The 72,089-nt window shown below is 33.9% G+C and overlaps 1 protein-coding gene and 1 long non-coding RNA gene across 2 annotated transcripts; one reads left to right on the top strand and one right to left on the bottom strand.

Moving 5' to 3' along the window:
- Nucleotides 1–20,119: 20,119 nt before the first annotated feature.
- On the top strand, nt 20,120–28,043 carry LOC128556348 (uncharacterized). Its single transcript, XR_008370589.1, has 3 exons — nt 20,120–20,280; nt 25,212–25,308; nt 25,824–28,043. It is a non-coding gene; the product is annotated as an uncharacterized LOC128556348 (long non-coding RNA).
- A 5,479-nt stretch (nt 28,044–33,522) lies between these two features.
- LOC123530570 (uncharacterized) lies at nt 33,523–63,454 on the bottom strand. The gene is made up of 2 exons (XM_053541086.1): nt 63,314–63,454; nt 33,523–36,384 (listed from the first exon to the last, which is right to left on the bottom strand). The coding sequence occupies exons 1-2, from the start codon at nt 63,338–63,340 to the stop codon at nt 35,173–35,175; spliced, it is 1,239 nt and encodes a 412-aa protein (XP_053397061.1). The 5' UTR covers nt 63,341–63,454; the 3' UTR covers nt 33,523–35,172.
- Between the last annotated feature and the right edge of the window lie 8,635 nt (nt 63,455–72,089).

Raw genomic sequence — 72,089 nt, 5'->3', positions numbered from 1 at the left:
TATTTTTTTTATTGAATTGCTTCGTAATCTTTTTCAAGAAACTATGTAAATGTTTCTTTATTGTGGATGAATAAGTCATATCAAAATAGATGAAATAGCAAACAATTTCAATTAACTGCAGACAATTTTGCACAAAAAACCTGAAAAAGTTTTTACGTGTAAAAATCTAGCACTTTACTGTAACACCACATATCAGTTATGTTCATAAACGCAAATGATTTGTAATTCATACACATATTAGAGTCTGAAGACATAGTTTTATTCCTGTAAATCAAAACTTACAAGAAGTGGTATTTGTTGCAAATAAATACATGAACTGTTAAGTAAAAACAATTTGCATCATTTCTGTTGCAGATGTACATCTCAATACAGGCGTAAGATATTAAAGATTTCTTTTTGTAAAATAACGTATAGCACACACAGTAATTAACAGATCACAGGGCTCCAGATAAGATGCGTAATAGCGTAAATAATGCATATACGCATGTCTGTTGATTTTTTAGCATATAAAAACGTACATGAAATTACAGAAACGCATGCAATGACTTCTTACTAGTGTAGACAAAATCTGAATTGTCTGGATGCTTTACATAACAGAGCATGATCGGCATTCCTTCTGCCACATTGAATGTACACACGCATTGAATGGTACTCTATAAATTTAGGCAGGGTTTTTTCTTTCTGTTTTAGAAACAAAGCCTATACCCCAAATATTGGGAATTTTGATGCATAAATGTTCCAAATTGGGAAATATTTAGTCCCACAGGATATAGTAAGGATGTGTTTAAGTACTTTCTCATACACTTGTTTCACATTGTACAACCTCTTTATAACATAACTTCCATTACAAAATTGTCCATAATTTGGTCAATGTTTGTGCAATTTTGGGAATATAGCCCAATAACGCCTATAAAAACGGCCGGAAAAAAAAACATGTTAGGTTAAACTATAATTATACACTAAATGCGTTCGTAAATCAAATTGTTGGGAATTAATAATGATGGTAAGGTAGTGTACATTTAAAGCAGTGTCGATTTAAAAAATCAACTTCCGGTGTGGAGTAAAGAACAACATGTCTCTAAGAATGTATGTAGTGAAAGAACGAGCTACCCATTATTTTAACCAGCAAAATATGACTCCCAAAACATTGTTAAAGGTATATTGAATCAGTGTTTTTTCCAGCTAATTTGGGAACATAGCATATACCCCCAAAATTGGCAATTTTGACGCGTTAATGTTCCATATTGAAAGCCTGATTGAATTATCTATTTGATTTGTCAGTGAGTGTGAAGACAAAACAAGCCAATAGAGAAGAAGCAAAGGCTTGAATACTGAATTGAAACTTAACTCCAAACAAAGTTGTTGGTGTTACAACCAATAAGTAAGTTAAAAAAACTGATTTCTGTTTTTTTTTTTCTCATTTACAAATTTTCAGGATTAAAACTACTCCTAGTCATTTTCAGATTTTAACTTTTTACTCATCTGCAAGAATTATGATCAATAAATAATCCTACGCCAAAAAAAAAAAATCTGAAGCCCTGAGATCATAATATAGTTTACAATTACTGCCTTTTATTGAGGTTGATATTTGGAATTATTGACCTGATAAAAGCGATATTGACTGCGCCCTTTTATCAGGTCGATAAGTCAACATATTGACTGAACCTAAAAGGCAACAAATTCAATAGACATGATACATACTAAGTGAGCTTAAGAATAGCAGCTGGGAGTAAAACATTTACTTTTCATTAATAAAAGTTTGACGATGTCTTATCAGCCTCTGTTTTTCCAACATTGTTTTTGATAATTTCATACTTTTTACATATTCTTGTGAAATAATAGTGTCAGATATTACCACCAAAACATGAAAACACTGCATTTTGTTCAAGATTAAGAAAAGCATATATAGGGGGACGGACGCTACAAATGACTTCTGATATTTCGTCATTTTTTCCCAGCAAGGCTGCAGATCTATTAATCTTATTTTTCATTTTTTCATGATAGGTATGTCATTAAGCATATATGAAAGTAATTAATATTAATATATTCATATTCAATTAGAAAATAATAGTTGGGGACGGACGTTACACTTTTTTTTTCACGCAAATGGTTTTTTGGGTGGTAAAATGGACATTTTTACTAAAATGTCCATTGATAAGTGCTGCAAGCATTTTTTTCGTATTCTACAAATACATAGTAAGACAGTGAGGAAGACAATTATTTTGAATATGTAAAAAGACAATTTGTGTTCAATTCAAAATTTAGCATTTTTGTTAAAAACAGTGATGTTACACGAGCCACTTTTTATTATCATATTCATATTCATAAAAATGTAACGGCAGTGATCATCAATGTTATACATCATTTTAAAGGTAATACAATTATCTGTTTAAAGGTATTCAAATCAAGCTTTTTTTTTTTACTGTACTAGCATTTTTTGAAAAGTGTAAAAATCAAATGCTAATGCATTATATGAAAAAATGGCCAATTTTCAGCCATAAAATGGCTTTCAAATTTTTTTTTTTTGGTTGATTATGTGAATTTTTTACTGCAGCATTTGAATACTAATAAGACAAATTGAATACAGTTTTTTTTAACTTTAAACAGATGTTCCTCTATAAATAAAATGCAGTTACATGTTTTTGAAAAAATTGGCCCATTTACTGTGCAGCAGGCAACATTTATGCTGCATATACACATACTAGCATACATTACACGTGTATTTAAACAACGACTGACATAAATTTTCACATCAGCTGTATACTGGTTATCGTGGTACAATACCGCGGTACCATCAGGGAAAACCGGTATTTTAACAACATTATCCCTACTTCTGTTTAATTTAATTTACTTTGTCTGTGTAGCCTTTCGTAACAGCAATTGACACCATGCATTTTCCGATTTCCAAAAATAACCACCCAATGGTGCAAATGAACATGTATGATCGACCACGTGATCCCCAATCAAAACCTTCAAAAATCTCAAGATTATTCCGTATAGATGGATGACGTCATGGGTGCACTTGGTTTTACTTTGAGTCGGGTAAATTCGGCGAGTCCCGACTTCTTGTTTAAATGGTGATAGTTTAAAATATCCCAGTATGAATTTGCACGTATTAAAAAGGAAATAAGTAGTATGGAAAATGTCGAGTCGAAATTTATTATTTTTTGTTTTAAAACAAGCCTTCATACTATTTGTAAACGTTACTACTTTATCAAACAGGTGCACGAATCGAACTTCAAACAAGCGCACGTGACCAAGTGCTTCCCTAGAGATAATATGGGGTCTTCCGACGAGTACACGCTTGTAAAAAATACTAAGGGTCATTAATCTAGTCAATAGTCAATCTAGTATTCCAGTGTATTTTTAGCCCACCATCATCACATGGCTATTAAAATCACTCTGCGTCCGTGGTCCGTCGTCCATCCTTCCGTTAGTTAACAATTTCTCGTCATCGCATCTCCTCAGAAACTACCAGACTGGTTCAACATTTTTAGTGAGTTATGGCCCTTTGTTTATTTCTATAATTTAGATTTATATATAGGGAAAAACTTTGAAAATCTTCTTGTTCAAAACCACAGAGCCTAGGGCTTTGATATTTGGTATGAAGCATCATCTAGTGGTCCTCTACCATGATGATTCAAATTATTTCCCTGGGGTCAAATATGGCCCCGCCCTGGGGTCACATGGTTTATATAGACTTGTATATAGAAAAACTTTGAAAAACCCCTTGTCCAAAACCACAGAGCCTAGGGCTTTGATATTTGGTATGAAACATCATCTAGTAGTCCTGTACCAAGATGATTCAAATTATTACCCTGGAGTCAAATTTGGCCCGGCCCCGGGGGTCACATGGTTTACATAGACTTATATAGTGAAAAACTTTAAAAAAAACCTCTTGTCCAAAACCACAGGGCCTAGGGCTTTGATATTTTTTATGTGACATCATCTAGTGGTCTTCTACTAAGATTGTTCAAATTATCCCCCAAGGGGCAAATATGGCCCCGCCCCGGGGGTCACATGGTTTACATAGACTTGTATAGGGAAAAACTTTGAAAATTTTCTTGTCCAAACCACAAAGCCTAGGGCTTTGGCATTTGTAATGTAGCATCATCTAGTGGTTCTCTACCAAGTTTGTTCAAATTATCCCCCTAGGGTTAAATATGGCCCCGCCCTGGGGGTCACATGGTTCATATAGACTTACAATACATGTATATAGGGAAAAGCTTTTAAAATCTTGTCAATAACCTACAACATTCAAATTTGGACCACATGTGTGGTTTTGAGTGGCAAATTTGAATGTTGTAGGTTATTGTCAAGAAGATTTTGAAAGCTTTTCCCTATGTCTATAAGAACTATGGGACCCCTGTGGCGGGGCCATATTTGACCCTAGGGGAATAATTTGAACCCCCCAGGGTGGGGCCGGGGGATAATTTGAACAATCTTAGAAGAAGACCACAAGATGATGTCACATGCAAAATATCAAAGCCCTAGGTCCTGTGGTTTTTGGACAAGAGGTTTTTTTTTTAAAGTTTTTCACTATATAAGTCTATGTAAACCATGTGACCCCCGGGGCCGGGCCAAATTTGACCCCAGGGTAATAATTTGAATCAACTTGGTACAGGACTACTAGATGATGTTTCATACCAAATATCAAAGCCCTAGGCTCTGTGGTTTTGGACAAGAAGATTTTCAAAGTTTTTCCCTATATATAAATCTATGTAAACTAGAGTTGTCACACGAGTGACGAATTATACCCCCCACAATATGGCCTTGTCATAGAACTAAGCCAATGTAAAAGCTGAACTTGCTTGTACTTTGACCTACTAACCTCAAAATCAGTAGAGGTCATCTGCTGGTCATGATCAACCTCCATATGAGTTTCATGATCCTCAGTCCAAGCGTTCTCAAGTTATTGTCCGGAAAAGGATTAAATGACCATTGACCTTTGGAACCCAAAATAATTAGGGCTCATCTGCTGGTCATGACAAACCTCCCTATTAAATTTCGAGATCCTAGTCCCAAGCGTTGTGAAGTTATTGTCCGAAAACCATTTAAGTGTTCCGGGTCACTGTGACCTTGACTGTGACCTGCTGAGCTCAAAATCATTAGGGGTCATCTGCTGGTCATCAACCTCGCCATCAATTTTCCTGATCCTATGCTCAGTTTTCAAGTTTTCATCTGGAAACCATTTAACTGTTTCGTGTTATTGTGACCTTGACCTTTGACCTACTAACCTCAAAGTCGAACATGACCTGTATTTAATCATATTACACCAGTGTACAAAAACTCAAGATCCTATGTCCAAGCGTTCTCAACTTATCATCGGGAAACTGTTTAACTGTTCCGAGTCACTGTGACCTTGACCTTTGACCTACAGACCTCAAAATCGAATTTGACCTGTATTTCATGATGTTACATCATTCTGTGTACCAAAAATTATGATCCTAGGCCCAAGTGTTCTCGAGTTATTATCCGGAAACCATTTCACTGTTCCGAGTCACTGTGACCTAGACCTTTGACCTACAGACCCCAAAGTCGAACTTGACCTGTATTTTATGATGTTACACCAGTGTACCAAAACATAGGATCATAAGCCCAAGCGTTCTCAAGTTATCATCCGGAAACTGTTTAACTGTTCAGGGTCACTGTGACCTTGACCTTTGACCCCAAATTAGAACTTGACCTGTATTTTCTGATGTTACACCTGTGTATCAAAAATTATTCAAATCGGTCAAGCCTTTCATGAATCATCATCCGGAAACCACAAAAACCAAAGGACAGACCGACCGCCAAGCTCACTCCTATATACCCCCTCCCCCAAACTTCGTTTTGTGGGGGTATAATTAAAAGGACATTTAACTTCAAATTTGTTGATGATACAATTAGTTCATTTCAGAGGTTATGGGTACCAGTCCCCAAAAGTACTCTAGTGCCCTATTATGGTTACAAGTTTAAGTAAAACATGTCATGGTTTTATTCCATGCAATATGTAACATTGATGATTTAAATTTAAATTAATCGTCTGTTTGTTGACAAATTACACCACAGAAAAATGTCACACTTACCACAGGGCATTAACTTATTTGATCTTTACACAGGTTTCTATTCACATTGTTAATACTTGTGGCAATTATGCATAATGCTTTTTCCCTGCGTGGAAATTGCTTAGTTTGCATGGGGTACTATGTCAGTAGCCACCAAAGCCTACAGTAAAGTCATAGCGGAGTTGTCTCTATTTCTTCCAAATATTTTACCCGGGATCATTTTTTTAACCCCAAGTAACTTTTTCTCAAAATGATATCTAAAATATTTTTTCAGTCTACGTACTTTGATGCAGTCAGCTTCACATATCTAAAATAGATAGTAACTGTTCCTACTTGGAAGTTTGTATTTTTAGTTACACTGCCTAGCAAATGTATAAATGGTTAGAAGTTTATTTTAAGGTAGTTCTGCACGTTTGATAAACCGGAAGTGATTGCGTAACGTAATTCATCCCGAAAACATGGAAATAAGTCTGGATTTGGCATACAGAAATGAAAATCGTTTTATGAATTAATAGCAAGCTATGAGTAATTTTTTTACAATGGCATTGTTACTGTCATCATAAAGTTAAAATATGTTATTAAAACATCTGACACATTAAAATTTCAAAATGTCTAAAATTAGCGTGGAAAGTGAGGTTCATTAATTCAATTCAATCATAGTCAAATATCTCGAAATTAAGCACATGGACCTATACATTTTATTTCACCATTTTAAAAGCCGTATGTTTGTTTACAACTTGGGGAATTTTCATTAAATTCTACATTGTAGAAAAATTTGTGTCCACAAAAATTTTATGACAGTTATGTTTTTCCCAAAAGACTTCCCAATTTGAAAAATTGCGTGAGGTCTAATTTGTTTCAAAAAAATCTAGCGAAAAATCAAGCACACGATCCTATCTTTTTTATTTGCTGAATTGTCTAGGTATATTCTGAAGTTTTGAAAAAACAGCGTTTAATCCAAAACTACAGTGTAGAAAAAATTTTGATCCAAATGTGCCGAAATTAACCTTAAGTAAAACATGCCATGGGTTAATTCCATGCATTATGTAACTTTAATAATTGTTGTTATATCACCTAGTACAATTCAACCATGTGTGTTCAGTGCAAATGTATATCTGATTATCAGTAGTTTTATACACCATCATACAATAATTTAAACATTTATAAATTGTTTCAAAATGTTATGTCACAAATGAATGCAAATATTTATGTATTTTTGGTTACAATTTTTTTTTTCAAGTAAACCATGTCATGGTTTTATTCCATGAATCATGTAACTTTGATGTTGTTGTTATACCGCCTAGTGAAGTTCAATCATGTGTGTTCAGTGCAAATGTATGTATATCAGTTGTTTTAAACACCATCAAACCATAATTTAAACATTTTTATCCTGTCACTTGCACTATTTTCGACCCGATATCAGGGTGCCGTATATCTTTCTTGATATACTGTCAGCTGACATGTGACCAATGATATACGGTCAGTTGATCATGTGACCTTATGATCGATATTGTTGTCATAAGAAATTTTGCATTGAAACCATCACCGGTGTTGGAAATGTCCGAACTAAGAAAATGAGTGGTCATATAATGAGTTTTTATTCAAAAACGAAGTTATTGCGATTTTTCAATTGTAACCACATTACTGTGTCGGTGATGACGTCGTTACGAATATGACGTCATCAAAACAGTTGTCGCCACACTAATTTTTGTAAAATAAATTGCCAATATTGGAAAATGAAGTAATGATAAGAGAAACAGAATAATAGGTTAGTGCCCAAGATGGAGACAGTTTATCACACAGATATAACAAGAAAATAAGATAAAAAATCGTAAACAGGTCTCATTGCAGGTGAAATATAAAGGCAACTAGACACCCTATGCCAAAACAGACACCAGAAATGTATTCTACAGGAAAAATACCATAAGTATGCCAAATTTCAGCTACTTATCATTTAAAATGAGTGGAAGACCAAACATTAATCAAGTATTCAAGTCCATTTTAGAACAATCTGGGACTGGAATTTTACATTTATACAGTCATGTCCATAAAATGTAGCGCACCAAAAAATTTTGGCTTGATTTTTTTCAATGGGGTGAAAAGATGCCAAAAAAAAATTGTTTTTGAAAATATATAAGCAGCAAATCTATGAAAAACTTTTTAATTTGATGAGGACACAGAATTTACATGTATCATTGGAAGATATCAAGTTTTTTACCAACATTCATCAATGATCATGACATTGTTACCATCATTTGCAGGGTTTCCGCTGTAATTCACCAAAATCGCCAATGGCGAAAAAAATAAAAATTTGGCGAAAACAGTTTTTGCCGTAAATGTATTTTATATGTGTATTTCTTTGTTTTAAGTACCTGTTAAGTACTCTCTATCTAGCCTAAAAAAATCAATATTACCCACGACCGTTTCAGTACATAATACACAACACACAGCGTGTGTTGAGGGATTAGCGATTCGACATCCAGTACGCAACACTGCAACATGACTATTGATCTTTGACTTTGATTTCAACATGCGATAAAGCAATGACGAATTTAGGTGTAAAACTTGTGACGTATTTTATCAGCAAAATTATTTAGCTCCAATTTTACATAATTTTATTAACGGTATGTCATCCTTGATTGAAGTAATTTGGCGAAGTAGTTCACTGTTATGTAGTGTGAAAGTAGCAATTTCAAAGCTGTATTTTGTAGCAAAACTTTGGAATGTACGACTGACTGGACATCCGCGATAATTTAAAATAATTTTTAAACCATGAATGTAGATTGATTTTGGCAAATTCCAATTAAAAACTGCAATAAACAAGCAGAAATCAATGGTAAAAATTAACCCTGGCCAGAGAAAAGAAGGTATAAATTTTCATTTTATCAATAATGCTAGCCTCCTTGTGTTAATACTGCATGAGTGAATGCCCTTATATATTATGATATATATTTACACCCACTCTGAGCCTCCTTTGTATAAAAACATATTTATAGATTTCTTGGGTTTTCAGAAAGTAACAAAAACTGAACTAGATTTGATTTTGTTGGCCCCTTATGGTGGCATACGCTCCAAGGTATTTTCTGCAGATAGTATTTCGTTTAAGATGGTAAAATGGGTAAATCACTGCTGTTATGTAGTTCGACCCCGAGGATAGTTTAACACTTTTAATATGCATGAAAACATGTTTCTAGAAGGCGCAGAAGACGGATGGACATGATCAGTTCTTTTTTCGGTACAAATGTCAACGTCAAATAAAAATAATCAGTCTCCGAAATATTTGTCCGGTGACTATTCCACCGTGTTGTTTGATGTAGTGCATTTCATTAACCCTTTTGAGCCTCAAAATATTGGATGTTTTACGTCCGATTGTTTAAGTTTTTTACATTTTCGGATGACAAATGAGCTGAAGTTTTATCGGGGCAAATTTCATGTTTTTGTGTTCATTTTTTATAAAACGGCAAAGGAAAAAATCCCGATTTCTGTCTGACAACATTCAAAGGCAAATGCCTCTATATATTTTTGTTATTACTGATTTTGTACCTTCATTAATTTCTATATACAGTAGAGACCTAGAAAATGAATATACTTATTAATTTGATTAAATATAACAATACATTTATAAAATGTTGATTTTTATTTTCGAAAATAAACAGATGTCATAAGTTTTTACAACCTCATCAGATTCTCACGCGAGTCGGTGGCAATAAGTTGCAGCTTGACAATGGTTAAGTAGGATGCGAACATCAGAAAATAAAACTAGCATCCGTCAAGTAATGGTAACTAAGCCAGAACTAGCTTTCACTTAATCACATTTCTTTGCGGTAACACGTTGAAATAGGTTACAGTAGACTGTACTGGTACACAATTTTTAAATCAGTAAAAAAACTCTTACCAAACGTCAAATTCATTTTCCTGTTCATAGTAGCAACAGAAGTTGGTATTAAATCTGGATCGTCATGTTTAACTGAAAAGTAAAGAAATCAGTTGAAAATACAGCAGCTGAATGACTTCAGGTAACAGTCAATGTAATACACAATACTGCCCTGCTGGTTATTTCTGCAGTAGAGCTATATTGGATTTTCAATTTGAGAAATTTGGTATTTACAGTATAACTGAATTATTGTATAAATTTTCAAAGCATTCTTTTATCAGGTCTAGTATTCCATATTTTTTATCAACATTCTGAGAATATACGTCCCACAGACTATTTCAACTTACAGACTTGAAGACTGATTGCATTTAACTGCAAGGTTACTTGCATGTGTTCCATAAAACTAATGACTGAAATTTCAGAAAATATCAACTTACAGACTTGAAGACTGATTGCATTTAACTGCAAGGTTACTTGCATGTGTTCCATAAAACTAATGACTGAAATTTCAGAAAATGAGAAAAAAAATAAGTGACCAACTGTCGAACCTCTCTGAAAATGTCTTAGTTTCTTTTAAGCATGTAAGTGAAACAATTCACCCTGTGATTTAAATTGTTACTTTAACAGGTCTGAAAAAATTATGAATTGTCCCTACATTTAGTGATCTACAGTGCTTTAGGGTATAGTGGATAGCTAATTAATTTTTCCTGCATTCCAATTCAAAGATTATTATTTTTCAGTATATTAAGCAGAAAACATCTATTCTTCTTAAAACATTCAGCTTTTCATTGAAATTCATGTTTTTTCTTTCCAAGCCATTGTTTACATATGAGTTGATTTAGTACAGGATAGTTTTGGTCATTTTTTCCATTATTAGTTTAAAATCCACATCTTAACAAACTTTCCAAGATTTCTTTACTACAGATCAGAATAATCGTTGCCAATAGAGGGTCACTTGAAAATAAAATGTGAATCTTACTTATCCTTTAGCCTGCTTGTGGCGAGTGATTCTGCCTTTGCGACCAGTGCAGACCAAGATCAGCCTGCACATCCATGCAGGCTCATCATGGTCTGCACTGTTCGCTATTCAGTCAGTAAATTTTCAGTGAACACCCCTTCGAATAATAAATGGTATTGCCCATATTGAATGATGGACCAGTCCATTTTAGAAATTTAGCAGTCTGAGGGTTATACATATTAGAGTATACAATGTTTAAGTACTCAGTAATATAAACTTATCACTTAGCAATTATTACACAAAAGAAGATGGATCTAATCTAATGAGTTTGAGTTCCAAGAGTAGATAACTCTTGCAACCAGGTTTCCTGACTTGGATTTTAGCACTCTTGAATTCTTCGAAGTAGAATATTTTGAGCATACCTCAGTTTCTTAGATAAAACCATACAACTTTGTTACCATTTCGAAGAGTGAAACACGCTCTTTCATAGGAATAATATGATTATGAATTTTAGATCGACTTTGATAAAAAAAAGTGCCATCAAGCAGAGGCAGCCATTTAGCCAATAAAGGATCACCCCTCATATCAGGGATAATCATTAGATTGTTTATTCTGCTTAAAAATACAAATCAATGGTTGATTTGATGTTATAATGGTTTGAACTACATTTGCAAAAATAAGAGTAAAAATCACTAAATAAATAAAAAAAATATCACTTACCGCTTACACGCGTTACCTCTCCTCAGGTCCGCAATGCGACTGGCGCTGAAAAAGATTGTCACAAGGTTATGTCTCTAGACAAAAATGTGTGACGCAGGAGGCTTATTACGGGTTTTCTAAAAAATTGAGATAATTTCTTTCCTTAAAATTTGAGCTATTTCCAAGCAAAAGTACTCATTACCTGTAAAAAGTAGATATAAACTTTTATGCCAGATTAAATAACCAGAAATAACGGGGAATGAGGAGATGGGGAAATAGGTCATCATAATACATACCCTTTAATGAACCTCAACTTGTTTACACGTGACTTGCCAAATGAATTCCCCGAAAAAGGAATGTACCAAGTGACACTGACCTAAAACTGCAGTTTGCAAAATCGCAGAATTCAAATCCGTTTTACAACGATAGATCTAGATTTCATTTATGCGTCGACAATAAAATATTCAAAATAAAATTTCCAAGTACATATTCAATGAAGGCAGCAGTCAGTAAAAAAAAACCCGGATTTTGCAATAAATTACAATCAAAAGATCTAGATTTACAACAGATCTTGAAAGGAAATGAAATTTGCAAGAAACAATAAGGAGCGTTTATTTAAAGCATTCCAATTTAATTACTAAAACTGGATTGACCTGGCATGAAATAAAATGAACAAAACATGAAAAAAATATCATTTCCATTCTATTGCACAAAAATAACAAGAAAACGTTTCAGTAGCTATTCCAGAACGCCGAATCTGGTTCAGACGACGAGCCATGTCCGTTCCAGAACAGCTAACTTACTCATTCCGGAACGTCTAACTTGATCATTCCGGAACGCCTAACTTACTTACTCCCGAACATGTACGTTAGTCCTTCCAGAATGTATAACTCGTATGAGCGGGTTAGACGTTCAGGAACGTCTATTATATTTGCTAAGTTATGACTGACCAATGCAGGCCAATTACTGCCGGAAGGTCTAAGTTAGCCTTACTCGTAAATACAGGTAAGTGTTCTAGGAATATCAAACGTAGTAGTTCCAGTACGTCTAACAACATGCAATGGAGGATGTCCCATTACTTATACACTCTTTGCAGATCAAGACCAAAGGAGTTATCTACCGTATAAGAGAGCTCGGGAAAGATGGTTAAATGACGACTCGATGTCCTTATAACAATGCATATAAACGGGAAAGAGCGGCGGACAATAAGCAGTTGCTTTGTGTTTTGAATTAATCTAAACGCTATAGACTATAGGAAAGCTTATAAATCCCAGCATTATTGTCAGCTAGTAAGTATCAATAGAGGGACTCCTCTTTCAAAATTACCACTATAATTATATAAGAAATACCAGTTATAGTCTGTTGAAAAAGTCAAACATCTGAAGTCTATATTTAATAATAAGTCTAGAATTAAATAATACCCTGTTAAATAAAGTAGTTTTAACATCCATTTTGGTTTTAGTCTTCTCCTGTTTTCGACACAACTACTTGAAACACAGTAAAGGGATTTGAAATTGATATCAAATCCTAGAAACTGTGTCAATTTGTACATTTCTATTAATGTGTATTTTACCATGTCTTCATATACTACGATATGGACAGGTTTGTTAAATTTTGACAGCCAAAATAATGTCATCTCTTTCCATCGATTTGATTTTTGTCGTACAAATGTATCCAAATCTGTAAAAGAAAATCGTATATCACAAAACATTCATTTTCCAAAACTTGTTTATGTCATGAAATTAGAGATTTTCTGCATAAACAGAAAAAAATGACTGTCAGAATCTTTGTTGTAAAAAGGGTAAAGTTCCAATCCAAGTTTATATTTAGGTATATGATAAATGATACAAATTACATAAAAAATGGACTTAAACATGAAAAATACATAAAAAGCAATACATGTTCTCACCAACAAGACAGTTTTAATAGTCAATTAAGGTTGTTCTGCACGTTCGGATCAAAGTTTTTTTCTACAATGTAGAATTTGGTGAAACCCTGATTTTTCAAAACTTCAGAATATACTTAGAAAATTCAGCAAATAAAAACGATAGGGTCTTGTGCGTGATTTTATGCAAGACTAATTTGAAAAAAATATGACATCACGCAAGTTTTCAAAATGGGAGTCTTAGGGAAATTCACAATTTTCATAACATTTTGGCAAATAAAAGTTTTTACAATGTAGATTTTAATGAAACTTCTCACAGTCGTAAATAAACATATTGCCTATAATATGATAAAATAACATGTATAGGTCCGTGTGATTGTTTTTGAGATATATGCTCCCGATTAAAGTGATCAGCACATGTTTTAACTCACACGATATAAGAAGCAATACATAGCGGTACGGACGCGAATCTGCATTGATACTTAAGATATGACTCAGGTTATAACTGGCTATTTTAACTGTCTAAAATAAAACTTAATGAAAAATATTTTCAAAGTTATATCTATTCACACTGATCATAAAACAAATTAGTAAAAGTAGTATCACAGTTTTTTCTATCACGAGCCGATTTAAACAAGTATTTCTTAACTTCGTATTTGAAACCCTGTGTAAATTTGATTGTTTTAATACTCTCTGACAACGCGTTCCGATCTTTAATAGCATTGAAATAGAAAGATCCGTATTCAAAACTTGTTATTTTAGGGACGATAAAGTTACTTGAGCTAGATTTGGTCCAAGTGTGAACTGTGATACTCTAGTAAAGTTGTTATATATATATTGCGTGGCTTTGCCATTAAAATATATTAAACACGTGGTTAAGTCTAAGTTGTCGTTCTCTGTCATCGATTCTAAGCATACTGACAGTATGAAGTTCTTTACATGTTATACTGGTTGTTGGAGGAAGGTCTAATAGAAACCTAATAACCTTATTTTGACACATTTGCAATTTGTGTTGTAACATTTTTGTTAATCCTGCATACCAAGATGGGCATGCATAGTCGAAGTATCATTGGACCAGATCATTAGTAAGTGTCTGGTTGGTTTGAAGACTAAAGTTGCTGCAATTTATATAGAAGAAATTAACTTTAGTAACTATGGATTCTACAATTGTTTCACAATTAAGCATATTATCAACCGTTATAATCATATACTTCACCTTGCCCTGAGATTGTATTGTATGGCATTACTACTTTCAGTAAACGAGTTCACCTTTTTTAGTTTTCTTACCGACCAGAAAACCACACACTGAGTTTTACCTAAATGTAAAGATAATGTGTTATCTACTAGCCATTTAGAACAATTTTCCATGACATATCCTAGTTTCTGGGATCTTTATGGGCACACATAATAGCTCTATCATCTGCGTTTAAAATCTATTTACAGTCAGAGTCGAAATATGGGCATATTATTGATAAAACATAGGAAGAGCAGAGGCCCAAGTATGCTTCCTTGTGGAACACCGCAAGTAACTTTGGCTTTTACCCGATGGTACCTTATAAATATAAAGGTAGGACTTAAACCAGTCCAACAATACTACACCTAACTCCGAAAGTTGTCCGCAAATAATCGAATGGTCTACAGTATCAAACGCTTTCCGTAAGTCAAGAGAACCATTCCTGTATAGAGACCTTTTGCAATATTGCCTTTGATGTAGTCGAGAAGGTGGATCAGACATTCTGTGGAATACTTGGACCTTAACCCAGTCTGAAACTCGTATAGTAGGAACTATCTAGACAAATATTCAGAGAATTGGTTATATATTGACCTTTCTAGTATCTTCGAAATTTTACTTATATAATAACTATAAGTATGCTTACGGGTCTGTTGTTACCTACTTCTAGAGGGGTAGCCTTCTTATATATTGGGCTTACTCGAGCTGATTTAATTCCGTCGTGGACAGTGCACGAATCAATGGACATATTTATAATAAAAGTAATGGGGATTTAAAGAACAACAGCACTGTCTCTAACAAAATCTCACAGGGATACCGTCTAAGCCTTAACTCGTAATGGCGTTGAATTTACACAATTCCTTATAAACAAAATTTTCGGATACATGTTTTCACCTAAATAATGTGTTCTTTGACTTTCTGTTGACATAAAAATTCTTTAAAAAATTACAGATGAAGTGTAAAAAATATGCTTAGCACTCGGTAGTTTATCTACAAGGTTTGAAGCAGCTGTAGTGAAAAATGTATTATTATAATATTGAAATAATTGGCAACAAAAGAATGGTCATGACTAACTTCGTTATCAATGTTGAGAACAATATTTGAGCGACCGTTTGGCTACGTTTTATATCCTTACCATTTTAAGTGATGCCACAGGCCCTTGGAGTCACGTTTGTATTCTTCAACTTTATTAAAACAATATTCGGACTTGGTTACCTTAATCAAATATTGAAGGTTATGTCTACATATACAAAAATCCTTATAATGATCTTTAGACATATACTTTTTTATTAAATTATGTATTTGTATTGTACTTCAAATAACTCCATGGGATATTTTCCAACATTGCCTAAAACATGGATAAATATCCAACAGGAAATGCCACGTTTTTGAAAAGCAGTCTCCCTAAAACAAATCTCACAGGATGTAAATGTGCACACTTCCAACACACACACATACATACAAAAAGCGTAATGCATATACTTTCATCAATCAACAGTAAGTTTAGGAGTTCACAATTTAAAATACATCATAAAAACACCCATTTAATTTGCATGACTTATGTGAGCAAATATTATTCATGACTTACTAAACAAACCAAATAACAAAGTAATTGAAAGTAGCAGAGAGAAAATAGATATAACACTACGTAATGTACATTGAGAAAAACTGAGTATTTATTTGAATTAAAAAAAGTAATTACAATACTAGTCTGTTGTAAAGATACAAGCTTTTTCTTGGATTTCAAGAAAGAAAATGCACACATTTTTGAGACAAAATAATCTTTTTTACGAATCTACTTGTCCAACATATAATAAACTTCTTCTCTTTTTAAAGATAAACTGAACTGATTTTCTAAAACAATTTTGAAATTTTCAAGAGATAAAAAACTTGTTTTTCTTAGACTATTTTTTCAAACTGGATTTTTTTTTAAATCAAATTTAGAACTTCAACGACAACTTATCTTTTTTTACTGGCTTCAATAGGTGTCATTTTTACACTATTTTGCTTTGTAATGTTATATCACTGAACAATATCCTTTAAATTGTTGAATTAAGAATATGTATTGTTTACTTTTGAAGGTTTCCCTCTTTAACCGTTTTATTAGCTCACCTGAGCACAATATGCTCGGGGCTACTGTGACCGCTTACTGTCTGGGGTATCCGTCCGTCAGTCCCTCCGTCGTCCGTCGATACTTTCAAATAAACAATATCTCCTCCTAAACCACCAGGTCAATTTTGATGAAACATCACAGGGATGTTCATTGGATGGTCTTCTTTCAGAAATTGTTCAAAGTATGCGGGATACGAGTTATATGACTCATGGAAGTGCCTACGCCTTTAGTATCTTGAACAATGAAATGAGTCCAATCGCTAAGGTGACTATGTCATAGACTAGGTGACAAACGATGTAGAATGTCCTTTGTTAAAACGTATAGCTGGTGAGACCATATATGTTATACAAAATTTTCCGCTGGCTACATTACCTAAATGATTCGTGTACCAATGATTTGTAAATGATTTCAATTATGAGATAGATAATTTCAGGGATCAGGCAAATATTATTAAATGTTTCAACTATCAACCGTCAACTCAAAATCAGCAGCTTGAACTCCTATAGGCTGGGGATACTTGACTGGTCTTTGTGTCGCAGTTCCCTTCAGACAATGTCTTTGAACAAAAACGTACGAGTCCTATCGCATAGATGCTCAGCCTATGTTCTCTTAATTAAAGCTGCAATTCAATAAGATTGCCCTGACTTCTGGATGCGCAGCGCCTATATGCTATCACTTATAGCATTCAACTACCATAAAGGTATAACCCTGTTGCTTGGCTGCACTTCGCTAATTACGCTGAACCTCGTCTAAAAGCTGGAACTGTCCTACTTTTTCAGTAGATTACCAAAACCTATGTCTCTGTCTCAGCTTTCCGATGCTCAGCCTATATTTGCTATCGTCTATAGCATTCAACTACCTTTAAGGCAAAACTCCTCAGTGCCTTCTTGTACACCAACAGAACGTTCAAACCACTAGTTATTATACCGTCTTGGATATAGATCCCGGACAAGCCCCAAAATTGTCAGGATACGAGTTATATGACCAGGGAAGTGCCTACGCCTTCAGTGTCTTGAACAATGAGATGGGTCCAATCGCTAAGGTGACTATGTCTTAGACTAGCTGACAAACGATGTAGAATGTCCTTTGTTAAAACGTATAGCTGGTGAGACCATAATATTATCTCATATAATATTTTCCTCTGGCTACCTTGCCTAAATGATTCGTGTACCAATGATGTCTTTGCTGTACTTCGCCAATAACGCTGAACCTCGTCTAAAAGCTGTCCTACGTTTCCAGTAGATCACCAAAACCTATGGCTCTGCCTCAGCTTTCCGATGCTCAGCCTATATTTTTTATCGTCTATAGCATTCAACTACCCTTAAGGTAAAACTCATATGCGCTGGCCCTATAGCTTGAAACCATTTTGAAATTCTGCAACTCCTCTTCTTTAGTCTATTTCAAACTTTTCTTTTTAATAATTTATCGCATTGACAGTGTCGTTGCAATACCTTCCTCATGAATGTACTGGTATAAATTATTAGTTGAATCCTCGTTGTGTATTCTTCAGTCGCTGGATACAGAATGATCACTCTGTCATCCATCTACCTATTTATACTTTATCAGACGTGAGCTTTGATTGGTGCTTTTGATAGAACTTGTATCTGATTGGTCCAAATTTATACATAGTATTTTACAACGAGTACTTGCTCTAGAAAATATCTTGTTCCCTTTAACTATTGTATACATGACATAATGTGAGATTCTGGGATCCAGTTATCAACATAATGAGCCCAAATCAGCCACAAATGACCCAAATCCTATTATTAACAGCAATTCAACAATCATTATAGCAATTGTAGCATAAAAAGGGAGTCAAGCACTATCTGTGCACATGTGTAACATTATCAATATATCAAACATACAAATTATTCTGACAAAGTATTTGGTTGCAATGGCAACCGAATTGAATAACTTAAGAAAAGTTTGTTTACCAAGATTGTTCAAATTATCCCCATGGGGCTTAAAACTGACCCCACTCCGGGTCACATGGTTTAAATAGACTTGTATTGGGAAAATATTTAAACAATTTCTTGTCCAGAACCATAATGTCCAGACCTTAGGTATTTGGTATTTAGTATTGTCTAATGGTCAACTATTAGGTTAGTTCAAATCATGACCACGGGGTCAAAATTGACTGCGCCCAGGGGTCTTCAGTTTTTACATTGGCTTATATAGGGAAAAACATTTTAAAATACTTTTCTGAAACCATAAGGCCTAGAGCTAAGATATATGGTATGTGGCATTCTCTAGTGTTTTTCTATCAAGATTGCTCAAATCACGACAATGGGATCAATGTAGGCAACGCTTGGGTGGTCCCTTGTTTTACATAGACTTACTTCTTTTTGAAGCAATGGCAAAGAAATTTGAACCACTAGTATAATGTTTGATACAAATTTCAACACTCATCTTAAATATTCTTAATCCTGACCGACTGACCCATGTTTTCGTTTTAGAAGTTGCAACATAGAAATATGATACAGATTTCAATCATCTTGAATAGTCTTTATCATGACATACTGACCTACTTTCGTATTTTTGAAGATACAGCATAGAAATTTTGACCACGTTTATCACTTATGATACAGATTTCAATACTTATCTTTAATACTCTTAACCCTGTCCTACTGACCTTCTTTCTAATTTTTGAAGCTCAGCGAAGAAATTTGGACAACCTGTAAAATGTTTGATAGAGTTTTCAATACTCATCTTGAATAGTTTAATCGTGACCTCCTGACCTACTTTCTTCATTTTGAAGTTACAGCAATAACATTGGACCACAGTTATAATGTTTGATACAGATTTTATTACTTACCTTGAGTAGTCTTAGTCATGACCTACTGACCTATTTTTTGGTCTTTGAAGCCACAGCATAGAAATTTGGACCACCTGTATAATTTGTGATACAAATTTACTTATTCATCTTTAATAGTCTAAATCATAACCTACTGACCTACTTACTTGTTTTCAAGGTACAGCATAGAATTTTGGACCACTTTTATAACTTCTGATACAGAATTCAATACTCATCTTTAATATTCTTAACCCTGACCTACTGAGCTACGGGTTATTTAATTCAGATATGACATACAACATTATGTTAGTATGACAATATGTGACGCACCATGACATTTTGGGTCCAAATTCGGCGTTACGTCATTTGAGAATACATCGATTAAAGTTAGGTCACAAAAAATGGTGGACGTTCTCACGTGTTCGCGGCAATTATGCCTTTCTTGTTTTCAATAACACTCTACCTTGCCACAAGAAAAACATGAAGTGACATTTATAAACATTTCCGTGTTTTGCAATTCCGTTTCTTTAAAATTTTTAAATGATTGATAATTTATTGCCCTTTGAATCGACACGCCATTTGTAAACATCTAGGGTCGCGGAGAAAATGAAACTACCAAAAACAATTATTCGATGATTTATTTCGATTGTATAAAGAATGACAGTTAGCGAATCTCAAGGTAAGTAAGTATTTAAGCGATATATAGTGTTTAAATATTTATTTGAGTTCATATCGACAGTTTTGTCCGATATCTTTTCCAAAAATAGCCCGGATTTGACACTAATGACAGATTCGAGGTAGATTTAGCGCAGTTCACATTTTATTTACAAGTGTCAATATATTGTAGACTATATTTTATTTACTAAATCTGCCATGAATTCAACTTTTTTAAAATCGGTTTTGACTTTTATTCAGTAGAATCTGTATGCAAGACAATTGCAAGAAGTATTCAGTAGAATCAGTATGCAAGACAATTACATGAAGACCTTGTGACTCTGGTGCCAGACAAAATTACAACAGTCAGTCATAATGTTTAGTTACATATTAAAGTTAAAGCCCTGGTCATGTTATAAATATAGCCATTCCATGAAAGTGATAGTCCTATCAATAAGACCTGACATAACATATTTTAACATTTTGACGTCTATCGGTTATGTCAGGTCTTATCGGATCGCCATTTCACACCCTATAAACGACTGTATTCCCCTCTTCCTCTTGCGAGTGATCAAAACAATAAACTGACAGCTAAAAGTTGAAAAACAGCATTTAAAGTGACTGATTTGCTTTGAAGGTATGTATATTTACATTTTATTGGAAGCTAAACATGATTTGTTTCTGTATATAATGTGTTAGTCTGATGACAGGTAGAATTATAGCAAAAAACTCGATTGATCACTGGTTTTGTCCAGACATTGTACATTGTCGGCGTCAGAAGTACTTATTTTCTTGCTTGAAGAATGACCTACATGTAAATTCCACTGTTTCATGGATAAAGAAACAATACTAGTTTGGTAAAATAAAATGAAATAACTGATAAATTATCCAATTTGTTTATAACCGTAAATGAAAGAAGATTCGGTGTTATTTCCCGACTGTATGCACGCTTGCTTAATTACTGTACAAGTGCTTGCGAGTTTGGTAAAACGACTGTATGCCTGTTTGTGAGTGACTTATTTATAAAATATCGGCGTTTCCTATGCTCCTGTAGTATTTCTTCATATTAAGAACCCGCAAACAATGTTTGAAGAGGGTGGTATAAAGCAGTCACCTGTCTGTTCGGTCGGTTTGTATATGTGTTCTCATATATTTGGTCGTGCAATTACTTCAATGCTATTGCACCTACCTCTCTCAAAGTTAACATACAAACATCGGCCGAATGTAGTTAATGTCCATCTTATTATTTTCCTTTTTCTTTTTAAAGAGACACTTAAAGGTGAAATATGGTCTGTTTTTCGTGTCAGTGCCATAACTTCTTTATGCAATAAGAGATTTTGAAATAACTTGGCACAAATGTTCACCATCATGAGACCGTGTCGCATACAAGACTATATTTTCTAGAATTTCAAACCATTGAAACCAATATATAATCGCAACTGCAATTAATAAGGTGTGAAAATATTAACAGTAAATGGGGTGATTTGGAGTGAAACGGCGCCAGATTGAATCCACTAATCCTTTGTGGATCGCTTTCTTGACAGCGTCGCACAGTAAACAGCTCTATTTTAGTTTTGTCTTTGTATTTGCCATAAACACATGAACTTTAACATGAAACTTGTCTTATTTTACTGAAAATACATTCTGCGAATGAAGTAAGTCCCCATTTTACAAGCAGAAGTGCCAGGAAAAAAATGAGGGTTTATTACCTCACCTGAGCAAGAAGTGCTCAAGGTGAGCTTTTGTGATCACCCTGTGTTCGTCGTTGTCGTCTGTTGTCAACAATTTGACTGTTTACACTGAGAGGTCACACTTTCGGTCCAATCTTAATGAAACTTGGTCATAATGTTACCCTCAGTAGCATCTTGGACGAGTTCGATATTGGGTCATCTGGGCTTAAAAACTAGGTCACCAGGTCAATCAAAGGAAAAGGTTGTTAACAGTCTAGAGACCGCAATTTGGTCCAATCTTAATGTAACTTGGTCTGAATATTACCCTCAATAAAATCTTGGACCAGTTCGACATTGGGTCATCTAGGTTCAGAAACTAGGTCACCATGTCAAATAAAAGGAAAACCTAGTTAACACTTTAGAGGCCACATTTATGACCATTTATTAATGAAACTTTTTTTTCAAAATGTGTTTTTGGTGATATTTAGTTCGAGTTCAAATCTGTGTCAGATGGGTCAAAAACTTGGTCACCAAGTCAAATCAAAGGAAAAGCAAGTAAACACTCTAGAGGCCACATCTATGAGCATATCGTAATGAAACTTAATATTAATCTTGATAATCTATAGGTGACTTTAAATCTGAGTCAAGTGGGGTCAAAAACTAGGTCACCAGATAAAATCAAAGGAAAAGCCTGTTAACTCTCTATCGGCCATAAATATGGCAATATTTCTAATAATGCCTACCCACGACTACCCGCTGTGATTTAATAATCATTTCCAATACATTTATACTTACCAAAAAACATACAGCTTTCGATATAAATGTCGGAATTTGCCGATCATACTGAAACAAAGACGAGGTACAACTCACGGCATTTTTAAAACTACGAAAGTGGATTGAGCAAGGCCTAGCAATGAAAACGACCAAATCCGCAAGGACAGATTCCCGGCGTGTGTGCGTTATCACTATCAAATGTAAATTATTCCTATTAACATGAGAAATAGCGGTAAATCTTGACAGGTAGTAAACACGACGGCTGTATTTGTAACGATAACATGTTTATTTTATTATTGAGGAAGGGGGAATAGGGTAGTTAAACCATTAGGCCATTCAACTATTTTGTACTACTTTTGAATCTTGTTGACTGATTTACCATTAAGTAAACTCTGAATTACTAATAAGGACTTAATCGACTTTTCCGATAATGTTTTCGTTATCATTTTCTATTTATACGTCCATTTGCAGGATACTTGCGGGTGAAATAGTTTGTTTTTATTAAATCAGAGGATCATTTTGTTGCAGACGGACAGACAGACGGGGTCAACCTATAGTCCTCTCCTGTCTCATCTCATCGATGTTTTGAAATCGTAAGGTAACATTTCTTCGTGTGATTTCCATAGGGAATCGACAGTTAATTTCTTGCAAGACATAGTAGGGACCCTGTGTATACATTCAGTTTCTAATTCGTATTTTATGATAGTATATGTGTGTAAAACCAACACTGAACACTTGCATGTAAACGATGCTGAAGCATTCAATTAATTATTTAATTAAGTAGGGTAGTAAGTCACAGACACCCCACCCCACCCCTAATGAATTAGTAGAAGCATCGCATGGGGGGTTCGACATTATAAACATGACGACTGATCAAAAGAAACAATTTTGTATGCATATTTTTTTATTTCATTTACGTCTTTTAAGGACATAAATCGCCTATTGTACTCGCAAGATGGAATACAGTATCACTCGCAAATACGCATTCAGATCAAATATCAAAATTGGCAAGTCGGCATACAGTAAATGTTTTTTAACGACTAGATAAAAATTAATTTCATTCAAAAACGCAACAGAAACGAAACATTTTATTTACATATATTTATGGAGTATGCATACTTATTAGAGAAAACATCATGGATAATTGGATTACAAATCAATTTGGCGTGATATTCATCAGTTTCGTGACTTGGTCGAGTGAATTTTCATGCAATGAGTGTGATCAGTCAACATTTTTTAAACATTACCTGTCAGTTTCATCTATTATAACACCATATACACATATTTATGTTAGACTTATCGTTTAACTTAAATACACAACGCAAAATAATGAATTTGAAGACGATTCTTACCTTTTGTGTGTCTGTTTATTGTTTTGATCACTCGCAAGAGGAAGAGGGGAAATACAGTCGTTTATAGGGTGTGCATTTATAACATGTAGTGTGAAGCGAACACACTTCATGTCGCCTCTAATCTTCAAATTATGAACAACATAACCCTATCCGAAGTGAAAGAACACTACTTACACCGAAAATAATCCTTTTTTTCAACTGCACATATGAATAATTACAAAATAAAAGTTACTTTTCATATATAAATATCGAGTTGTTTCTTTCCACTGTATGTATCGCCGTGTATCTGTATTATGGTGTGCAACATTGCCGGTCTATTCCGAATGTTGTGTAAAGTTTATTTTGAGAATCAATTTTAGACGAAATATTTTCCCTCTAGATCAATTGGCAAATAGTTCCCGTGGAAAATTATTTTCGTCTAAGTCGATTCTAAATATATTATAACCTGCTGAATATGCTTGAAAAATGGCGGAATGTGTATTGAAAACTGTACACAATTGACATATATTGTATATGAGGGATTTTAAAGGTAAATTTAAACGATATATTACTAGAATATGATAAATAACGGTAGGCTGGACTGTTTAAACCTGCGTATATCGTATATTTCACGTGTGAGAAAATGCTACATTCTACTGATTAGGGCCCTTTTAGACGTTACAATGCAGATTGAAAATAAAATGTAAAATAATAAAATAATGAATGTTGAAGGTAAAATGAGCATGTACACGTCTAATATTTTGGACTATGAAAGTGACTGATTAGATATAGTAGAAACACATCTATTGTCAGCTTCAACCACTAATTTCTTACATGTATGTCAAATCAGTCCATACATAAAACTTCTACAAGGCATAAATATTGTTTTTACTTGGAAAGACACAGTTTTTTCCAAAGCTTTTTATGTTAAATTTGCATACTGTTCACTTGGCAATTATTTCTGGATTCCTCACCATTTTGTACTGTTCTTGACAGGTGACTAAAAACCACTTAGTAAAATAAAAACTTTAGATACATTTTGTTTTGAAAGACTTGCCAGGAATTAAAACCTATTACTTCTTTTATAGAAGTCTTTGTGCTAAATATGTACTGAGCTTACTACCCAGGGCATTTTTATCTCGCATTTCAGCCTTTTTTGAGTATTTTTTTTCATTTTACAGATCAACCACTGAGGATTGTTTGGCTTGATGCAATGACCTTAAACAGTGAAATGATTTTCCAGGAAGGTCTATACACAACAAGCTGGATTTTATGGGGGTTTGTAAATACTTCATACATTTTTACAGTTACTATACTGCTATTCTAAGAAAGATAAAGACATTAAAGTAGCATAAACATAAATGATCTATTTCATTCATAACATTTTAAGAGAAATGATTTTGAATATAGACCAATTCAACAAATATATGTAATATATTAAGAAGTAAATAAGTAATAAAATACAATAATTGAATATATCATGTATGTATTTTTTCATATTTTCAAAATTATTTTTACATTAGTTGTGTTTACATTAAGTTTGATTGCATGAATTGTATGTCTAGTCTGTAGGAATCTTAGCTAGTTTATGTATTCTTGAAAAGCTACTTTTTCTGCATGAATACTGTAAGATTCTTGGATGAGTTAATACTTATCAAATCTGCTTTCATTCAGCTTTTAACACAAAAAGACTCTCTTAAGCTTAAAAAGATGCTTTACAGTCTTATATTTTGTAACCTTATACTAATCTTATTAAAATGAAGTTCTAATGTTGATGAATTTTTGTTTTGCAGTGATAAAAGAACTATCAATATGTAAATGGGAATGAAACAGAAGGAATTAATATGTTCTACTGATCATCCAGCTGAAATCATGCCTGTGGAATAGAGTGCATGTCACAAATACTGATATGAGCAAATAACTCCATATTGCACAAATAAGGTCATGTTTCCTGCCCCCATGACCTGAAAAAGTTAAAAATTCTAGTTCAGATTACAAATGTGTTTCAAGAAAAAGTAAAACTTAGTCAACTGTGAGAAATATTGGGTAAAAGTAGTGTTTTGATGTCATGACAGCTGTGAAGTTGTTTGAGAAGCACTATCCTAATTGTTCTAACAATACAGAATTTAAATTTTCCAAAACTGCATGCATGAAATTCTAAGACATGTCTGTTGAATGAATCCTAGTTGTTTCAAAACTACAACATGTGTGACATTAAAGCACAACCTTTGGAGGAAACATTTTTACAATAAAAACTGCCTTGCCAGTGTGAGTGTAGGAAGGATTTTTCCAGAGATGGCAGAAAACTACCTATATAGCAGAAAATATTTGTTACTGGCTGAATATAATATATTTTATTTCAAGAATTAATGTTAATCCATGGTTATAATTGTGTTAAAAGATATTTTTACATGACATGACCTTTGCAGAAATAGCTATTTTTTTTTTGCAAAACATTGTGAGTTGCCATGGTAACACAAATTTGACTTAAATTTAGAATTGTTTGATTATGTAAACAGCATGTGTCTTGTTTATATTTTGTTAATCAGACTATGTTCTGTAAGAAAATATCTTTTATGTGTAACCATCAACAAAACATGTTATAACACAAATCTGCCATAAAATGGCAGAGCTGTAATGCAGGTAGGCATATCAGGAAAATATGTAGTTCTCAAAGACAAGTTATATTACATAAAATGATGTTGTTTTTTATAAATGATCATAATTGACCATTTGTGGTGTAAAACAAATGTATACTGAACAGATGCTAAATGAATGTTCTGATTCTTTCTGGAAAAATTACAAAAAACTACTATTTTAAGAAAATAGTGCATTGTTGCCATGGTAGCATTAATTTACCTTTGAAATTATTTTGGATGTCATCATATACATAAACAACATCTTTCTTGTTTATATGTTATATATGTTAAGCTGTATTATGTTAGTGAATATATTTTCATATGTAATAATTGCATAACAAAGCACTATGTTATTACACAAGCCTGCCTTAAAATGGCAATAGTTGTAACTGAGAGAGGTGTATCTGAAAATTATGTATTTCTCAAACCATATTACATTAATTTTCATGGAATGATGTCTACTCTCTTACTTTTAAATAAGAAAACAGACAGCTTTTGATGTAAATATGTGGAAAAACACTTCCAATATTCAATTTATTACAAAGAAATTGCCAAAAATGCTAGTATTTTTGTAAGAAAATGCCACATTGTTGCCATGGTAATGTTAGTATTTTTGTAAGAAAATATCATATCTTTGACATGGTAATGATTCACTGATCAGTACATTGTATATCTAAGTCTTTTGAAATTTTAGCAAACTCACAGTTGATAATAACAGTCTAATAATTATATCTTCTTGCCTGGTTTTCTTTCTTACTGTTTAATAGATAAGGTGTCTATAATAATAAGATTAATGTCCTAGTTTTTGGGATGTTGTCTAATCTGATATCAAATAAATTCTGTATCGTATTCAAAAGAATGTCATAAAACAGTTGTCTGTAAACTGTCTGCACACTATAAAAAGTTAATTGTGTATTTATTTCACATTCTATGTAATTTATTGCTAGATTCATCAAGAGACTGTTAAAACAGAGGTTAAACAACAGTGTTGCTATAAAAACCATTTTTAGAACATAAATATTTTTATACTACATGAAAGAAAGAAACAAAAAGAAATACATTCCATTAATTGCATGTTGCTTTTGTTATTTTATCATGTATTTTATCTTGATATTATTTAAATATGGTGTCATTATTAAGATATACTGCCTCAATTTTGATACAGTTAGACAAAAACATGGTGTCCGAAAAGTGGTAATATCTCCATGACAACGACTGATTTTTGTTGTCAAATTGAAGATTTTTACTCAGAACGGGTCAGTCTGTCAGATTAGCCCAAAACCCCATTTTTGACCAAAATTGCATTTGGACCCAAAATCTCATGCTCTGTCACATATAGCAAAAAATTTTACTACTGACTTGACAGAGGATGCGAGCCCGCCCGCTTAGCTCAGTAGCTAGAGCGTTCGTGAGTTCGATTCTCGGGCGGGGCGTATGTTCTCTGTGACTATTTGATAAACGACATTGGTGTCTGAATACATTAGTCCTCCACCTCAGATTCATGTGGGGAAGTTGGCAGTTACTTGCGGATAACAGGTTTGTACTAGTACAGAATCCAGAAACACTGGTTAGGTTAACTGACCGCCATTACATGATTGAAATACTGTTGAAAAACGGTGTTAAACCCAAAGCAAACAAATTGACAGAGGATATATGTGTAAAAATATGTTACATGGCATAGTTCCGCGCCCAAATTTGAAGACAATGTGAAAATTATTTGACTGCGAAACTGTTTTACCAAGGTTTTAATTTTGAATTGGACTTGATATGTGTCATGAAAGTTCATAAAAATATGTACAGTTGCACTTCCATATTCAAATGTGTTACATGGAAAAGTATCGCACCCAAATTTCAAGAAAATGTTAAAATTATTTGACTGCGAAACTGCACTACATGTACGAAGGTTGAACTTTTTTTTTTCAATCTTTCACATAAAATTTCATGAAAAAATCTATATACTCCACTTCCACATTGAAAGCTACCAAAACTGGAAGAAAAATTATTCAAACTAACTGTGTACATGTAACTGTGACATGTGCATTGAACTTTTTAATCACACATAATCCATTATTAAATGCAATTTTGTAGAATTATAAAAGATAATGTCAGATACTTTGAGAAATTTGGAGAAATTGAAGAAATATATGTATAATATATTTTAGTGCAACATTTTAGTGCAGCTAAGGGTAAATTTCCTTCTCCGGGATTAAAATAACAAATTACGTGAGCATCATTGCCCACTATTGTAACGAAAAACAAATATTTTGACCACTTTAATAGAAGATAATAGATAGAAATTATGCAATGTTAATATTTAATGTAAAATTGTATAGGGCTGGGACAGTTTTAAAATTTGAAACTCTTTAGTCATCTATATGAAATGGAAAAAAATCTGTTTTATGGGCTACTGGTTTAATAAAAGATTATTATTTCAGTCTTTCTCCTAAAATCAGTATACAGTGTACATTGAAGTACAATATTTGCTATAGCAGACACAGATTTTAGTACCAATTTCGTATTGTTTTCATTTTTGCAAACGAAGTGTATTACGATGTCATAGTTACAATCGGTAAAAACTCACGCGGTTATACTTGCGTAGGATTGGTCTGATTTCTGTTTCCGATCCCGTTACAACGTACATCATCATTTTTTTGAAAAGTTTATATTGAAGCACATCTTGTTTATGCAGGGCATTTATGCTAAAATATGCTAGTTTGATGAAGAGGAGTCAAGGAGAGGTCGAGTCGCAGATGTTGAGGTTCCAAAATAGTTGCAATCAGATCCAAGTAATTTTTATTCAGGTTACATTTTCATCAATTTTACGGAAATAAGAGTCTTGGACATGTTACGCAATTCAAACATAGGACATTCAACCACTGGTTGTAACGTGAATTTAAGTTTGAAAATTTGAGTAGCCAAAATGAAGGGTGTGGTGGTAGCGTCTAAATAATAACCTGTCTTTTCCCATCCCGACTCATCTTACAAGAAAAAAATTCTACACATATGCAATACTACATGCCTTTAAACAAGCGTTCAATCGCCTAGCATCAAGCCTGACTCATATTTTAACAGCTGATCGCAAAATTTAGCTCTAGACTTGTGGCCGATTTTTAATCAATGTAGCACATCTCGTGCCGCCTCCGACAATGGCAAAAGATTGCATAGCATTTTAAAATGGACCGACTCTTTTCTGATTTCTGCATACATTTATCTTTCTTATCCACGTAAAATTACATGAGGTTCCGCATTGCATAGTGGTATAGAATATTGTTAAAGAAAGAAGACAACTCAAGTTTGCAACGCGTTTCGTATTAAATACTTCTCCAGGCAAACATACAATGTTTAGTGGTACAGAAAGAATTCGACGAACAATTTAGATGAAGAGGGGCGTTACAACCCGCTGTCTAGGGTTTAGCGCTTCTAATGGACTTCCTGTGGTGCATTTCACGTGGTCTTTAAACTGCCCAAGAAACCAAACGGTTAACTCGATATCCTACAGTTATTTTCAGACTGGGCATTTTTTTTCAGCTCAAGAGGTCGTGGCTCATACAGAGATTCGTTTAAAAAAGGCAAAATTAGGTTCTACCCCAAATCAGGACCTGGATGTTCTGTAATTTACTCTAATTTCGAAGCGATAGTTAAATTAGGGTTCAGGAAATAGGCAGACAATGTAAACTTCTCAAAAAGAGACCCAAAAATGCATTTCATATGTTATCAATAAGAGCCGAAGATTTTTAGTTCAGAGATTACTACGACTCATGTGGCTATTAAAACTTAATAATTATATGTCCAGTTCGTTCTCAAAATAATCGGACCCAGAGTGGCCAGAGTGAGAAAATGTATAATGAATAATATAATCATGATAGTTGGTAACCAAAGTGTTTTTGACGTAAAAAATTGAAGAATTTTGCAACCTTCCCGTAATTTTTAATGAAAAATAAACTGACTTTCTCACATAAATGTGTGTATTTAAAATTTGCATGAGCATATAATATATACATTTTGTACAACCAGCGGAGGAGAAAGCCGAAATATTATAACTGGATCTTGTTCAAATGCAGGTGCGTATCTGTATGGGAAAATCAATTAAGTAAATTAAATGATGAAAAGGTTATAAGAAAGCAACGTCTAGGCAAATGAAGTCCATTATTGATTCTCTCAATTTTTATTGCCGGGCAATCGTTTCCGGTCAAATATCTCGGTGCTACTTGCGTTTTCCATCGCGTAGGTACCAATCAGTGTACAAAACTGGAGTTACATATGTGGCGGTCTTTAACAACAACCATCATTCTTTCTTTTGATTATGTCAGGATAATGTGTATATTTGATGATTGATAACGTAATACATAAACACAGATAGTGCTTGACTCCCTTTTCATTCTATCATAGCTATAATTATTGTTGAAGTGTTGATAATATAAGGATTTGGGTCATTTGTGGCTGATTTGGGTTCATTATGTTGATAGCTTCACACATTATGTCATAAACAATAGTTAAAGGGAACCAGATATTTGTTAGAGCAAGTACTCGTTGTTAAACCCTATGTTTTAATTTGGACCAAACAGATACAAGTTCTATAAATAGCACCAATTAAAGCTTACGTGTGCTTAAATATAAATAGGTAGATGGATAACAGAGAAATTATTCTGTATCCAGCGATCGAAGAAGACACTTCGAGGATTCAACTAATAATTTATGTACCTTGATAATGAGGTTACTGCAAGTACCCTGTCAGGGCGGATAAGTTATTAAAAAGACGACGTTTGAAGTTCATAGACTAAAGAAGAGTTGCAGAATTTCAACAAGGTTTTGAGCTAAAGGGCCAGCGCATAGAAGTTTTACATTAAAGGTAGGTGAATGCTATAGACTATAGACTACCAAATAAAGGCTGAGCATCGGAAAGCTGAGACAGGGTTTGGTAATCTACTGAAATAGTAGGAGAGTGCCAGCTTATAGACGGTTTAGTGTTATTGGCGAAGTCAGCAAAGACATCCAGGATTATACCTTTTTGGTAGTTTAATGCGATAGCATATAGGCGATGAGCATCCAGGAGTCAGGGCAAACAAATAGAGTTGCAACTAAAAGGACTGAGGCCGAGCACCTATGCGATAAGAATCGTATCTTGTTGATTCAAAGACATTGTCTGACGGGAACTTCAACAAAAAGACCAGTCAAATATAGAGTCCCCAGCCTATAGGAGTTTGAGCTAATTATTATTAATTGAAGATAGATAGTTTGAAACATTTAAAGATTTGCCTGATCCCTGAAATTATCTAGCTCATATTTGAAATCATTTACGAATCACTGGTGCACGAATCATTTAGGCAAGGTAGCCAGAGGAAAATTCTATATTTGAGATAACAAAGGATATTCTACATCGTTTGTCAGCTAGTCTTAGTCATTGTCACCTTAGCGATTGGACCCATTTCATTGTTCAAGATACTAAAGGCGTATGCACTTCCCTGGGCCATATAACTCGTATCCTGACAGATTATAAGACGAAAATTATATTTTTGGATCCTTATATATATAAGAATAACAAATCAATTGTGTTTTTAAACATAAGATTTACTGATAAAATTTTATGGGACGGTAAATGTCCTAGATAATAAGATTTTGACACGTAACAATTTTTCGGGTTTTTGTGCAAAGTGTTCTTTGCTAACTGCATTTTTTCTGCTGTATGCTTTTCTAATTTATTTTAGCAAGAATTATTCATCTGTAACAAAGGAAGATTCCCTGATATCTTTAGACAGATTACGAAGTAATCAATAAATGAATAAATAAATAAAAATGAAACTTTGCGAGTATTTCAATTTTTAGTGGACACATTTTTTGGAAGGTTTACAAGTTTCTTCCCTTTGGTTACTGCAACTGTCAGTTCGGAAACAGATTTTGGCATTAAAACTCAGATTGGCGCAGGTGATAACTGTTTTTTTTTTTTTTTTGGAGGGGGGGGGGGGGGGGGGGGGGGGGGGGGAGGTGTTGGAATTTTCTTTCAAAATATTTAGTGTCAAACCTATGGTTCGAGTCGCTGCATAAAAACTCACCGACACTGCAACAGTATAACAGGTACTTAAATTTGTTATTGCTGTAATTTTTCCGGAACACGAAGTAATTAATTAATAAATTTTAAAGATAAAAGTTAATCGCAACAGTAAGGCGGTGTTTCGTACCCTTAATATTCCGACATCCAAATCTGAATTGGTTCTGCTTTTAGCTTAGTTTAATATTTTATTGTATTTGTTATCAAGGCATATATATATTTATTACATTTATACAAATGGATTGGGCCAAGAGTTATATCAACATCAGCAAACGGTCCGTAAATTAACAGATATATAAACAAAGTGACAGCTCATATGTCAATGAATAACCTTTCAGCTATAAACTATGAATGAAAGTACATGAATGTGTTTTAATAGTTGATAATTTATGATCGGAAAAGGGTAAATAGAGAGTAAGATAAAAAGAAAAAAATAACTTTTAACTGAGATTAGATACACATCATCAGTTCATTAACGTTTAGCAATATATCACAAAACAACAGAAATTTTTAGTACACAAACAACATATTGACAAACAACTTATCTGTCCAATACATGTTTATTATTCTGTCCCATAGAACTGGATACTTATGATATTCTAAAGGAGTTGTCCCCTTTTAAAAATGAATGCCTTTTGTAAAGAAATGAATGTAAACAATTGTCAGAAACGATGTTTAACAAAGTTAAGTTTAAGCACCGTTACATTGTTGCAAATGCATGAAAACGAAGAAATGTAACAGCGATTTAAAAATGGTGAGTTTTTAAAGGCGCTGAACTATCCGAAAGTGTGGCCCCTTCATGTTCCTTTCCGGAATTTAATACATATATGAGGAAATTGACAATGGTGTATATGCTTTTTAAGTTTCATGTAAAACGATGCTTTCTTTCTATGATTTGGTGATGTTCGAATTTTTTCTCCGAAAGATGGACCTAACTCTTAAACGTAAGTAATTTTAGTGATTGTTAAAGAATTGTAAATCTATAAACAAGAAAAAGACTACAAAATAGACCGGGATTCGACCGCAAGCACCCACTTCAACGCACACACATCACACGGGCTCGTCATCTACATTGACTATATCATAAGGAACGGCAGTAGTTTAAAAATTAGTAAAAGGTTTTGTATTATTTATAAAATTTTGAACTTCTGTTTATAGTGCAACATCCTGTTCGTTAGTACGTTTACTTATTCCAAATAAAAATTTGTTAGCATTTATCGGATGAAACGGTCGCGTAATTCGAAATAATATTTTAAATGTTTTTAGTTAGGGCGTAAACACTAAAATGTTTAGAGTAAAAATCATCCTGAGAGTAAAGCATACATTTGATACTTGTAACGCTATTTAGCTCGGAAGCAAATTCGTACCTTGCACTGGTGCTATAATCTCTATATCACATATTCAACCTATAGTAATAGATATTATACAGGAAAGCCTGTAACTGAATTCCTTTTTAAGCTGGTATGCAACTCAATGTATTTCCATAATTAGTAGTTCTTAAAATTTGAGTGATCAGTGTCTCGAATCCCGCACCAGATTATCTTTATCGCATATTGTTTTCATATCGGTTTGTCTTTGAAATATAATTAAAATAAGCTCTTCGTTGTACGTATAGATTATTTTCACAAAATAAATCGATATCCTTCATCGGAATTATTGAAGAGCCACTTCCGATTACATAACAAAAAAAGAAGAAGAACCAGTTAAATTGCTGACTTTTATATGGCTGTTGGTTTTTTGTCCGACAATGAATGTCGTTTGTCGAGCTTTTAGATCAAATTATGGTCTTGATCGTACGATGTGATCATTAGGAGGACAGTCATTTTGCTTTGAAATGAAACAAATATAAGTGAAATCAATACAAACTGATTAAAAAATTACATTTATGCTGATTAATAGGAATTACCTGACCTAGTAACTGATGCTCTATTTAAAATATTCACTAAAGGTTTGAATCACTGTTATTTGGGTCAAGCGTGCATCTATTTTTTTTCTACAATGTAGACCGTAATCTTACAAGCGTAAATAAACATATGGCCTATTATATGGAAAAATATGTGGAGGTCTTTGTACTTGTTTTAAATATTTGCCAATAGTTAAAGATATTCACGCATTCAGAGCTGACTTTAAAATATGTTTGGATTTATGTAACGTGTCAGATATTGCAATATCATATTTTAAGTCAGAAATGTTGTTACATTTCCGAGGTAATCATTTTAATCCCCTGCTATTAATGCATAAAATGATTGCCATTACCATGCGCCTAATCAAGGCATTTATTTTAAGATTTCCTGATGAATGATGTTACGGCATTACTCCCAGTACATCAAACATGCACAAATACCTTAATAAGCCATGTTTTTAACCCAAACGTCAGGTATTAACTGGGACAAGTTACTATGTCTTACGTACTTTTAAACTGTCATTGCTTAAATTTGTACTTATGATTTTATTATCCTAGAAACCTTTAAGAAAGCGAAATTTGAAAATGGTTTGAATGTTTGTTAAATTTGTTTTAAGTATTTGTTGCGTTTTCGGGATAAACAAAAATATATTGTCAGAGACGCCTCTTATATACGCTGCCATGGTCCCAAAGCAACTACGTGTTAAAATAAGTGTGTCGCACAAAGTGAGAATTAATTGTTCAAAAAGTGCTGTATACAATCCCTCACACGCTTCTTTTGTATAATGTTTTAGCTTTCCAAGCCGATCCACATGAACAATTGTTCGATTTACATTAATGTAAGATTTTAATCGGGTTTCAGCATGTCTTTTTATATCTTCTGAATCGGAAGCAATGTAAGTGACATATTTCTGGTCATCATCGTATGCTTCCAAAAAATGAAATATCAGAGTCTCATTTGATGATCCCCTAGGACGTCTATAGTCGGCTGGAATGCTTGGATTTTGCCCAATTCGAATATGGCTACATACTAAATGCCTTCCCAGTACCCGATTATCATAAAATTGTACGATATCCTTCAATAGTCTTTGGTTTGGTTTAAACAGAGTATGTAGAACTAAATGTATTGCTTCTTCATCTGTTATATCCATCAACCATTTCAGTCGTGCTTTAGCTTGTCTATGTTGTCTAATCCAATCTATTGCATAGGCGTTAAGTCGTAAAACTATCACTTTCTTTGTCCAGTTTCCGTCAAAATTAAAACTGCTAATTTGATGGAGGAATTTCTCTCTATTTTTAGTAACATAATTTAATTCATTGACGTTTTCCTTTGGAACAGCCTTAAGAAACTCTCTACACAATGACCAATTGTAAATATTTGGCAAGAGAAAGTTGTTTAGGTCGCACGGCATTGTCATATCGACGACAAAAGTCCTATTCGTAAGTAATGCCAGTAGAAAAGAAGACACAATGCCTTTCTGACGGTCAGCCAAACCTCCACATATAGTCGAGGAATCACATTTGAATACCAGAAACCTCTGACTACGACACTGCTCTGTACTTATAGTTTTTATATTCTCTAGAGTGTCCTTTGTCAACAAACGACCACCTTTATAAACATTGTCATGTTTAAGAAGTTCGTTCCAGACACGGTGTTCAAATTGTATGGCAGAATCTTGCTGTCTTCTAATGAAGTGATTTTTTTTTCCGGTTACAAGTTTTTCAAATTGCAGAAGTATCAAAGACAGGGACAAACCTGTCAATACCTGAAAAAAATTAACTGGTTTAATTGGCATAACAAAGTATTGTCCATAAGATGAAAATCTCATTTCATCCTCTGAAACTTACTATGAAATTTAAACTTGCTAAATTCCATATGCTTGTTTAGGATGAAAAACAATATTTAGATGTACAAAAGAATTTGCCTAAGGAATGACTTCCCATCTTTAACCTACTGCTCTTATTTTTTTCAAGAGTTTTGTTTAATCAGGTGTTGGTATCTCTATTTGCACAATGAGATGATATTACGTCTCATTTTCTTGATATTAACAGCAGAAAGTATAGTGAACAAAATGATATCGTCAATCATTACAACACACAAATTTCTCCAAACGGAAGCACTGTTGCCTTTTTCATTTATATAAATAATTTTAACCACGACTGTAATCACTCAAATGAATTTTATTCTTTTGTAAAATGATGACATAAATGAGTTATTTTTTCATAACTTCTTTAATACATTTTACATTTATAATACCACGACGTGGCCTTCTTGAATTTTGATAAAACATGTGTCAGTTCTTTCACTAAGTATAATTGGGTTTCAAATACCGTATAAGTACTTTTTCTGCGGGAACATTATTTCTGCGTTTTCTGCGGAAGACAATAAGACCGAAGATTTAAAATCCGCAGAAAATTTTGTCCTGAGATGCTGTGATACGACGATTATAATCCGGTTAAGTATAAGACAATGTCTGATACCGTTATCGGCTTTTTTCGAATGCCGACGAAGAAAGTTGAACATTTAGTAGTAACAGTAATGTAAAAGAACCGTTTTATTATTGTTTTGCTGTTGAATAAACCATAATAAAAACACAGAATTTGTTTTAATTTTCGTTCATTATTTAGCAGTCAACTAACTGTCAGTTTCAATTTGCTTTAATTATGTGACAAACACAATCCATTGTATCCTTTGTGTTTATTGTCAACTGATCCGTCTGGCGATGGTCATGTTTAACGTTATTTGATAGGACTTTAAAAATATGTGATTAACAAAAGTATCATACCATTACAATGCACAGACTGTTTGCAATATATAAAGTCAGACATTTTTTTCGTGTCTATTTTGCATGATCCAATTCATAAATTGACTGTTTCTCCTTGAATTAAACACTTAACAGTATGTGATGATGACGATGTTACATCAGTATCCGTCAACTCTGTTTTTCAAACCGGAAACTAACATAACTGTCAAAATTACAACAATATACGTACCTGGTTATTTGAAATTAAAGAAACAATTGGTGAGTACAGAACCGCAGAAATAAATTCCATCAACGTGAGAAGGAAGACACCGCAGAAAAGAGGTACGCAGAAATTTAATATCACCTCATTTTTTAAAAAAGTCGCAGAATATTAAGCCCGCAGAAATAAGTACCTATACGGTATTCTATGCTTAGCGTTTCTGTAATTAAATTATAAATTGATATAGAACAAACTTGACCAAACCATGCAATTTTTCGGTATCGTTACCATCGTGAACTCGTTCGATTAAGGTAAACATGTTTGCCTTTGATTTCTATGATATTTGGATTACTTTAATAAAAGAAAAAGTATCGAACACATTTTCATAGGTGCTTTATTTGCTGCGAAAAGTAAGCCAGAAATTCCTGACCCTTTTCTCAAGGGCTTCGCATAAATATTTTTACCACGAACCAATTGTGTAGATAACCTACACACTGGTTTTAGAGTGGCGGAGAATTTGTTGAGAGGAAAGCAATCATTTAATTAAATGTATTCGGCATTAAAATCTATCTAGTAACAAGAAAATTACAAACAAAAATGTTACATGAATCGAGCGATTTTGCAAGTGAGTACAATATCAGAAAAACACGTGGGTCTGTCATCCTGATAGAACATTTGCGTTTCTAATTGATATATTTAACATAATATGTAAACTAAGTGTGTGTGTGTGTCTGTGCGCGCGCGCGTGCGTGCGTGCGTGCGTGCGTGTTGAGCTGCATTTGCAATCAAATGTCATGCCTAGTTACATGCATTTATCAAATCAATTCCGGCATAAACATGTGTGAAAGAGGTAATCAGATAAGTTTCTTGTCTCCAGAATTACGGGATTATTCGAGTTTTCGAAGTTTTTCTCTTTCACATTTATAGACCGTTGGTATGCTTTATACATGACAATATTGAACGAGAAGCGACACTTTCATCGCGTAGGTAGCGAAACCAAACTTGCGCTTGGCGTAATGAGGCGTAATGCTGTTTCATGTATTGGGAAAATGGGCATAATGTACATATGCCTTATATATTGATATTCATAAAGGAAGGAAAATATTATAAAGCACTAGATGATATATTTGTAGCCTAGAAACAGGCATAGATATATTAAAAATAATATCCCTGACTGCCGTCTTCATGTATTCGGCCGTTTTTAGGTCAATTTCTTTCTTTCAATCATCAATAAGTTTGCATCGATTTGAAAAAGGGAACATATATGTTCTTCTAATATTAAGACGTTTGTTTTCTTATATCTATATCATCCAGAAAAGAATGCCACTTCAATTGCCTCATTATACATATTCTCTGATGAAATTCAAAATACAATGATTACTATGAAAATTGTCGCACATTATAAGGTTCTATTTGAAAAAAAAATGCATTGGAGTTGAAATGAGAGAAAACACTTCATTATTAAAGATACCTTAAAGTGAACAAAATATATATAAAACCATCCCCATCCCTGGAGATACTTCTGATTATGAAAAGATAAAACTTGAACCTTCGAACAATACACAACGCACCTTGATACGGAAAAAGCAGAATTTAGCACTAACTCTGCCAGTCCAAGGAATAAATGAGTTTATCAATAAAATTCAGTTTGAAAGTCCTTGCATCTTACCAAAGGGGCCGGTGGTAAAGTGGATAAGGTGTCGGCTGCTCATTCAAGGAGTCACAACTCAAGGCTATGACATTTCATATAACACCAGTACGGTATTTGTTACAGTAAGCGGACTCGAGACTGGTTACAATAAGCTTCGAGCTTTCATCACAATCGAGCGAAAATAAATTAGTTTCAACTAACAAAGTCTGTATTTACAACATAACTGCGCCTATATATACTAGGCTTTCATCATCATTTCGCTATGACTGCTATCTACTATCCGACCAGGGATACCTGACAGTGACGTCATATTGTGTTTACTTTCCAATGTTTATCTTATATTGTACTGGATTATCATTATATTTCTTTACTTTTAGTCTTTATGGATACGTAGCCCAGAGGATAACGGCGCTGTCGTAATAACCGAAAGGTACCGAGTTCGAATCCGGTCGGCGGAACTTTATTCCCGCACGGCATTTTCTTATTCAGCTATATAGTTATCTTGATTTTCTAGTTCTTCACGAATAATGTGTACAGAATTGTGTAGAAAACGTCCGCCATGTCACTCCACATTAAATGGCTAAAATGGCTATGAACACGTTTTTAACTGTAACGAGCCTTTGGAGAATAACGAGAAAGCAATATCTATTCTAAAACACAATGTCAGGGTTCGCACAGGCCTAAAAGTCCTTGAATTTGGTTTCAACCTTGAAAAGTACTTGTCAGTTCAGTCATACCTTGAAAAATGCAAAATTGGTACTTAAATTTCATGAAAAGCCCTTGATTTTCTGCAAACAGTCTTGAAAATCTGTTGCACACTGGTCAGAATTACAAATTTTTAATAAAAAAATATAAAACACAAGCGCTCTTTTTCGTGTGATTAAAAAACTTGAATGTTTGAGTATGAATGCGAATGGCACGTACTAATTAGGGGCGAGCAAGAGAATGTTGCATATGACGTCGTCAATATGCGAGCAATCAAAGGCCTGAATGGCCTGAGTCGGCTAATGATTGATGTACTGACAGTATAGTCTACCAGTTTCAGTTTGTTTTTAGTTTTTTTCTTAAAATTTCATAACACAGCTCGATATTTACCCAAAATATTATATCCGTATACGTTTACACTTTTCTCCAGTTTGAACAATATATTTTAGAAATTTAGCAGCAATTGGCAGTATCTGACATTGAAGTTTACGGTTAAATTACCTCTTATTTAAATCTTTTCATAAAAAAGTTATTTCGTTTCGCGAAAGCAGCCAAACATAGACGATCTACTTTCGATTTCAAAAACTACAAGAAAATACAATTTAATGTTTCGCCGATTTGTTTATTTCTCGAAAAATAAGAATTAAAATCATTTTTAATATCAGTAGTAACTAAACAAACCAGTAAGAGCTTCTTCTTCCGATAATTTATCCGTTTACTGACTGCAAAATTCAACCCACGCAAAGTTTATAGAAATCATACGATGCGTGTTTACGTTCAATGTGGGATAATTAAGGTTGATCGGCTATGTTACCTAACGCATCCAGACGATTCAGATTTTGTTTTTTAAAAAGCATTGTGTGCGTTTCTGTAATTTTATATACGTTTTTATAAGCTTAGAAATTATTAGACATGCGTATTTGCATTATTTCTATACGTAATTTACGCTAATACGCATCTTATCTGGAGCCCTGTGGAACTATTTTTTGTCTTTCGCTGGATGTTACCCAAGCTTTGTAAGCCTGCGCAATTCTTAAAATGCACATTTATGCTTAATGAGTTACATTCGAGAATTGCACAATTACAAGTCATAAATATGACAGATTACATCGTATATTGGTCATAGCAAAGGCAATTGACACAACTTAACTTCATTCATGCAGTGAACTGTTTGAAGTTTGAGAAATCTAATGGAACTACATCCCTTCACTGTATTATTTGGTCCATTTAGAGAATCGTTGGATAGCAAGGACTCGTCAAAAGGCTTTCAGCCTTTAGCCGACTCAAAAATGACAGCGTCCATGGCAATTATTGAAAGATGAAGAAAAATGGGAAAACCAGGGAAGAAACTTGCGCTCATTTCAGCGGACGTTGATGGAGAAGTACAAACGGGTTAAGTTTGTACAGCATCCGCAGAAGGGGTATTGTAATTTATGTATTAAGACTATTGTATGGGAGAAAGTGCCCTAACATCGCATGCAAAGTCAATGATGCACAAACGAAATGAGACTTTATCGCCATCGTCATCTTTGGCAAAGTGTGGTTTTGTGAGTATTAAGAAGGAAGATAGTAGCAACAACATTTTGAATGAACTTGCTCCTATCCCTGACCAAAATATCACTGATATGGTTATCCCAACCCCTTCAGTCTCAGAGACGGTGGGAAGTTCAACAGCTCCAACAAAAATATTAATTATTAACATGGTTGTAATAGGAAAAATGGCAATTTTAATTTGGAAAGGTGCCTTGAAAAAATTTACCGTGAAAGTCCTTGAAAAGTTCTTAAATTTCGGTGCTAGAAATCTGTATAAACCATGAATGTACTGACGGTGAGACAGGAATATGTGGCATTAACATTTGGTATACTTCATAATAAAATAAATGATTGGTGATTTAAAAAAAACTAACAAGGAAAACATATAAAAACAACAATTTTCCAAATCAAGGAAAGCAAATGTAACTGGTCTTTCAAACAATATATGTTTTTGCTACAAAAAAAAAACAACATAAAATATACCTCGTCTATCACTGGTTTCGAACTTACATCGCCTGCGTGACCAGTAGCCAACGCATCCACTGGGCTATACTTCACTTAGAGTTTCTCATATGATAAGGACATATTTCTATCTATTATAAGAATACATCTGTTTGGGGATACCTTGTGTATTTATAGTTTGTTGACAAAATGACGTCACTGTCAAAAATTGTCGGTGGATTAGTATATAATGTGGTTTACTATAGTGAAACATAATATTTCTTCAATGTCATCATTCATGACAGATAATATTTTTATGCAGTACACCATGACACTTATATTTTAGCTCTGGTATAAATTTCATACATACATTACGCCTCTACAAGCCTTACTGACCGGCATTACGTAATAGTTATTGTTCGAGGAATAGGTCTGCATTGTGCTTATAGACCTGTGAGGGATTTATGAACCGAGCGAGCGTACCGAGCGAGGTTTTCAAATCTCCTCACAGGTCTATAAACACAATTCAGACCTATTCCGAGAATGATAACTGACTTACCTACATGCTTCTTTGTTTTACATAGTCCAGATTAGTTTCGGATTTGAAGAACGTTTGTAACGTGTATGTATGATAAATTCAACACAAATAGTTAGAAGAAAGAACAAGACAATATGTGTCACAATTTATTTGATACTATTGATACAGAATACTTGCTACGAACCTGTAAATATTTGTCAGGACATGACATTTTGTATTGCATGAAAAATCCGTGCACATTTGGGAAATAGTCTCTCTCCGAGATCATCAATGTGTGTCTAGCCAATTAGTCAAAATTCGACGCGAAAGGTACTTTTATGTGTTTTTGTTTTTTTTTTCTTTTTTTTCCATAATTATTTGAAAAAAATAAGTTTATTTAGCTGTTTTATTTGACACTTAAATATAAATTGCCATATGTAAAGGCATAAAAATGTCAACTCTTAGTTCGATATTTAGAACATTTTTCAGAAAACAAGAAATGTACTTTAACCAGTTTCCCACCAATTACCACTACCTAAAAACTGCCTTTAAATATATTTAAACTGTCAGTCTTATTTCAGACAAACTCGAAATGTATCACGATAATTTAACTGGGTTACTTTCAAAAGTACAACTTCGTTACTTATGTTCCATGTTAATTGTACAGAAAATCGTCATAATTTTCATTAGCAGACTATGAATTAACTTGGAGGAAATTTGTAAAGTTTTTTTTTTGCAATTATATTATTTTCAATATTTTTCTTTGTAAAATAAAATGTCCTGTTTCATGAGGCATTCTCCACCCTGACGGAAGAGTATGTCCGTATTAACTTTCAGACAAATATCAAGATCTGCTTACAGTTGAATGTTAAAACTTTACAGTAAAGTCGTGTTTAGATCAATTTTCAAGATATGTAAAACTGGTCTATTTTTTTCACTGAAAACATACTTTTTTTGAAACAATTGATACTATATTTACGGAGTCAATCACGCGTTCACCTAAAATGTCATGCATGGACTTCTCATGATTTTACTGCATTGTTTCGGCCGCTTACGAATAACTTTAAATTTAATCTCTGACAAGTGCGTTGTGTGTCGATAAGTTTGGCTCAGTGGTTAGAGCATTCGAGTAGCATCGGAGCGACTCGGTTTCAATTCCCGCTACATACAATTAAGATTTTTGTGAAGGCAATAGAAATAGAACAGGTCTGAAAATTCTTATAGACATCATAAGCGGTCTATAAGGTGTTTAAAGACCTCATCGGAACAAAGAAGCCGGTAGGTAAGCTTAGATCATAGCTATACAGGGTATCATTACATCGCTTTTAATGCTACCTAGATAATGTGTTTTACTATAATTTAAAGGTGCAAAATAAAGACAAATGAATAGACATAAATCTTAAATCAAGACTACACATTTTGAAATATGCTACTAAACATTACGATAGCCGTAATATATTCCCTTGAAATCAACACATGTACAGAGAAACAAATGATTGTTCCTGTATTTCTTAGACTGACATGGGTGGTCATTTTATCATGCCATTACTATAGCAACTGCCTGATAAAGCCTGTCTGAGAAAAGCATGCTTTCTAAGGTCAGTGACTTGAGAACACTTTGCACTGTTTAAACCTATGATTAAATCCAAGGACATCAGATTGTGTCCATTTTGCATTTAAAAATTATTACGCCCTCATACGACACTGAAAAAGGTCTTTAAAATCCCAAAATATAAAAAAGCAGAAAACAACAAATGCTAACCTTGTGTTTTGTAACCACATCTCTGTTTTGCTGAACACGAAAGAATAATTTCAATTTGTTCCCAAGTGAAATTTTATCCGAAATTCAGTTGCTAGACGGACACCCATTCTCAACAAGCAAACGTTTGAAGTGAATTAAATACACACGCCATAACGCCGCTTGGCAGAAAAAATAGGCAGTACCGTTTCATCTACCGTTGATTTTATTCCATGAAAGTTCATTCCAGATGCAATATTCCATGATGTAAATGCAGAGAGCTAAAATCCTGAACAAACGCTTTGCATGAGTCATTTTCCGTTTCTATGAGCGTTTCCGTTATAAAAACATTTTTTGTGGTAATTGCAAATATGGTAGGCATACGCTATACATTATTGGCATGGTCTCACGTACCTATTAGGAGCGCGTTTATAAAAATACTGGCGTAAATGTCTTTTAGCAGTTATTCTAAAAAACAAGATGGCGTCATTTTGAAGAAAAATAAATAAAAAAAAAAGAAGTCCGGCAAAACAGCAAAATTTGGTCCAACCCGAATTTTGCACTTTATTTCGCATAATGGTAGGATAAAAGTTGTTAATAAATTATGGCATGATAAATATAATAACAGGTTACTGTCTTTTGACAAAGGGATTTTTCAGACTCGGCTAGATATGGTCCGGAAGGAGCTCGGCAAGCCTCGCTCCTTCCAGGACCATATCTAGCCGAGTCTGAGAAAGCCTTTCTCAAAAGACAGTAACCTGTTATTCTCTATTTGTCGTACTTTCGTGTTTATCGCTTTTCCGTAATCGGTCGGAAATTCTTGGGGATCACGTGATTTTAGAATTAATTCAAACTAATACCAGTTTAAAGTCGCGCGACAAAATAACTTATTTCTATGATGGTAGTTATACACGTTTGTCATGAAAAATATGAGATGTACAAATTTTTAATTTCAAATTGACAGCACTTGACATATATAAGGCCAAGACAGTGTTTAATGTCTAAAATTTCATTGAATTAATGTAGCCATATGTACATAAATCAGTGTATTTAGGTAAATTTCAATCACATTTGTTTCTACAGTGTAAGATCGTTATTCATTTATATTCTTATAACAATGCTGAAAAGAGATTTACTTTAATTAAAGATTTGCAGACGAAGTTGTGAAAACACTTTTATTCGGGAAATGCTAAATTGTCCTCCCGAAAACTTATAGTATAGCTGTATATTACCTGTATCATGAGAATGATTTTCATGAAGTTTTTGTTAGTTACAAGAATGGTGAATTTCCTATGCTAAGTTTGTAAAAATCACGTTATCATTTGGGCATATAATCATGTTGCATCTATTTATAAATTATATTTATTTAATTGGGTTTTATGGCGCACCAACACAGTATAGGGTATATGGCGCCAAACAGGACTACAGATTTTAGTTCCACATCATTTACATCGAAATAAAAACATGATGTATGGAATAAAAATTTGCATACCTGCTGGAATCACAGAATTACTGCAAAACCACGTGTTAAGAACCTATTTGTCGCCTCTTACGATCATGCAAGGGTAAGGCAGTGGTTCCAATTCTTTTTCTTACACAGATCGTCCCAGACCCACATGGGGAATATAAATTATAGTCTCGTTTCGGAGGATTTTTCCGAAAAAAATCCGAAGATGCGCGACGTGTTCGTTAGCAGTCGGAAAACATACTTTCGGTTTGAAATTGGCAGTCTTTTTGTTTATTTGTTGGTTATTCTTGAACTTATTCATGACTACTTGGTCAGATCCGATGCAGTGGGTCATATTTTCAGTAAATAGGAAGTCTCAGCTACAAACATTGGTTTTCATATAATTCTCGTCCAGGTGTTAGTAGTGGACCTTTAAATAATAATTATCATAGTTCATGAGAAATGGTTTTATAAGCAAAACAAATGTCATTGCGCACATAATTTAGCTCTTTTATACGTTACGCCCCATTTTGCTGCATTACGCTTTCATTTTGTCACATTACATAACTGATTTTTTTTTCTGCTGACACGTAATGTTTGAAAGGTGCTCGCTGAACGGAATCCTGTTTTTATAAACGGAGAAACCCTTATATGTAAGAGAATGCTTTCATTTTAAATTCATTACAAAAACAACGATTTTCAAAAGAATTCGATGAAAAATACATTTACAATGTCAAATATGCGACTAAAGGTGAAATATATAATAAGAAAAATGGATAATTTAAGATCTCACACAATGATTTGTGAGTTAGTCGCTTTAACCCGTTGCATTTTTATACATCACTGTGAAGTAATCTACAAAAGGAAAACTAAAGGATAATGGTATATTTCACGAATTAAAAAGCACCACAAATATACCCTGAGAGCTTACATCGGAAAGAGGACCCACGACAAAAAAGAAACAGTAGCGTAAAAATATAGCTGACGGGTTGCTTTAAAAGTCCAAAAAAATGTCCATTATTTTCATTATTTTAAGGAGTGGATAAAAGGGTAAACCTTTGTTTCACATATGCTATAGTGATGACACTGATAGGTACTGGTAGGTCAATAAACTTAATGGCACTTTCTTTATTTGATTCATTACTATCCAAGACCAAAAACAATTTATCTAATATTGACGATGATAAAAATAATTTTTGCTAACAACCAGACTGTGTATATTGCACGATTTTCAACAATTACATGTTGTTTGAAAGGCACTCTAAAGGAAGTCGAGGTGCATGTATTGTAAGCCACGTTCCATCCATTAATATTAGGAACAACTTTAATCAAATCAAATGCGATAGTTTTAGATTTTAGTGGTGTTTCGTTGACACTGAGTAGTTTTAAAATATATGCTTAAGAGCGTCTAAGTATTCCGCCCAATTGTTTATTGTTTATGGTAATTTTCCAAGAGAAACACTGAAGGTTTGATTGATATATATTCAAATGAAAATTATGTAATTAGTAAAACTTATTAGTAGCTAGGTGTTCTGTTACTGTTCCACATAATCGCATGGTGCCTGCAAAAAATCTAAATTTATCAGATAAGACTATTGTTATCCCAGAAATGAACTACTAGGGTTTTCTTCAGCACCTTGATGGAAATTATAGAATTCATGTATATGTGTCAGCGGCAATCTGTTTACGATATTCACCTACAGTGTAATTATGTGAAGGTCAGTTTAGGTCACAGTGAAAATAGGTACAGGATAGTGAGTTCAATTTCTGAAACAGACAGAAAGTTTTCATTTCTGTCACGTTTTGATTTAAACAGGTGAAATTTAACTAAGAAGCAGCAGACGTAGCTCTTATATTGCCTTTTTGAACACAACTACATTTTTGACAGATGAAAATTTATCTTAGACTTATCTTCACTTGTTAAGCAAGATATTCATTTAAAACCAGATAAAAAATCAGAACATCAAAGACTGTATAAAGTTCTGAGAGAAAGGAAGTGTTACGGGATCAGCTTGATGAACTGTTGAGTAAAAGCACCATTATCTGAAAAGAAAGATGTTACAATGACCAATCCCAGAGTTTAAGTGTCAAAGTGAAACGAATGAAATAAAACTGTTGAAAATGTTTCAAAGAAAGTAAGTTTGTCAATATATTGTTTCTGTCCGTATTCAATACAGCTAAAACGCAAACACAATTTTCCTTTTATTCCATTTCGGATGTAAACAACAATTATGAATGCATCTCTAGATGCTGCGTATGTGCCCAAAGCGTTCAAACATTCACGAATAAGACCTCTTCTAAAAAAGCCAAGCCTAGATTCTAATGTCCTAAAAAACTATAGACCTGTGTCAAACTTGCCGTTTCTGTCTAAAATCTTAGAAAAAGTGGTAGATGTTCGAATTGAAAATCATCTGAGGAACAACGAACTTCATGAAGTTAATCAATCTGCTTATAAAAAATTCCACTCAACCGAAACCGCCCTATTAAAAGTTCAAAATGACATTCTTCAATCGTTGGATAAGAACAATGTGACTATTCTTGTGATGCTTGATCTCTCTGCAGCATTTGACACTATTGACCACGGGAAGTTGATTCATCGCCTTGAACGTCACTTTGGTGTTACAGGCAAGCCACTCGCATGGATGATGTCATACCTTAGTGACCGCTACCAGACCGTATGCATAGATGGCGAGCTATCACAACCAGTGCTAATGAAGTACAGTGTACCCCAAGGGTCTGTCCTGGGGCCAAAGAACTACACAATGTACACAAAACCAGTCGGAGCTATCTGCAGAAAGCACGGACTGAACAATCATTTCTATGCGGACGATTCGCAGTTATATCAATCCTTCAAACCAATAAATAAAATGTCTATTGAAGAGACCATTCATCGCGTTGAAAGTTGTTTAAAGGATATAGTAAGTTGGATGAATACTAACATGTTGAAACTCAATGCTGAAAAAACAGAATTAATCATATTTTCATCTGAACACAAGACACAATCTGTTTCTAACATATCTGTGAAAGTGGACGGCTCTGAAATCAAACAATCAGGCAGTGTCAGGAACCTCGGTGCTTTCCTGGATTCGAACATGAGGATGGAGCAACATGTGAATAGTGTGTGTAGAAATTCCTATGCACAGTTGCGGCAAATTAGTCACATCAGACAATATATAACCGCAAACGCAACCAAATCTCTAATCAACTCTCTTGTTACATCACGTTTGGATTATTGCAACTCTCTTCTATATGGAATTCCAAAACGGTCAATGAACAAACTGCAATATGTCCAAAACACGGCAGCTAGAATCGTAACCAGAACATCCAGATACGACCATATAACGCCTGTTCTGCGTGAACTCCATTGGCTTCCTGTGCAATGTAGGGTAGAATACAAAATTATAACACATACATATAAGGCACTCAAAGATCAATCACCAGCTTATGTAGCGAACATGCTAGAAATATATACACCATCCAGAAATCTGAGATCGCAGAATAATGCATTAAAACTAGTGGTGCCCAAATGTCGAACAATACGATTTGGTGACAGGAGCTTTCAGACAGCTGCTGCGAGGTTATGGAATGCCCTCCCATCTGGCATAAGAGAGTGCAAGACCGTGCAATGTTTCAAAAAAGCGCTAAAGACGCATTATTTCATACAATTCTTTGGCAACTAACATCTCACTGATTACCTGATTTATAATGAAGGTACTTTGCCGGCCAATTAATTACTTTAATTAAGAACTCCAGTGTGACAGAATAATATTGGCGGTGTTTTTTTTTCTGTGGGATGTATCGTGGATGTTCTCCGGACCGTTTAGGTAGGGATTGGCCCAATCATCCGGGACGGTTTGCATGCTGTGATGCATTTCGCAGACATCATACCGTTTAATTCTGTCTGTTCAAAATGTAAGATATCTTCTGTTCTATTCTGCTCTGACCTGTGTCTTTGATAGGTCAGTTAATGTTTTATGATATTGTATTTTGTTTTATGTTTTGATCTGCCTACCTTCCAATTTAAAATGCTTGGTATCTTATTACCGTAATGTAATTTTAATTTCTTCTATAATAGTTCAATTCCCATTTTTTATTGAACATTATATAAATGTTTTTATGTAAAGCACTTTTGAACGTATTTTTATATGAAAAGAGTGCTATATAAATGTGGTATATAATAATAATAATAATAATAATAAAGGAATTAACTGAATCGTTTACGAATATAACACAAAATATCTGTTATAAATATTGATCTCAGATCAGGATTTTTCGAATGAAAATTGTTCAGATTCTTCCAAATACACTGCATTTAATACATGTTTTGGATAAATTTCTGTGCACACCTCAGCGTATGAAACCAGTCCAAATAGTTTCCAACTACAAATGGAAAAAGCATTATATGGATTACAGTATAAAACTACGTTTTGTTACATGGACGACGTTGAAATAATATATGCAACATTTGATGAACATTTGAAAAACTTCAAGGAAGTATTTTCAAGACTCTTATCTGCAGCTTTGAAATTGTCATCAGATCAATGTAAATTCGCACAAAATGAATGTGTACTTCTAAGACATGAAATTTCCAGTGAGGTAAATAGACCCCCTGCAGATTGTATTAAGGCACGGCTACTAAACCCTAGCGCCACCACCAAAACTTTCTGGTAAAAAAAGAGCTGTCGACATTTCCGTGGCGCAGCTATCACCAGTTTTAAATTGTAAATACTTACATTCTGTCCTATATTTCTATTGAGGAAATTTATCTTAAATATTGGAGAATGAAGTTCAATGTAAGAACATTTTACCACAGGATAACTGTAATTTCAATAAAATATTTTAAAATTTATGGTCAAGAGCTTGTCTCCTGATTCTCGAAATTGTTCTTTTTGATACATGTTTGTATTCGATCTGTAATTTGATGCATAGGCACACTATGAGAATATTATCATGCATGCAATGGTCTAAATATGTGCGATACCTACATAGAAAATCATTAGCAGTAACGAAATCTCCCTTAAAAGAAATTTGCTAGTGTTTTTGGTGGCGCTATCGCATCAGTGATGGAGCAAAACAGTAGCGGTGGCGCTGTGACTATAAAATGCTTGTGGCTACCAACGTAAACATCTACCTTGTGTAATATCTAAACAAATTGAACAGCTTTATTTCTCATACAACCAAAACATCTCCAATCAATAAAATATAATAAACACACAGAAAAGACAACAGTTCGTAGCTAAACATTTCCTAAATGAAAGTGTCCACCATAAAATATTTTCCATTGCCATTTTCCCTCACTGGAAATTTCTCGTGATACATATCTAATTAGCTGAACTCTATCAGCATTAAATCATTTAATTACTTCTTGAAACAACATAGTCTGAAATGAGAGGAACTCAATTTTTATACTGATTTTTTCTATTTCAAATATTTCCAGAACATCTATTACTAGTTCTGGACTGGTTTGCTCTTTGTTAAAGAGAAAGGAATCAATTGACTTATCTTTCTAATTAATGACACGTGCACCATGTTCATGCAGTTAGGTGTGGCATTTCGCCATTTCCCGAGTATTTTCAAGTGCTTCTCCATATTCATTGTCATGGTTGGAATCTCATATTCTATCTGTTTCTTGATTTGAAAGTGACTGACACATCAAAATTTTTATTTTATTTGGAATGTGATTTCGGTTTTTTTTACCCTTTTTATCGGTGAACAAATGAACCCATTTTGAGTGACTTAATTTTGGAAGAGTTTTTGTTCTTGTTGTAGAACTTGCGTTCAGTGGGGTGACTGTGTTCACTTGAATTAATCCCTCGGAGAAAAATGTTTGGCAGGATATTGTTCTTCTTTTATATTGTTAAGAGTTGTCTACTTTACCCTTATCGCTTGAGACTCCCATCTGCAAAGGATATACAGTGCTTGCATGATATTTGAAGATATAAAAGTTTTATAATGTGATTGAAAAATAAGTCGTTCAATTGCTATTCACACACATGCTTCGCTTAATTCTAAAAAAACTTTAAGACATTACAAACATGTAATTTCAAAAACGTAAATGACAATCCCTGTAATCATATCTTATTTCTCAAGAATAAAACTACTTTCTTGTAGTCAGACGTTCTAACGCTAACCGTCCGCCACAGCGCCATCACTACTGTTTAACGCCATCACCAGTGCGAAAGCGCCACAACTTTTACAAATGCTGGTGTGAATATAGTGTGTATATAAAGAATTCAGCATAATTATTCTGTCATACAAAGAATTCAGTATAATTATTTAATATCAATTCATTTTTTAAAACAAATAATTATATTAGCAATGAAAACTTGATTAAACAAAGTAAGGCAGGGCAATTAATGATGTATGTTATGAATTATAGATAAAACATACTACAAGTACATATTATCCGGCATACGCATCAATATTGGTTACATTTCTTACAAATGCAATTGAAATATATATTTTTCGGCGAACGCCGTCTAAGAACGAATTCGTTACCTATGCCACGTGACTTCAGTTTGCAAATCAAACTACTTGATAACGCATTATAGATAATTTATCAAAATGGAAGATTTATGCAACACTCTGCCTGATTGGACGAGAGTGTCAATTTCTTTCACTCTGTTGATTGTGCTACGCTGAGTGAAATGTAGACAAAGCGTTTATCCTAAACGACGCTGTTCACAGTTTTAAAGCTAACTTTCGCTCAGTATATTTAGCAAGAATATTAATATATCTCAAAATGATAAGTAAGTTTAATAAATATGATAAAAACCTGTTCAAATGCCAACATATATCAAATTAAAGAAAGAGCTGAATACGGTCTGCGTATCACATGAATAAGTGTGTGATAAGAGTCTTTTATGTAGAAAAGTGCTTTTTAAAAGATTTTCCTTGTCACAATTGTCGTCTGTATATGAAAAGCTTTCTTGCTTTTGTGACTTATTCAGATTGCATATTAAAATGAGTACTTGTTTGCTTTAATATATTTGTTATAAATTATTTAACTGATTTATTATATATGAATATTTTTCTTTAGTATGGTATGCAAATATTGAACTCTGTTTTATTATGTATATGCTATATAATGACTGAATCTGATTACACTGAAATGAAGGTACGCTGCATACAATTTATCTATGTGATATGACTACGATCTAACTTTGCTTATGAAACAGAAATATTGAAATAATTACAATTGTATGTTTTGCTTGACCTTCACTTTTTTATAGGTGTGACGTCATTGTCCAAAGATTCATGACTAGCGAAGATGCATTTGTTAAAGCGGGATCAGTTGGCCTATTTTAGAAATAAATAAAAATAATAAATAAAAAAGTCCTTTAATTGATTTTTTTTCTCATGTATTCTAATCAAACTTGATTTGTAGCATCTTTATTAGGCCCGCAGCCAACTTTGTTCAGCTGGGACATTTGATCCCCTTTAGGGGCTGCTAGAGCTAAAACTAGAAATGCCTTTATACAGCGTCTCATGAACAGCTTGGTGGATCTTTGTCATACTTGGTCTGGAGCATCATTATAAGGTCCTCTTCCAAATTTATTTATATAGGAACTTGGGCCCTATTAGGGACCACTATAGCTAAAAGTAGATATGCCTTTCTTCGCATTAACCACTAAAATGTAATGGATTTTTATCAAACTTGATGTGTAACAATATCGTAAGGTCTCCTGCTATTTTGTTACAAATGGGGATAGGGACCAATTTAGCTAAAAATACAAACACGTTTAATGACCTCTTCTCATGAACCGCTTCATGAATCTTCATCAAACTACTGCTGTAATTATTCGTCTAAGGATAAACGAAACAAAGTTGCAACCCTACGAAACCTTTGCGAAAAATTAAAAGAGAACCATTTAAATTGTTAAAGTGCGGTGTTTAGTTTTGCAATTTGAAAAATGTTAGATGAAAGATGAATGTTAGATGAAAAATTCATAAACTTCTTTCCTTATTACAATTCGCCGACCATCATTTTTAAAGATATTTCTTGTTGTTTCTTAATTTCTATAATGCTTTAACTTTTTTTGTAAAAAAATCAGATACTGCAATTGTCCAAACAAAGAGTATGTATTATTACATGGTTAGAAAAGTGCAATATTGCTTAATATGTACTTGTACAATCAAGGGTGAGGTTAGGTGCACTATAAACCGGTTAAAGCTTCCCAATTGTGGTTTTGCCACTGACCGATCCAAGGCGGTGCCCCACTGTGTTCCTGTATTTGTTCGTTTTGTCCTTGTGTGTGTGCGTGCGTGTGTCCGTGCGTGCGTGCGTGTGTGTGTGAGTGTGTGTGTGTGTGCGAGTGTTGTTCGTGTGTGCCTGAACTCAAGAGTAATTGTCATTAGATTTAAGAGTTGTTGTTGAATTTAGGGTGAGAATAAAGGCTCTTTGTACACTCAACAAAACTAAAATGAAGTATTAGCGTTATACCTTTGCTACTTCTAACCATCACACAAGCTCTGCACACCACAAAATCAGTTGTCCACTATCCAGGTTGTGTATACGACAATCTCAGCTGTTCAAGATTCTTGACCTGAAATGAATTTTTATCCCAAGTCTCTTCGAATCTAAAACTACCTATTCTAGAGTTTATTCAGCTTTGTAAGACAATGTCCATATTCAAGTTAGCAAAAAAAAAAAGTTTGAAAGGAGATCAAACGCAAATAGACATTGATATAACATGTCAAATTTTAAAAATGATCTCTTTAATTATGTTATTTTTTTAGTTATTAGTAACAAAATCAGTCTCAAAATTTATAAGAATATAAATAAGATTTTGTTTTAAAAAGGAGGCAGTCATTTTTAAATGCTATAAATTAGTATGAATTAATATAAATTAGTATTTTAAAAGTTCCTTTAATTGTATAAATCATTTGCCTTAAACATTATGATATTTTCTTACGTTTTTATCCAGTGGAAGAGTATCCATCCGATACAAGAAGACTATTTTCAATCCTTCGAGGTGCCAACACACAATTTCGGAAATATATTAAATACAATAGAAATAAAAGTTAACACATGAAATACTCAATTTTGTATCAAGGCTTGGCATTAACTTTGTGCAGTACTTTCTTATAGGGCAACTTCGACTATATTGTTTCTAGTCAGAACCAATATTTGTGGTTCTGCAATGCAGTATAGCAACAAAACCACTAGTGCATGATTTTCTGAGAAGTATGTCTTGGGGTCTTTCATATATTTCACTGCCCGATATGCGACTGAGTTTGATTTTTTGCCTGGCCGTATTTCACTTTTCAGGGCTGTCGATCCATGTTTATCGTACCAAATACAGTTCTATTTTTAATTTGATGACACATAAATTATTTGAATGTATAACTTATAAACAAATTTATGAATCATTTCCTTAAACATAGGAAGTACATTTAATGCTGCAGTACTCAAATATTACATCCGAAATAAAATTTATCCGAAAGTATATGTAGGAAAAACTGCAGTACACTCGTCTAGTACCATAAACCAGATTTCAATTAAAACATAACGTCAAAATCATCAATTTAGGGGACAATAAAATGCTCAAGTTGAATTCATTGAAAAAAAACAATCTGATTCTATGATTCTATTTTCTAGATATTGTTGAAACAAGCTATAACGATTTGTTGCTGTTGTCGTCTGTCAAATTATCATTTTAATTCTTTTGCTAACCTCAAACAAACCATATATAATTGACAATTCCCACTTACCAACTGCCATTAACAGTATATTTAGCATCCATGCACCACTGGGTCACTAATGAAACCCACTTAAACATGTACATTTTGAAGACTCGTGTTAATACAAGTTATGAATAGAGAATATTAAGGTGGAATGCGCCCCAAATTTTTTTGCCGAATTTCTTCCTGAAATTTATACTGTATAAAATTCAAGATATATGCGATTGAGCTCCGGTTTTACTTTTTCGCCATATTGTTCGTGGTTTTTGCTATTGTGTCACAAACATGACCCCTGACGTCACTTTTCGTGCAACGCTCAGTTCCGGGTTCTTTCGGCATTTTTCCTTTCCTGCGCTCTGAATGTCTTATAAATGAAAAATACAAAATTATTGTCACTTTGCATTCAAAAAAATGCTACGTAATGAGACGATATTGTGACGTCAGAACGGAAAAACTCACATCAAGTTTTGTAACAAATTTTGCCTTAAAACCCAGTTTACAAAAAATCGACTAGATAAAAAACCGTAAAATTTTGATATGTTGTTTCACAGTGTGTGTACGTCTAGTAGACACATAAATACGTAGGGGTCACCGACTTTAGTTTTTTCAATATTTGACGATATTTTACCCCTATCCCATGAAGAAATGACACGTTTAATCATTCGTTTTTTAACAAATATAATCTAAAGAATATGCGAAGCTGCATGTATGAACGGTAAATTAGGAATGAATAGATGAAATGAATCGACATGAAAGTATTGTGAGACATATGGTGAGATTTGCTAAGAAAGTGTTAGAGAAAAAGTCGAATTTTTAAAACATGTACATGTAATAACATTCAGGTGACTACGGACCTGTTCCGAAAAGAAGAATTGTAGATATGAAATATCTTAATGAGCTATTTGATAAAGGGTGTAAATTATATAAACGACATTTCGTATTATCGAAAAGACTTTTATCATTGGTTAATCAACATGCATTATGAGTGTTGATTTCTTGATATGACTTATAATTATTTAAATTCAAGTGCTTTGATTGTGAACACGAAACTATATTTCTGTATCTATATCTAGAGCATCCGGAGAAACAGATATGGCTTTTACTTTTTCCGTACTTCTTAAATCTGAACGCTGCAACTAGTGAGGGTTTTATGAAATATTTTTCTAGTATCCATTATTCAGAGCTTTTTACTGCACTTGATCAGGAGGTTCCCGCTAAGAAATAAATTAAGTGACAGGGGCCAGTTTCGCATTTGGCCCGGGTACGTTTCTTAAATAAAATAGACAGATGCACTTTAAAGACATTTATATTTAACTGGTTATTTATGAATAGATTTTCATAGCACCGTGTAGACGGCCGGGTCTAAAGTCTTCGAAATGGAAACGGTCATTCATCCATCCAGATTCAGCTCAAAATAGCGGAAAAAGTAAACAATTATGAGACACTTTTCTTCCTACCATTATTTTTGTCTGGCCACATGCTTTAAAAATATGCATGTGTTTTAGGTCAGTCGTTTGCAGATAATACGGTACAGGTCGCGCAAGGTGTGCATTTTGGGCCATTTTTGCCTCAAAATTTAGTGTCCTGAAACCTGCGTTTTACTCGTTTTTATCACAGAAGCAACAGAATCGGCAGGCTGAAAATGTCACACAATAAAGTGCTAAGTCTATGCAATACATTCGCTCAACACTTGCCTTGAATTTATCAAAATTGGATTTTTCAAGATTTGTTTCGCACTGGTATCAGCGCAGATTTGTAGAATTTTCAAATTAACTGTCCCTTGCCCCCATAATTTGCATCGGACCAGCAGTTGTGCTTGATTGTAATGAAAAGACACTGTCTCAAGAATAAATTCTCTGCGTCTAACCAGCTGCAATAATAGTCATCTGAAGATCTTTTTTTTCCGCGTGCCGTATTAAGCACGATTTTATGACCTCGTGTGACCTTATGCCGCCTATAATGTACCTATCGGAATGCTTGGTAAGATATTCTCGGTATTTTCAGCCATAATGAGAGATTTTGTAAGAGTGGCGCTGATTGGAGGAAAGGATGAAAATACTTCACTCTGAGGCATGTGTGACACTGAGATGATAACGCGTTCGTCATCTATAACCTCTGTAAGTACAGCACCACCGGGTTGTATGCGTACCACTTGAACAGGTGTGCGTAACCAAATATGCATCTGCTCATCCGGACATATTTCTGTTTTGTTAAGTTTTCTTGCTAAGTTATTTCTGTTTTGTTAAGTTTCCTTTCGTTAAGTTTTGTTTTTACAAAAAGGTCATTTGTTTTATACAGTCATTAACTCTTACCCTGCATTACAGCAACAATTTCTAACCAGTGCAAATCATAACTTACCTGCAACCTGTTCGATACTGTTAAATTTTATTGTTTGCTTACTGTTACCATCTTTTAAGCACCAAAGACTCAAAGTAAGGTTTTGTGATTGTTTGGTGTCCGTCGTGTGTCCCTCCACAATTCCTAAACACAGTCTTCTTTAGAACTACTGTCCTCATTTATACAAGACTTCACAGAGGCCCCTTTCAACATTGCCAAAATATTTAAAATACAGGTTTCTGCCCATATATAACTTGTGCTTCAGTGACATCACGCCGACCATCATTTTTAAAGATATTTCTTGTTTAAGTCTGTACGCTGGACTAGCTACTCTGCCTTACCATGACATCACTGTCTTTGTCTCTCTCTCTCTCTCTCTCTCTCTCTCTCTCTCTCTCTCTCTCTCTGCGGAAGGTCGGGACTTTGATCGCTAGTCGTTTACCAATGATATAAAAAATGATACCAGTTGCTCAGCATTGTGCGTATAGAACAGACTCTTCTCTCAACTCGTAATCTCGCACGAATGAGATGTGGAGATTGATGTCTAAATTGGTAGAATTAGTTTCATGATTCACAATAAATTAATCCGTGTAAAAATATTAATTTCATATGAGATATAGAATCTGGTATATTGTTTTCGTGCTGATTATACATGTGAAATGGTGCAACAGTCCGACATGCGTCGATAAATATTTCTGGTAAAATCAGGCAAACCCTCGATCATAAAATTACATATGAACGACATTTCTAAATGTTTTAAACATGTTTAAGTACCTATTTTCACGAACGCAAATCAGAGAAGATTAGTAACAGAAATGACATCTATTCTTCAAGCTTTGAATCTGCATTTTGAAACCATCAATAGGAATAACAAATGGATAGTAAAAAGCGGATATATTGTCCATAAGTATTGACCTGGCCCTCAATAGAGAAATAACTACTGTGTAAGTATTCTTTATGATTTAAAAAAATGTCGCATGTGCAAGTAGCTGCGGGGACAAAACGACTAGCCATCAATCTCGGAGCTGTGGGTTGAAGTCCTCAGTCAAATATCTTTTTTCTTTTCAAATTGTATCTCCAAATTTTACAAGACGGAAAATTAATACACTTATCTATTTATTTTTTTATGGTTCATTTATTGAAAGAAAAATATATACTTGTATTCAAAATATTTTGTAGTAAGTGTCGAATAAAATCTTTAACGGTATCTTAGATAAAAAGACAAATTACTCCCAAAAATAGATACTACAAGAGAAAACAATTAGAATTCGTGAAAATCGTTGCAAAAGACATTGTAAGAATAAAAGCAAATACGGTAAAACTTCATTATATTGAATTTAAAAAAAATGGTCTGCGGTAATTCCGTACCCGTTGTAACGTGCGTGGAAGTCAGACGGTTAACTATAAAGGTTATTTGTTTAATTATAGATCGTTTCAGGATAAAATATTGCGTCAAGAAACGAAAACGTCCGAAAATATTAGCGAAGATTGATGAGTGTCAGGTCAAATACTTAAGGACAATTGTACAAGATATACATTTTGTCAAAGGTGTTTCCTTTCACTAGTACATGGCATCTGAAGTTGAGATCGAATATATCGTGAAAATTTCTTATGATAAATACATCTCGTTTTTAACACGAACATGAGTTGTGTAAGTTGAAACATATTCTTCTTTACACTAACGTCATATAGCCACAAACCATGTGGGATTGAGGGTAAACTTATGTTATACTGCGAAAAATTAAAGTCGGTGACCCCTAAGTATTTATCTGTCTTCTAGATGTACACACATTGCGAAACAACATACCAAAATTATACGCTTTTTTATCGAGCCGATTTTTAATAAACTGAATTTTAAGGCAAAATTTTTAGCAAAACTTGATATGATTTTTTCCGTACTGACGTCAAAAAATCGTCACTGACGTCCTAAGCGTCAATTTCATTTCACTGAATTTTATACCATTGAGTAGTATTTTTTGTTTGCAAAATGACAATTATTTTGTATTTTTCATTTATATGTCATTCAGAGCGCGAGAAAGGAAAAATGCCGAAAACACTCGAAACTGATCGTTGCACGAAAAGTGACGTCAGGGGCCATGTTTCTGACAAATAGCAAAAAACACGAACAATATGATGAAAAAGTAAAACCGGAACTCCATCGCATATATCCTGAATTTTGTACAGTATAAATTTCATGACAATATTCGGCAAAAAACTTTGGGGCGCATTCCACCTTAACAGAAATACACACCTTTAAAATCAGTGATTTCAAATGGCTTCGCCAAAAAAAAAAAAAAAAAAAAAAAAAAAAATCCTAGTTTAGTTGAATCTTTAATATCATAAGTTTAGACGGAACACGTGTTTATACGTTGACAAATAGTACTTAACAGAATATTTTGAGAAATAAAACGTACCTGTCGAACTGTGTTTCTATACCGGAACACATCGATTTTGCTAAGCGGTGCATACATAAACAGTAATTAGTGTGCGACACATACCGATTATGCGAAAGCGCCAATTTCCTATCACTAAAATATACGTTTAGAAACAAGTTTAAAACTTGACATCAACAGAACAGAAGTAAAACACATCAACAAAAATTAACGCCATGCTTGAATCACAAACAAAAGGAACTGGTTAGAAATTTCAAAATCGTTACTAAGGACCATATGTATCGAAAAATTGCCCAACCCACATCTTGTTAATTTACGTAACATCGAAAATCAGCAGTTACAGAAGACTCCTGTTCGACAGCCTAAACCCATATTTTACTTTCCTTTCAAAAGTTTCAACCTAGGAAAACATGGACGAGGAGGGTTTTAATTTGCAAAATAAAGGTCAGCTGAATACCGAACTAATCACATCACCCATAGTCCTAGTCAGAAAATCAGCAAGGAAACAACCTTATAAGTTAGTTGTTAATGTAAATATAAGTGACATAATGATTACAGATAATGCTATGGGTGACAGCTACCGTACAGTTCAAAGGTGAGCATGCAGAAAATGTCCTATGGGTGCCATTTAGGTCTTTAAATAGGTCAACTTTACAACTGGCGAAGGAAAACACACCTCTTATAATATTTAATAATGATTTACAGTGCATTCACGAATCGCCATTTAACCGGTATACTACGATAAGGTGTAGTATTGCTTTCCTTTCCTTCTTATCTCTTAGTTACACAGTGACAGTCGCGGTTTTACGACAATGCAATTTTACGAAAAATGCACTCCTACGAATGTATTGTTATGCCTACTTTATCTGTTCTTATTGGACCCGCAGCGCAACCTAGACTTGCGGCGCCTACTGGACTTACTGAAACTCTTAAGTTTCGTAAGTGACACTACTGGAGGTTTCTTTCTGGACCTACGTTTATTTCTTTTCTTTTTTATTTCTAATCCATTTCACATATAAATACAAATCGCGGGAGCCGGATAGAGAGACGCCATTGTGACGTCACGCGAATAAAATTAACAAACACAAATTGCGGCAAATTGTGTTTGTTTTAACAAATCAATTTGTTAGTTTTGACAGTTAGTGGTTAATTTTTTCTCCTATAACTATTAGAACGGACTGCATATCAGTCACACTTGCTTCGATATATATATACCTCTCAAATAATCACTGCGTAAAGAAGATAAAATATTTAAGTCTTGACCGTCTGTAAATTGTCGTTTTATTATTCCGAACAATTCAGTGAAGGGTAGCTGAATCGGAATAAGCAATTGCGATTTTTGTTCTTTGCAACAATGTACCATGTATATGTTTTATGTATAGTGAATAAAAAGTGGAAAAAACAACCCTTTTTACATTCCAGATACCATCTTAGTTCAGACTCGAATAAGATTTGTAGTAAACCCAGATGTACATATATAGCTGGCATACATGCACTCCAATACGATTATCAAATGTTTAAATATCATGGGTATTAAGGTGCTGTATAGCGAAATTTCCTATACTGCGCTTAAACGAAAATGCGATATTACGAAAAAAACGGCCGGTCCCTTGCCTTTTCGTAAGATCGCAATTGTACTGTAATTAGTTTAATGATAAGGTTATGTTTAAGATTAATATTGCGATAGTTTCTGGTTTCAAGACAAAGACAATGGTGGTAAACGACCTGAATACATTTACTGTTTAATGAAATTTCAGGAGATACAGAAGAACTTGAAGGTTCTTTGTTCTTTCTGCTTAAAGTTAATTACGTCTACAGGTCCTTGCATGTTAGCGAAGGATATGCAAACTGCACATAAACTTTGCATTCACACTACCATGTTCTTGAAGTGAATTATGTTGCATGGTGTGTATAGATTTCGAGAATGTTCATTCTAAATTTCATGTTGCTGTTACAGTATTCACCTTTTATTATGAGAGACAGCTCTGTCGTGAAAGAGATAGTCAGGTCGCAAAGGAGATAATTAATCCTCGGGACTCATTTGTGATCTGAAAATTAATAGAATCCAAGTCTCCCTCTCAGTGATGCCATATAATTTTAATGTAATTTGAAATATACATTATTACACATTTGATGTTGGAATTATAAAAACGTCAATACAAAGTGCGTATTTACAGCGTTCAAGAATCTGATAGTATATGGTAAGAGTTTTATCAAGTATGCAATTCGAAAACTTCGCAGTTTCCTTATTACGTTTTCAAGTAGACTCTAATCAAAACAGTTCAATATTAACTAAAAGGGCAGGGTTTCGAACTGTTATACATGTGTTATATCTTATTTTGTAGTTTTGTCTTCATACCTTCGAAACCCATGAATATAAATACAGTTTAAACAAGTATAAATGCATGTGTCCAGCTGAATTTCATGAACATATGTAGTTTTGCCATATTCTATCCGTTTATGATATATAAACTATATATTGTACCAAGCTGACATTGATCTTAATGTTTCCATAAAACAAATACTATAAATTTTGTTCTTTATTTATCTTCTGAAAATAATTGAAACATACAAAAGCTGTTGACATTGTTACATTAAAAAGTAGGTTTTCCATAAAACATTGATTGTATGAGTACAGATTTCCCAAATGGAAAACACGTAACAATTACATGAGCATTAGGCACTCATGTAATTTACTTAACTTCATGTAATCAATCAATTAGATATCAGGTCAATCAGCTTTTTCATAGAAAACTCTTTAGAAACATTCATTTTATATTGTACAAGTATGGACATGAATCTTTTATATGATGATGAAATTGTTAATTTTGCAATAGATAACTTATGTGTATATACTACAAGGGTATATATATTTGAATTAAGAAAAATAATTGACACCGAGCCCGCAAAATTTTAATTTTTGTCGAGCGGATTGAGGAGTTTCCAAATTTTCTATCTCAAAACTTTTAAACATTGTAAATTTTATATTGTAAACTGTTGTACTTTAAAGCATATAATTAAAAGATCGAGATAATGAAAGAATTTGTATCACTTTATCTTGATTTGTGCTGGGTTAAGCTCTTGGTTTGATTTTGAGACAATAGTTATAATTCAAATTCAAATTCAAATTCATACATCCATGTGTGTTATGGTTTAGCTTTTAATTCTTTTAAAGTAGATATCAACAATATGAATAAAAAAGAGTATCAGGTAAATGAAGATTGGCAAGAGCGATAATTAGTTTCTGAAACTTAATAAAATCTAATGCAACAAAGAAATACAAACCAACAAGGTCCGTTTTAGTTCCCACATATCACATAAAGTTATTGGTGCTCAAATCTATTTTTAAAATTCAGTCACTCGACTTTACTCCGTTGAATATATGATAAAGACCACAAGTCTCGACTTTCAGTTGAATAAAATCAACTTATAAATGTGGAAATCAATACTGTATTAAAATGGTAAACGGTAAAGAGCACACAGTGTTTTGTCATACTAAATGCTAAGAAACACATACAATAAAGTTGATCAAACTGGTACGGAAGTTATACGGGTCAACTGTAAAACCAGACTTCTTTAACGGTAACAAGACAAGACTAAAAGTCTGTTGTCTTTTTTTTTGGTCTGTGCTCGAATATTAGATAGTAAATTATGTTACCGCTCAAACTTATATGATTTGTTCAGAAATAAAAAACGAATATCATTGTTATTAGAATATGACCGCTGTCAGTTTTGATTTGACGCAATGGTGAAATATGCGCATTAAAATAATTAACTAGGAGCTCAGAGAGAGAATATATTTTTATATATAAAATCATCAATAGGCAGACATGTAACCTAGTATTACAGGACCACTGACACAGAGAGAATATATTTTTATGTATAAAATCATCAACAGGTAGACATGTAACATAGCATTACTGGACCACTGGTATAGAGAGAATATATTTTTATGTATAAAATCATCAACAGGTAGACATGTAACATAGCATTACTGGACCACTGGTATAGAGAGAATATATTTTTATGTATAAAATCATCAACAGGTAGACATGTAACCTAGCATTTCTGGACCACTGGTATAGAGAGAATATATTTTTATGTATAAAATCATCAACAGGTAGACATGTAACCTAGCATTTCTGGACCACTGGTATAGAGAGAATATATTTTTATGTATAAAATCATCAACAGGTAGACATGTAACCTAGCATTTCTGGACCACTGGTATAGAGAGAATATATTTTTATGTATAAAATCATCAACAGGTAGACATGTAACCTAGCATTTCTGGACCACTGGTATAGAGAGAATATATTTTTATGTATAAAATCATCAACAGGTAGACATGTAACATAGCATTACTGGACCACTGGTATAGAGAGAATATATTTTTATGTATAAAATCATCAACAGGTAGACATGTAACATAGCATTTCTGGACCACTGGTATAGAGAGAATATATTTTTATGTATAAAATCATCAACAGGTAGACATGTAACCTAGCATTTCTGGACCACTGGTATAGAGAGAATATATTTTTATGTATAAAATCATCAACAGGTAGACATGTAACCTAGCATTTCTGGACCACTGGTATAGAGAGAATATATTTTATAAAATCATCAGTAGGCAGACATGTAACATAGCATTACTGGACAACCATTTTGCAAAATTATTAAGTAGATCTAGTTACTTGTATTTGAAATTAAACCTTGCTTAGCTGCAACAGACTAGTATAAATACAGAAAAGGCACTACACATGAACCTTAACAAGCAGTTCACTTTTGTTTTTGTGACATTTTTTTCTCTTTTTGTTTATTTCTTTAAATAAAAATTAATATAAGGAGCTTTAAAAGTGATAATCTCCGATGTAAAATGGTATAAATTGACAGTTTAAGAGCACTAGTTAGTGCAATAAGCATAATGAGCTTTTTTTTCTATCTCCATTACATGATCGATCCAGTACATTTACTTTACCATCAACAATCAAATAAGCTGTAAGTAGCCGTAAAATGTCGAATTTTTGCTTTTTTGTGCTTTTTAAGGTGATTTTTTACATATGAACTATTGAAATGACGTGGTTGTCAATTACAATGTGATCTCTGTAGAAGAAGATAACTTGTCAATTTTACATGTTTTAGTGGAAAATGGTGTGAACTAATGCTAATGTATGACTGTTCTATATACTTATTATAGCATTTTATACGTATAGTAACATACGGTCTATATACTTATTGTAGCTTCTTATATTTACAAAACATGCAAATACAAGTTTGAAAGAAGTGGCAGTTTGGATGAACTGTTGTTCACTGTTAAAACAAGATAACGTGGCAGTTTTACATGCATCAGTGAAATAGGCACAAAAACAAATATTGATTTAGGTTAATTCTTTATACTTGTAGCATCTTAAATTTGCAGTAATGTTACAGTAAAGGTAGCATCTTTTTTGCAATAAGATGACAGTTTAAGTTTAAAGAAGAAGTGCAATTCGAACGAACCGTTGAAAAGATACACACACGCGCATAAGAGAGGGAAAAGCAAAGTGAACAACTGTTATTGTTAGATCGTTCTTTTCACGTGTTTTAACACTACAAAAAATACAGTAAGATGCCAGTGTAAGTGTGAAAAATATTGCACTTCAAATGAACCATTGAAAAGATGTAGTTGACTCACAATGTGCCGAGCAGGCTTCATAAATATTTTTCTGTATGTTTTTTGTATCTATAAATCTGGTTTAAAGATTTTATACACATTATATACACATTATATACACATGATATATATATATATATATATATATATATATATATATATATATATATATATATATATATATATATATATATATACATATACATATACACACATATATATATATATGTTTCCATTATCAATTAAACACGAACTTGTAAACAACTTTAGATCAGGGGCCGTATTCATAAAGCATCTTAAGTATAAGTTTTGACTTAAGTTTAAGATTTTACTTAAGTTTGTGGTGATTTCAACTTAAGTCTAAAACAGCTAAAACTTAAGATACGTAAGAAATGACTTAAGGCAGAAAATAAAATAGCGTGGTGAGTACGATTAAAGTGTTGTTTTCAGATAAAAGCTCTTTAAATATAATTGTGCATGTTGTATCTGTCTGAAATTAATGTTGTTTTTTTTAAAGTTTTCGTCCACAATAAAAAACAAGAATTATCTATTAAGCTGTTTTATGAATAAAAAATATACTTAAGTAAAATAAATTTCTAACCTAAGTAATACTTAAGTAAATAATCAATTTCTTATACTTATACTTAAGATGCTTTATGAATACGGCCCCAGGTGTAGTTTAGCATATGGGTCATATGCTCCATATTCACAATGCATTTGAACAACTTATTCATTTTAATTGCTTCCAATATGGTTACTTGTTAAAGATTTTTTTCACTGTTTCATAGTAAGTAAGTATATTGTTCACAAAGGTTTAAGTGTTCCATCAAAGGGTAACAACTGCTTGTTACAGTAAGTTAAAGTAACAGAAAAACAAACCAGCAACTATTAACAATAAGAAAATTTATTCATAATAGAAACAATTCAAATACCTTAAAAATGTCAAAAAACTGTAAAATCCAATCTGATGTTCAAAACTAGTCCAAGTCCTGTCCTATTCAAATTTAAATCAATTTAGTATAAATTCTAAATTATTCACTTATCAAACTATAGTTAAATGTGTCCAAAGATTATAAATGCTTTCTTTAAAGATAGCTTTTTACACTCAAAAAAATTAAAGGGTCAGAAGTATAATATCATAAATCTTTTTTGAAAATGCAAATATATTAAAAATAACAATAGTGAATAAATGTTTAGACCATTTAGAATTAAAAATGAAGAAAAGCAAGTCACTAAGTTCAAACACGGTCATGGTTGAATGAAGGGAACCGGACAGGTATCAGAAACACGGTTTTCAACGTGTACGGGATTTTCGCGTAAAGTTATTGTCTATGATTCTTTTCACAATTGTTTTCATTGTAACGAGTGCAGATTTATCTTTTAGCGCAAAAGTAGAGTACAGATTGTAATAAAATTCAAAAATAATGCCACAAAGACGCCATTTGACTCAAAATGAAAGGCAGCGTGCTCTCGGCTATCTGTTAGCTGGTCAGACCCAACGTCATGTTGCGACGGAGTTTAATGTTAGCCAGAGCGTCATCGGTAGGTTGTGGCAGTTGTACCTGGACACTGGGGATGTACAGCGGAGACCAGGTCAAGGTCGTTCACAACTGAAGCGCAGGACCGACATTTATCGCTTATGGCATGACGTCGACGGTTCGACTCCGACGTTACGCTAAATAGGGACTTTGAGCAGACGTATGGGTACAGGATCTCGGTTCAAACCGTCCGGAACAGACTTCATGCTGCAAACCTGCGGGCTAGAAGACCGGTCGTGAGACCGCCCTTGACCCCACACCACCGAAGATATCGTCTAGTGTTTGCCCACGACCAGCTGCCATTTGGACGTCAACGTTTGCGCAACGTTTTGTGGACTGACGAGTCAAAATTCAATTTGGATTTCAATGACGGGCGCAGACGAGTGTGGAGACAGAGAAACGAACGTTTCCGGGACTGCTGTGTGGCAGAGCATGACCGATTCGGAGGGGGTTCAGTGCTTGTATTGGCGGACATATCCTATGACGGGCGCACGGACCTATACGTCATTAGGAACGCGGGACTGACCGGTGTTAGGTACAGGGACGAGACCTTAGACCCTATTGTGCGCCCTTACGCTGGAGCTTACGGTCCAGGCTTCATCCTGATGGACGACAATGCACGCCCCCACCGAGCACGGGTGTGGATCAGTACCTGGAGCAGGAGGGCATAGAGCGGATGGACTGGCCAGCGAGGTCGCCAAACCTCAATTAAATAGAGCATGCCTGGGACATTCTGCAACGCAGGATATCCGATCGCGATCGGCAACCAAGGACTGTCGAGGAGCTAACAAAATGCTCATTGAAGAATGGCACAGGATTACCATCGCAGACATTCGGAGGTTGATTCTTAGCTTTCCCCGCAGACGCCAGGAAGTGATTAATGCACGTGGTGGACACATAATTTTACATACTACTGTAAAGATTCCACTGAATAAATTTACGTTTATACATTTGTTATGACCCTATATACTTGACCCTTTAATTTTGTTGTTGAGTTTATATCCACAATTTTAATGGAATCTTTACAGTAGTATGTAAAATTATGTGTTTACTTCATTGTTGAGTATTCCTCTCTTGAAAATAGTAAAACACAGTATCACAGTTCTCCATAAAATAGAACCACCCTCAAAATTCCGTGTGTCAGACTAGGTGGGTTGGGTAACAAAAAATTAAACTAAACGTCCCATTTTATGGGTTCTTCCCTCAAATCACAGTTAGCTTCGTGTGTGTTGAGATATTCAGGTGTTATTTTCAGCAGATATTGCAAGATAAATATCCATTAAAATGACAATATATCAGTACACTCTTATTAATACTGAAAGAGTGGTACACTCTCAAACAGGGAAAAAGTGGGTGGGGTAAATAAACATTCGAAGCAACACTATTATTGGAATAAAAATTTTGCAGTTGTTAAGAAATGGCTTCAGATTGTCTACTACCCTCTTAATTGTATTAATTACAGCCATGGGTGATAAAATTAAACACTATATACATGTGTGTCATGGAAAAAAGCATAGACCTTGAACATGAAATGTAGACAAAAAAAATTAACCCTGAAAGCTCAAGATATTTAACAAAAAGTTTTGCCTGAGGCAGTATATTATTAGGAATGGTATTGTTAAAGTTGAGATTAAATTTTCTGCATTTGTAATTTCAATGTAGTTTAAAATATACATGAATATAGGTCTTCTAACTGGTTGCTTTGACAGTCTCTTTTAGGTAGCCTTAGTGCTGGTAGTTTTAATATTCTATCTGGTTTGTCAATAGCAGCATATAATATACAGTACAGGCACTGCTGTCAGTGGTCATTTACCTGAATGTATATAACACATTGATCGTTAATTTCTAGACAGAAACATAAATCTGCACCAAGCTTCAAGTACTTTTGTTATACGAAGGAACAAATACTTATACATGTAATTGCATTAAATGTACTTTGACAGTTAGTTTTAAGAAGGAACCCATCAAGTAAGTTCAAGGAAGGAAAAAACACACACATTATCTACACTTGTTCCAAAGCAGGAACATACAGCAATCCAGGTATTGTTAGTTCCAGGTAGGGACATATACCAGTTGCACCCAATAAGCCACTATAAGTTCCAGAAAGTGTATCACTCAAGGCTGTATTTAATAAAACTAGAATGTATCTGTAGGACACATGGTGTGCCCCCACTGGTACATTTGTTACAAACAAGGGGCAATAATTCAATGATTCATGTTTGCAGTTTTAAGGGGATATAGCCTCAACAAACTTTTTATACAAAGGATTCATTATTCTAGGCCAGATGCCTCTTGAACTATGAGCATCACAAACAAAACATCCACTATTTTGGCTATTTTAAGGGCCATAACTCTGTAATAAGCGCTAAGGTTCTCAAGAAGAATGCCAAGTGTGCAAGGTCACATCATAATCAAGACTCATGCAGTGCTTCATGAATTTACATCAAACTTTCTGAGCTAGGCACGTCATTAGGTGAGCATGTGCATTTTGAAACATTTCAGAGGCCATAACTCTGGAAATAGGGGACAGAACCAGAAGACAAATAGGAGGTACACAAGTTCATATCATGATAAAGACTCATGCATGGTTTCATCAATTTATATGAAATACTTTCTAAGCTAGGCGCACAACAAGGTGAAAATGTGCATTTTTGACTAATTCAGGGGCCATAACTCTAGAAATAGGGGGCAGAGTCAGGCGAAAAATAAGAAATGCTCAGGTTTATATCACGCTAATGATTCATGCAAGGTTTCATCATATTATATGAAATACTTTTTTGCGCTATCCACATCACAACGTGAAAATGTGCGTTTTTGGCTATTTCAGGGGCCAAAACTCTGGAAAAAGGGTGTAGAGACCGTAGAAAAATAAAAGGTGCGCAAGTTCATATCATGGTTAAGACTATTACAAGGTTTTATCAATCTACATCAAATACTTTCTGAGCTAGGCGTGTCACAAGGTGAAAATATGTGTTTTTGACTATGTCAGGGGCCATAACTCTGGGAATAAGGGGCGGGGTCAGACAAAAAATAGAAGGTACGCAAGTACATATCACGATAAAGACTCCTGCAATTTTTCATCAATTTATATCAAATACTTTTTGAGCTAGGTGTGTCAAGAACTTCGTGCGACGGACGGACGCTCAGACGCACGGATGCACGGACAATACCAAATCTATATGCCCCTACCGCTCATAGGGGCATAATTAAGATAGTAGTAAATAATCAAAGGCCATTTCTTGAACAGCAAAATTATTATTCCTATAGTTGTGTTCCTTCAAATGTTTAGCTTCGAATGTTTATTTACCCCACCCACTTTTCCCTAGTTTGAGAGTGTACCACTCTTCCAATATTAATCAGAGTGTACTGATATATTGTCATTTTAATGTTTATTAAGCTTACAATATCTGCTGAAAATAACACCTGAATATCTCAACTAATAAAAATGTTTTAGATTTTTGGTGAAGTTTGTCCATTGAATATCAGTAAATTTGAGTAGGCCACTTTGTGGCTCTGTGTTGAAAAAAGTATTCAATACAATTTAAAACGCAACATGTTGTGTAAATGTCCATTGCATAGTTATTTTATCACGAAAGTCCAGGTAAAAAGTTTGAACCATTTTTAAAAATGCGGCGAAGATTGTGTTCCTGGATGGTTACATGTCAAATTACCCCACCCATTTTAAATGTGAATTTCTATAAAAGTAAGTCAAAACTGATAACAGTAATACTTGTGAATGAAACTTTATACATGTAGGTATATTGTCATAAAATATAGAGAAAATCAAAAAACATTTTGGGCAGACACCTAACTGGGACCTCACCCCCTCACCCCCCTCCTTTACGAAATTCCCGTCTACACTCTTACAACGAGATGTAATGGCGGCGCCCATAAAAAAACATTGCGAATGTCGATTTAAAAAATAAACAATGATAAACGTTTCACATGAGAATAAACAGTCTATTGTGTGATCAGATGGTACGATGGGCGCCAAAATATTATCATTTATCGTGCTAACAAAACCTGTCGATGCTATGAATAGCCCAAAATTCCGGGTTGAAATCAATTCAACATGTATACAGCACTACAGTACATTATGATCACATGATATAGAAAAAGTAGGCATCGAACACAACGATTGTCCACGAAACGCTTGATTTAGGTAGGTGTTTATTATTTGCTTGTAAAAAGTCAATGGGGTAAATGTTAATGAGATTATGTATAAATTATTGAACTTTCCTACAGGTATATAAATGATAATCGAAGTGCATGTCAAATGGTACAGCTAGTATACCACAAAACGGGCAATGTTCCACAAAGGAAGTGGCTAGGGGTCTGGTAACCAGACCTCTAAGCCCGGAGTCTAGAGGTCCGGTAATCAATACGAATGGCGAGAATGGCATTACAAAGAGGAGACTATATTTAATCAAAGAGTTATAAAAATAAATAGATCAGCAACTTGAAAGGCATATAGAGCAAATCTCGCAAAAAAAAAAAAACGTGACAACTGAATGAGATCTCGGAAGTGACGCGTTCTCCATGCGCCATTTTGTATGCACGGTCAATTATTCATCGGTAAATTAATGATCACCGTATGACCACGCTTCTTTTGATAGTAAGAAACGTGCATTTTCTGTCAAGACTATTTCACATTAAACTAATGTTGTTATAGAAGGTAACATGTATTTTAAATGTAGTTTTAAATGTACAAATTGTAACTCCATGCTCGCCGATGTTTGTTGTGACTAAGATAACGCCGATTCATGCCCTGACACGAGATCACGCGAGATTACAGCCAGTTGCCATTCTGTGTATTTTATACTTCTTTGATTTAATCATTAAAATCGGGAAATGATTTCAAAAGTTT

Source organism: Mercenaria mercenaria, chromosome 4 (assembly GCF_021730395.1).
Source record: "Mercenaria mercenaria strain notata chromosome 4, MADL_Memer_1, whole genome shotgun sequence".
Taxonomy (NCBI): Eukaryota; Metazoa; Mollusca; class Bivalvia; order Venerida; family Veneridae; genus Mercenaria; species Mercenaria mercenaria.
The sequence above is the reverse complement of the archived record's forward strand: the minus strand, read 5'-3'. Positions and strand labels throughout refer to the sequence as shown.

Excerpts from the sequence above, each read along its gene's own strand:
- LOC123530570 (XM_053541086.1), bottom strand. The coding sequence starts at position 63,340 with ATGTGGGAACTAAAACGGACCTTGTTG. Across the intron at positions 36,385-63,313 it reads AACTAAAACGGACCTTGTTG|GTATTGACAGGTTTGTCCCT; the intron begins GTTTGTATTTCT and ends AATTTTTTTCAG.